Genomic DNA, 60948 nt, shown 5'->3' with positions numbered 1-60948 from the left:
TTACCCCAAGTCTATTCCACTGATCCTCCTTTCTGTCTCTTAGCCAGTACCAAATTGTTTTGATGACCACTGCTTTATAATATAGTCTGAGATCTGGGACTGCAAGACCCCCTTCCTTTGTATTTTTTTTCATTATTTCCCTGGATATCCTTGATCCTTTGTTCTTCCAAATGAACTTTGTTATGGTTTTTTCTAGATCAGTAAAAAAATTTTTTGGAAGTTCCATGGGTATGGCACTAAATAGATAGATGAGTTTGGGTAGGATGGTCATTTTTATTATATTGGCTCATCCTATCCATGAGCAGTTAATGTTTTTCCAATTGTTCAAGTCTAGTTTTAGTTGTGTGGAGAGTGTTTTGTAGTTGTGTTCATAAAGTTCCTGTGTTTGTCTCGAGAGATAGATTCCTAAGCATTTGATTTTGTCTAAGGTAATTTTGAATGGGATTTCTCTTTCTAGTTCTTGCTGCTGAGCTGTGTTGGAAGTATATAGAAATGCTGATGACTTATGTGGGTTTATTTTGTATCCTGCAACTTTGCTAAAGTTGTTGATTATTTTGATTAGCTTTTTGATTGAATCTCTAGGATTCTTTAAGTAGACCATCATGTCATCCGCAAAGAGTGATAACTTGGTCTCCTCATTGCCAATTTTAATGCCTTCAATTTCTTTTTCTTCTCTAATTGCTACTGCTAGTGTTTCTAGTACAATGTCGAATAGTAGAGTTGATAATGGGCATCCTTGTTTCACTCCTGATCTTAATGGGAATGCCTCTAGTTTATCCTCATCGCAGATGATATTAGTTGATGGTTTTAGATATATACTGTTTATTATTTTTAGGAATGACCCTTCTATTCCTACGCTTTCTAGTGTTTTTAATAGGAATGGGTGTTGTATTTTATCAAAGGCTTTTTCTGCATCTATTGAAATAATCATGTAATTTTTGTTGGTTTTCTTGTTGATGTGGTCAATTATGTGGATGGTTTTCCTAATATTGAACCAGCCCTGCATCCCTGGTATAAATCCTACTTGATCATGGTGAATGACTATTCTGATCACTTGCTGGAGTCTTTTTGCTAGTATCCTATTTAAGATTTTTGCATCTATATTCATTAGGGAGATTGATCTATAATTTTCTTTCTCTGTTTTTGGCCTGCCTAGCTTTGGAATTAGTATCATGTTTGTGTCATAAAAGGAATTTGGTTGAACTCCCTTTTTGCTTATTATGTCAAATAGTTTGTATAGTATTGGGGTTAGTTGTTCTTTGAATGTTTGATAGAATTTACTGGTGAATCCATCAGGCCCTGGGGATTTTTTCTTAGAAAGTACTTTGATGGCCTGTTGGATTTCTGTTTCTGATATGGGATTATTTAAGAAATCTATTTCTTCTTCTGTTAGTCTAGGCAATTTATATTTTTGTCGATATTCATCCATATCACCTAGGTTGGTATATTTATTGCCATATAGTTGGGCAAAGTAGTTTTTAATGATTGCCTTAATTTCCTCTTCATTGGAGGTGAGATCCTTTTCATCCTTGATGCTGTTAATTTGCCTTTCTTCTTTCTTTTTCTTAATTATATTGACCAGTACTTTGTCTATTTTGCCTGTTTTTTCAAAGTACCAGCTTCTAGTCTTGTTTATTAGCTCAATTGTTCTATCACTTTCGATTTTATTAATTTCTCCCTTAATTTTTAGGATCTCTAGTTTGGTTTTCTTCTGGGGTTTTTTAATTTGTTTGTTTTCAAGTTTTTTTGATTTGCATTTCGAAATCATTGATCTCTGTCCTCCCTAATTTGTTAATATATGCACTCAGGGATATGAATTTTCCTCTAAGTACTGCCTTGGCTGCATCCCATAAGGTTTGAAAGGATGTCTCACCATTGTCATTTTCCTCAATGAAATTATTAAATGTTTCTATGATTTCTTCTCTAACTAACCAATTTTGGAGTATCATATTATTTAATTTCCAATTAATTTTTAATTTGCTCTCCATGTACCCTTCCCGATCAATATTTTTATTGCTTTATGATCTGAAAAGGTTGCATTTATTATTTCTGCTTTTCTGCATTTGAGTGCCATGTTTCTGTGACCTAGTGTATGATCTATTTTTGTGAATGTGCCATGTGGTGCTGAGAAGAAGGTGTATTCCTTTTTGTCCCTATTTATTTTTCTCCATATGTCTATTAACTCTAATTTTCCTAAGGTTTCATTCACCTCTTTTACCTCTTTCTTGTTTATTTCTTGGTTTGATTTATCTAAATTTGATAGTGGTTGGTTCAAGTCTCCCACTAATATGGTTTTACTATCTATTTCCTCCTTCAATTCTCCTAGTTTCTCCATTAAAAATTTGGATGCTATACCATTTGGTGCATACATGTTGATTAGTGATATTTCCTCATTGTCTATACTCCCTTTTAACAGAATATATTTACCTTCCCTATCCCTTTTGATCAGGTCTATTTTTGCTCTGGCTTTGTCAGATATCATCATTGCAACTCCTGTCTACTTTATATCAGTTGAGGCCCAAAAGGTCTTACTCCATCCTTTAATTCTAACCTTGTGAGTATCAAACTGCCTCATATGTGTTTCTTGAAGACAACAAATGGTAGGGTTTTGGGTTCTAATCCAATCTGCTATTTGTCTACATTTTATGGGTGAGTTCATCCCATTCACAATCAAAGTGACAAAGTGACAATCAAAGTTATGATTGTCACTTGTGGATTCCCTGGCATTTTGATATCTTCTCCTAGTTCTGACCTTTCTTCTTTAGCTATAACCTTTTGAACCAGTGATTTACTTTAGGTCCATCCCCCTAGTCCCCTCCCTTGATATGCTTCCCTTTCTAGCCCCTCCCTTTTTATGCTCCCTTCCCTTCCCCCCTCTCCTTCCCTCCCTTTTTATACTCCCTCACCCCTCCCCCTCCTTGATTTTCCTTTCTTTATTACCCTGTTGGATAAGATAGAATTCAGGATCCCACTGGATCTAGATGTTCTTCCCTCTCAGAATTGATTTCACTGAGAGTAAGGTTTAAGTAATTCTACTTCACGCTCTCTTCCTCTCCTTCTCATATGAGAGTTCTTCCCCTCCCCTTCCCATGTGTATCTTTGTGTGGGAACGATTATTCTATTTCGTTCCCCCATTTCTTGAAGTAAATATTAGTATTATCGACGATTCCCCCCTCCCTTTTTCTTTCTTTGCCCCCCCCTTTCACCAAATCTTCAAGCTTTCCCTATGCATGATTCTTCTAACTACTCTTATGATGCATACAATTTTTGAGAGTTACACAATACATTTTCCCCACATATTAATATATATAATTTGATATAAATGTAGTCCTTATAGAAGAGAGTTTGACTTAAAGAAAAAGATAAGATTTATCTCCTTTTCCCTTTCTTTCATATTTACCTTTTCATGCTTCTCTTGCTTTCTGTAATTGGATGTCAAATTTTCCACTAAGTTCTGGTCTTTTCTTAGCAAATGCTTGGAAATCTTCTATTTTGTTGAATGCCCATACTTTCACCTGAAAGTATATAGTCAGTTTTGCTGGGTAGTTGATTCTTGGATGGAGACCCAGCTCTCTTGCCTTTCTAAATATCGTGTTCCATGCTTTGTGGTCTCTTAGTGTGTTAGCTGCTAAATCCTGTGTGATCCTTATGGGAGCCCCCATATATCTGAAGCTCCTCTTCTTGGCTTCTTGTAGGATTTTCTCCTTTTCTTGGAAGCTCTTGAATTTGGCGATTACATTCCTGGGGGTTGTCTTTTGGGGATTTAGTATAGAGGGTGTTCTATGAACCCTTTCTATTTCTATTTTGCCCCCTTGCTCCAGAACATGTGGGCAATTTTCTTCAATAATCTGCTGTAGAATAGCATCGAGATTTTTGTTTATCTCTGGCTTTTCGAGGAGACCAATAATTCTGAGGTTGTCTCTTCTTCCTCTGTTTTCCAGGTCTGTGACCTTTTCAGTGAGATATTTCATGTTTTCTTCTAATTCATTAATTTTTTGGCTTTGCTTTATTGATTCTTGCTGTTTTGTAATCTCACTGTTTTCCATTTTCTTAATTCTGGTCGTTAGGGACTGGTTTTGCTTTTCAGCTTTGTCTGCCCGTCTATTAGATGCTTCCAGCTCTTTCTCCAATTGTGAAGTCCTGTCTATCAGACTGCTGATCTCTTTCTCCCATTTTTCTTTCCAAAAGGTTTCCATCTTTTGGGTAAGCTCCAGTTTGAGATCTTTCAGAGCTTGTGGATAGTTTCCATTTTGGGAGGCATGTTCTGATTTTGTTTGGATTTCATCCTCATTCTTCTTTTCCTTGGTTACTCCCTCCATAAAAGTTTTCAATAGTCACTTCCCCCCCCCTTTCTTCTTGGAGGCTTGATTTGGGGCCATGTGAGCCATCCCTTTGGTGGTTTTATTCCACTTTCTTTTTTGGTCTGTGGTCTGGGTGATATGGGCTGGTTTTCTGTGAATTTAGGTTGCCTCAGACTAGTTCTTCCCAGCCTCCAAGGTTTCTTAGAGCATGGGCCCCTGTGTTCAGCCCAACTGTCCAGGCAATCAGCCCAGCCCGCCCAGGTGCTTAGCTCTGCCCAGGTGCTCAGCACAACCTCCCTGGAGTTCAGTTCCACAGCCCCCTGTGCTCAGCACAGGATTCTCCCATGAATTCACCCTGAGAAATCGTTTCCTTGCAGTCTTTAGATCCCAAGGACCCTGGTGTGCCCCCCCACACAGAACGCTCCTCACTCACTCGCTGTCCCAGTGAGTGCTTTGATAGCTTACTCTGGTTTGGTGGGTGGTTGGGGGGATGGGTGGCTTAGTTCACATTTTTGTGGGAGCTTTTCCTCCTCCTTACAGTGTGGAAATGTTCAAACCCCACGTACCTTTGTTTCTGTGGGGTACTGGAAAGTCCCTCTGTTCTTCCAAAGGTGATTTTTCTGCTCTTTTGAGGTAGTCTATTTCATTCGTTGCCGGGGAGGGAGCCATGTTTACCCAGAAGTCGATTACTATTTATTTATAGAACCCAGTGTAAGAAGTCAGTCTATCTTTATTAGAAAACTAAAGTAGATGAAAACTTACAGTGTCCATACTATAGCATAGAGTCCTATGATCAGTCCATTAATTCCATTCTCCAGTACATACTGTACTAATTGGCTAGCTACTGAGGACTGAAAAAGAACTAGGTTCAGAACTTGAGTATATTTAGATGACAATATGTTTATTTCTATTACTTTTAATCTTGACCACTAAAATGGCTTGTGTTTATGAAAATAGTCTAGAGTGGCAATGAACTAATACTGAAGAACTATCAGAAGCCCCATCTGTTTCTATAAATAAATCAATTTGATGTGATTATTTGTTCAATACATATTTGTTAATGTACTGTTGTTTGTGTAGTCATGAGAATGTCACCAATGGAGTAACTAATAGATTCTGCTTTTGAATCTTGACCATTTCATAGTCTCCTTCTATAGATAACTCAACTGTGTTAAACAAATCTAGTGATATATATACCTATTGTTGATCTTTATTATTGCTTGTGAAGTTAATTGTTTATCCCATGAGAATATCTTTAAATTTTTAATTTCAAGAATATCTATATATATTTTTTTCTTATGGGCAGGAAATTGCACATCTATAGCTGTCTTGTAGTTATGTCTTGTATACCATATACTGGTTTACACATTTTTGTTTAAACCTCTAGATCCATTGCCATCCACTTTACATTGCCAAAGAAATACATGAAGACTGGAAATGCATAGGTAATAATTGTTTTAAAAGTATTCTTGTCATTAAGCTTTAAGTTGTGGATGCCAATAAGTCTCTTGATAAATATGTTCTCAGCTTTTCCATTGATATCCTAAGGCTCAATGTGTCTTTCTTGAAGAACAAGGTATTTGTAACTTTGAATTTCAAATATTGGTTCAATTCAACCATAAGATTCTAGTTCAAATTCTTTTGTCTACATTCTTCTTTCTAATACACTAAGAATTTCATTACTTATAAAATCCTAATAATATTGCAAAATGAATGGAGAAGTTCCCTGAGAAAAAGTAACTGTTCGTGTTTTTCATGGTGGCATCTTGAAGTTGTTTTTCTACATTAAATGACTAATAAGATGGTTTGGGTATGTTTCTAAAGCTTTATTAGAAATCCATGCTCAATTCTATTTGGAAGTGATGATAATGGGTTTCAGAGTAGGCAGAATGATAGAAGGTTTCAACTGACTTCTTGGAAAATATCACGCTTGATGTCAATTGTACCTTCCATTATGATGTTAGTGTTTTATTTTAAAAGAGGATAGTTTACTACATCATCATAGTATCAAATCCTCCCATTTATATCTTCATTATGTTGAGATCTATTTTCTTTATTTTTAGTACTTGAATACAATATGTCCAGACTTTGTGATGAGAAAGGCAGTGTTATGAAGACTGAATTTAGCTCTCCTCTGATGTAACAATGAAGGTACTTAGCTCTTCCTTGACTATGAAGATTGAATTGCAATGCTCTGTCTATTTGTAGATTTCATCCCCAGAAATGTAAGCACAGTACTTGAAGTTGAGTGGGAAGATCTGCCCATGTTAGATCTGATCAGCAAGAGTGTAAATCTCCCACTTAATCATGAGGTGGGAGGTCTGTGACCCATTTGTGCGATAGTGAGTAACAAATTAGAATCGATTAATTCCTTCTAGGCAGTCCTAGACCAGAGTGTCTGATGTGATTAGTAGACATGAAATTTAGGGGAGGTAACACTGTGAAACATTTGAACCCAATAATTATGCATCTTATCCATTTGTAGTGTTCTCCACTTGTGCAGAATAACTCATTTCATTTACTCCCCTTGACAGAACTATTCAGTCATCCACTATATTATGGGTATGCATGCAAACTCTGTTTTTCATTTAGTCCATTTATACTTTTATTGTGTTATAATTCTTTTGACCATATATTGTCAAAACAGAAACTTTCCATACTTCCCTTCTTTTGAGGTTTGTTCTTTCTTCTAATCTCTTTGTTTTTCATTTTTTTCTAGCTAATTTTTGGTAGTTGGAAAATTGTTTGAGATAGTGTGACTTAGTATTGAGAGCATCACCCTTAGAATCAGGAAGTTCTGGGTTCAAGTTCTCTGATATATATACCAAATATATAACTCTGGGCCATTCATTTAACTTCTTAATACTCTAGTCAACTCTGTAGGACTATCAGTTGCAGAGAAAGTGCTGGACTATATATGAAGGGATTCCCCTTATCCAGACAGTTCTCAAACATCCTTTCTCTAGCATGCTACTTTATATTATTTGTTTTGGTCTTTGTGCTGCTTTTAATCATTGTGTCTTCTTCAATTTTTTTTTTACTTTCACTTTCAGTTGTTGCTTAAGGATGTCAAGAATAACTGGTATGTTTTTATTTGCTCTATTATATCCCTCATGGTTCTTTTTGTATCTTTTTATTTGGGAGATATGGTGTTCATTTTTTTACATATATTGGCTAGATTTGTATATAGTAACAGACTTTATTTACAATGAACTTTGATAGTTTTCTCAAGCTGCTTCTGCCATGGTGGTATTTGATGCAAAGGGTCACTGAGAAGAAACATTCTTTTTTTTTCCTTTTTAGTTTTTATTTTTTCCATATTGTCTTTATTTTATTTTTTAAACCAATTATATGGAACAACAAATTAACAGATAAGTTTTTTGAAGTTATATGATTGAATTTGTCTCTATCCCTCCCTTTCCTTACCCATCCTGGAGCTGGAAAGCAATTTTATCTTGGCCATACATTTTTATCATGCAAAAAATATTTCCATATTGTGAATAATCACACAAAACCAAAACCCAAAAACGTATACCCGAATAAAAAAGTGGAAAATCTTATGCTTTTGTTTGCATTAAAATTCTAACTGTTCCTTCTATGGTAGCGGATAGCATTCTTTGTCATAAATCCCTCAGGGTTGTCCTGGATAACTGTACTACTGATAATAGCTAAGTTTATCATTCTATTATATTTCAGGTAATGTGTATAATATTCTCCTCTTTCTGCTTATTACATTCTTCATCAGTTTATGTAGGTCTTTCTAGCACTATTTGAAATTAGCATTCCTTACAGCACAATAGTATTCCATCACCATCATGTATCACAATTCCTTCAGTCATTTACCAATCAATAGATATCCCTTCAATTTCCAATTCTTCTTCACCACAAAAGGAGCAGATATAAATATTTTTATACAAGTTGGTTCTTTCCCCCTTTTTTTCTCTTTTGAATTCACACTTAGTGGAATATTGCTGGATCAAAGGTTATGCATTGTTTTATAATACTTTGGGCATAATTCCAAATTGCCTTTCAGAATGGTTGGACCAATTCACAACTCCACCAGCAATACATTAGGGTTCCCAATTTTGCCACATCCCCTCCAATATTTATTGCCTTCCTTTACTGTCATATTGACCAATCTGAGAGGTGTGAGGTGAGTTGTTTTATTTTACATTTCTCTAATCAAGAGGGATTTAGAACATCTTTCCATATGACTATTATAAGCCATTGATTGCTTTGATTTTGTCATATGAAAACTGTTTATTCATATCCTTTTGCCATTTGTCAACTGGGGAAAGACTTGTGTTCTTTTAAATTTCACATAGTTCTTTATATAATTGAGAAATGAGACCTGAGAAGGTGGAAGGGATGGGAACAAGGATCCATGTAGAGATTTGGCTCCTCATCTGGATTTAAAGAGACTATAATAAGAAATGGTATCAAAGAGCTGAGAGATTGGGAGAAAGAGTAGGAGATGGAGTTCAGAGCAAATACCTTGATAAAAGGAAAATAGGAAACCTTTTAGAGCTTTGTGGAGATCTATTATGAAAGTTTGATGGAAATATGATAAATACACACCTGAATTTTGGTGAAATGTCTAGCAATCTTGAACTGTCCTTAAGAACAAGATGAAGAGTTAGGTGATAGTATAATTAAGGTAATCAGAACTGATTATATGGCTGAACCCAAGAAGCAGTTATTATGTCTTTACTATTTATAATTTATGTTGATTGCTTATCAACTCCTTAAACTGAGTAGTAAACAGCATACTTTTAGTAATAGTCATTAACAGTTATATAACACTTTAGATTTTGAAAAAACTTTACATATTACATATTATGTGATCTTGTCATTCCTCATGACCACTTACTTAGGAGGCAGGTACTATTATGACCCTCATTTTTTTCTTTTAGTAATATTTTTTATCCCAATTACATGTCAAAGAAATTTTTAATATTCATTTTCTCATATTTTTGTTACAAATTCTTTCCCTCTCTCCCCTCCTCTCCTCACTGAAATGATGAACAATTGGATATAGGTAACACATGTTTTATTATATAATCCTCATTTCCATAAACATCATGTTGTAAAAGAAGACATATATCATTGAAAACAACAACTCTTGAAGAAAATAGAGTGAAAAGTGTCATGCTTCAATGTAAGCCCAATCTAAAAAATAATGAGCCTGGTGGAGATAAAATACCTTGCCAAGGCTCTCATAGCTAATATCTGAGGTTGTATTTAATTTCATCTATCCACTGTGTTATCCAGCTGTTAAACTTGTAAAATTTGCAGAAGATGAGAAACTGGAAGTATAACTAATTGCTAGATGACAGATATAGGGTAGAAAAAGATCCTACCACATATTTTGACATGCCTACTGAAAATTTTGAATTTATTTTCCTGTAGGTATCTCAAACTCAACATGCCTGTATAAGAATGGAGACTTGAACCCGGGACTCCAGTCCCCAGAAGTCCTTGGACACTTCCCAGGATGCTTTGTAATCTCACTTAGATCCTCACCTGGGCGGGATCAAAAGTTCTATTTAACTGCTTGTAAAAGCCTACTGAGCTCCTTCCTGTTTCCGTTTGCAAGCAGAGGGCTCTTTCATGATGTAGGTGAGGTTGAATGGGCCTCTCAGCCCTCCTTCGCACATGCTTTAATTACTTGTATATTCTTAATTTCTCAACCTTTAATAAACCTCTAAAAATATAATACTTCTAGCAGAGAAACTAATTTTAACTGTTACACCTGAAACAGAATCTTTCCCTGCAGACTTTGCTGCTACCATTCCCTTATGTGTGTAATCTTGCTCTACTGGAATGTAAGTTTCTTGAGAGCAAAATCTATCTTTCCTATGGTATCTGTGTTATGAGAATGTAACACAGTGAGTAATAGGATGCATTTTCATTCTTTCATCCATTCATCCAATCATTAATCCACACTATTGTGCTTTTCCTTCCTCCCCAAGACTACATGGGATGCCCATGGTCAGTGGTAATATTGAGACATTCCAGTCATTTAACCAGTGACTTCGACCTACCCCAGTATTTGTATTCCTTCTGTTCCTCTGTTGGATTTAGCTCCACATGCTTGAATGCTCAGTTACATTTCTGATATCTCATGCTTCATGATCAGTAAAGTGCCTTATAAACGTGGTGATCTCTGAAGGCATTTTAATGGACTTCATGGATAAATGTGGGGATACTAATATTGAGAGTGAATGAGCTAGGCTTGTGCATTTCTCTAGGGGAAAGTAATAGGTAGTAAAAATATTAATAGCTTTAGAGTTAGTAAGAAGTTAGTAAGAAGACTAGAATTGATCTGCTACACATTGGATAAACAGAAATAACTGTGCTTAGCTTCAGTTTCCTCATCTGTCAAATGAAGGTGTGAAATAAGATTACCTCCAGAGTTTCTAGCAGCTGTAAATTCTTTATTCTCATCATTAATAGAACAAAATGTATATCCCCAACAGGTAGGGAATATAATGAGACTACATGTGTTTCTAATGTAAGTCACTAGAAAGGAGACTGTCATAAATCTATAATACTAAACAACTCTTGGGCCTTTTATATCTCTGAGACTTTGATGCTATGGTCCAAAGAGTGAGGCGAGAAGTAGGAAAGGGGTTTTGTGAGCATTGTCCATCTTCTAATATGTTTTCTGAATAGATTACATTGAATCCTTAATATGAAACCTGAATGACATTGCACCAGTCACAAGGAAGTGGGAGGACATCAAGGCCGTCAGTCTTATAGACCATCAAGAAAATTAGTATCACTGATGGTTGTTCTTTTAATCTTGTCACCTAAAAGGGAATTTTTCATACGTCTTCACCATCACAGGCCATTTGCTGAACCTAGGAAACAGAAATTACTTTCCTAGGATGGCACTTGAGTAACTTAGTAACAAGGGGGAAAGAGTCTAAAACATCATTTTGAACTTATGTTTTTCCCTTGGATATAGAGACTCAGCTGGAGATGCCCCGGGCAGTCTGGTCCCCAGAGTTCTTCATGCAACAACACTTCTCTTTGGAGGATGGAGTAGCATGTATGTAAACATGAGGGTGCTGTAAGCCAGAGTCAAGTCAAAAACCTGGAGAACTATAAAATGCCCAATTCTCTTGAACCATTGTCCTTGTCTTGGGCAAGGACCTGACTAATGTCTTATTACATTCCCTCAGGTGTGATAAACAGTTAAGAGCCTGCACATCTATAGAAGGGATAGATCATTTCTATTGTTGGACAGTTCAGCATCAGTCCATGACTAGGTACCTGACTTTACCTTGGTCTAACTGGCTCCTTAAAGTTTCCAGATTAAGAATCTTGGAGAAGTTTCGTGAAGATGTTGCCTAACATCTATTCTATTCAGAGAAGCACTTTTCATCTGCTTTCTTCCATTCTCCTATTTCTGCTGATGCAGTATCATGGTTCTGGGCATAGAAAAGAGAAGCTTCCCTGCTTCCACCGGATTAACCCCATTGTTTCCCAAGATGCTGACATGGTATTTGGAATATTTTTATCCTTGTTCTCAGTTGAAGTAAACCAGGTTACAGGAGCAAAACTCTTTGAAAGTCCTCCTAACAAAGCTTGTAAACCTTATCAGTAAGTGCCACCATATCTATCTGGGATTATTTTCAGTATGATCATTAGAAAAATATTCTTAAAGACAGGATAGAAGGGCAAGTCCATGCAGCAGGACACTGTGGGTACTCTCCCCCTATTTTTTTCTTTGAATATTTCTATATTCTTGTCATTTTCCCATATGTCTGAATAGCTTTCAAAGTTGAATGGAAAAAATGTCTCAACTCTACTTCCCTTTCCCCAATCCTGTCCAAAGTCTCATAGCTAGGAAGTTCAGTCCAGAGCAGGCTCAGTCCTTCATCACCCTCCCTCCCCTATGCTGAGCTTATATTGGTACTCAAACAGTGGAAATGGACTCCAACTGCTGGAATTAAATTAATTCCCAGAAGTGGCAGAAGTTCTTGAATCCTGTGCCCTGAACACAGGTATTCCTATTGAGTCTATTGATATTGGGCAAAACGTCTTCCCCATCCACACGAATTAAAGCTCCCTTATTCTACACATTTACTTGTCTGATGACAAGTCAGCACAACCTGTTAGGGAGTCTTGGGAACTCCTTCATAGAAGATGGTATATTCCTCTCACTCCATCAATCACTGTGAAATACCATCAGGACTTGTGAATATATGAATATAATGAAATGTCACTAGTTACATATTCATGATAGAGCAATCTAGGTTATAAAACCCCAAAAAAGTTGACTAGATGAGCCTGGAGCAGAGTCTGTAACTGAGGGCTTAGGAGATTTGAGTTTATTGGGAAGAGAGAGCTATGCCCAGAATACTATTGTAACAAGTACAGAGGGAGATTTATAAATGATTTTAATGAAATGCTTGCTATTACTTAGTGACGTCCAAAGTACTTTGATTTTCTCCAGATAATATGGGAGGAATTTGCTTTTGTTTCTCTATGTTAGTTTTGCTGCACTGGAAACATCCAAAAGAAGTGGAACTGGATTTCTTTTCTGGGACTTGGACAAGCTCTATTGGCATTTATGTTCATGTTCATGCCTTGGTTTTATGCTTTATCCTGTATTAATTCTCTTTAGAGAAACCTGAGTTTCCATAGTAAGAACTCTGTGTGTTGCAATGCAAAGTCACATATAAGCCTCTGAAACTGCACTCTATGAATTGGATTCATACCAAAATACACCAATTCCTAGACAATTTCACTTTGTTAGAGCAGAGAAAAATAGGTCAGCAGTTGATTCTATCTTCTCATCTATCTGGTTGTAGGAAAAGAACTATAAGATACATTGGACAGTTCTTAGGCAGATGAATACACTGACATCTTATTCTGTAACTCCTTGTAGCCAAATGTTTCTCTACATCTATCTTATCTTTTGTCACTTTTTAAATTTCCCTGGATTTCTTTCTTTCCTCTTATAAAAAATTTCTTGTCTCTATTTTTATCTAAAAGACAAAAACACTAAAGCATTTTAATCATTGTTTATACCATTTAATGTTTTAATATACCTATTTTGTTTCATTTCTTTGTTATTCACCGAGACAGATTTGATGGTTTGACTTAAAGGGGTGAGAAGGTTCTATCATGCCTTGGTGAAACTTTTAATACAAATCCATTCAAAGTTAAATGCCCTTTTAAAAGCTATGCAGTGTTAGAATTTTTCTTGAGAATAGCACACTTTGGTCAGGGTAAGGGCTCTTCTGTCCTCTAATTGTATTCTACTTCTAATTCAATGGAAAATGAATAAAGAAGGAAAGAATGGATATAGGGACTTAAATGCTCAGAAAACTGGTTTAAAACCTGGTATTTAGTCACAGTCTGAAATGATTTTGGTTTTATATTTTTCTCACATTCTGTACAGGAAGAGAAGGAAGTGAAGAGGGAGGGAAGACTTAGGACTTCACCTTTTCTTAGAGATATCAGACAGGACTTGAGAAAAATACCAAGGTTCCAAATATGCTATACCTTTTATTCCTACACTTATATGAGCTTATTTCTATTATTCCCTCCACTTGGAATGGCATCTTTTATATATAACTATATATCCAAAACTTCCTTCACCTCTCAAAGCTCATAATGCCCTCCAGGAATACTTCCCTTATTTCCTCAGGGGCATGAGGACTCTACTTAGGTTTTTTAGATCTCACTACCGTTCGTCTTTTACATATCCCCTTTGTATTAAAAAATGATACTGTGGAGATATATTTCTTTTATTCCTAGTTGCTGTAAAGGATGTACTCTGGCAGTGACTAGAAAGATGCTAGGGGACACTTGAGGGTACCTAGTTATAATGGAGATAGATATATTTCTGAGAGATAATGAGAGATAGAGAGGTGCTGCTAAAGGGAATTACTTTGGGGTTGCCTATTGATCACTATTGATGGCTAATAGATCAAGATATTTCCTATCCTTCTCCCTTCACTTCCCAGTTTCCACCCATGCCCTTCTGCCTCCCTTTCCCCTCCCCCAGTCTTAGTCAGCCACCTTCTAAGTAACTCAGGGGAACTATGAGATTTCAGAGAAATATTCTTTACTCTTCTTTTCTCAAGTAAGGGGGTTTATTGGGAACAACAGGATGGAGAACTGAGGTAAGATGAGGTGAGAGGGATGAGAGTTTCCCTAATCTATAATGAGGGATAGGAGGATTTTGGGAAATGTCAGTCCTGTCACAGTTGTGACAGGGAAAGTCAGAAAGTTTGGAGGACAAGTATTTTTCTTCTTTTCTTTTTTAAACCAGTCAGGTAATCTTTGCTAGAGTAATTCAAGTCCAGTCTCTGTCTGAAACCACAAAGGTCTCTCTCTGCCTAGATCTGAAAAAAAAAAGTCTCTCCCTTGGTCAGAAATCCCAGAGAAGAAGACTCTCAGTTCATCTCCTCTGGCCAGGCTCCAACTGCCTTTCCTGGGAACCTTCTGTTTGGAATCTTCACCTTAATTGGCAGATCAAGTCCCCAGCTTTCTATCTTGCATGCATGAAAATTCTCTCTTCCTTCATGCCTCTTCCACACCTGCTACCTTGTATTTCAGTTATTGCTGTATTTATTCTCTCTCCCAATATATCTTAAACCTTCTAGAGTCAAGGACCATCCAGATACTCTACAGGATCTAGTATATCTCATATGCTCAGTAACTATTTCTGGAATGAATGCAGAGTCACATAAGAACTTCAAGGCAATTTGTCTCACCATCTCAGGAATCACAAAAAGTGAGGAGTTTTATAAATTGAGATTTTGAAACTTTGAACTTCATCCCCTAGAAGTCCCTTAGTATTTCCCAAAATTCCCTTTAATCTCTCCTGTGCCTCCACATTTTTGTGATCACATTATTTTTTTATAAGTGGCTGTAACTCCTCCCTCTTCCTCTCTTTGACCTATAACTGGCCTGAGCTCAGTACTTCCTTTTACTTTAGTTCTTATTAATAAAACTTTTTAAACATAATAGTTATTGAATATTAATTTTAAAACCCACATTTATGGATGACCACAAAGAGTTAGAATTCTCAAATATTTTTAAGAGAAATTTTCAGTTAAGTTAGTAAATTTTTCATGGCCACTGCTGCTCCACCCTCTGCACTGGTACTCTGCCCACTGCCATGGCTGCCAATTCAACCTGAACTGTAACTGTCCAGTCTCCAGCTCTCCGACAGCCTGGGACCAGACCCGCCTGCCATCCTGAGCCACGTGTTTTTTTTTCCCTTGTAAAAATGGAGGTTTCTGAGGTTAAAATAAAAGTTGTCTCCACTGATTTTGATGGTATATCAATGGAAGTTCTCAAGGAGTATCTGGAGAAGAATCTGACTGAGAGAGAGTTGAAGCCTGAATGGGCTAGCACCTGCTGTCCTCTCTCTCTCACACACACACACAGCAGAGGTTGCTGTCAATTGCTACACTGGTGTATTGTGGTTCCCTGAGGAAAAGGGATAATGGAGAGGGGGTTGATGACAACATTCCCCTATTAAATAAACTTAAGAATAACCTCAGTTTCTCTGGTACAGAGAGGATTTGGTGACAAGTCTCAATGGAGGCTTGCCTCAGTGAGGGATAGTCTGGGTGCTTCTCTGTCAAACTTGATCAGATACCTCCTCAAGTAAAAACCAAAGGCTGGACAAATATGACTATGGTTTATAAAGGTTAATAATGATATTGTAGGCAAATTGGAAGAGGAAAAGTAAGGGTTGGTTTCCCTAATGTTTTCCTAATATGGTCTCTCACCTGGGTAGTATAATTTCATGGACCCAGGTTTCTCCATCCTATTCCCCAACTAAATAACCCCACAATTCAATATGTATGTATCTCTCTATCTATCTGGTTTAGAGAATCTGTAAACAGATAGATGCAAGAGGATTGGAAGGGCAAGAGAGCTGGACTCTCTCCTCCATGAGACCACAGCCCCCCTTTTGGGGACTGAGGGATCTTCTCTGTTGAGAGGTTCTTGGAGATATATGACAAATGATGGATTTATAGAAGGACTTGAATACAGGAACAGGATATTCTCATATGGCTCTTGGTGAGATCCTTCAGTTAGGAAACACATCCTGCCAGGTCAAGAACTCGGCTGAAAGGCCCAGATTTCCTATAGCTCTTTCTCTAGTCAGTTTTCCTTTCCCAGCATGCCTTGCTCTCCAACCAATGTTTCTGCCCATCACCCCTGATACTAAGATTCCAAAGTCCTCTCATGCTCCCATCATTATACCCTGGAAGGGTGACGTATAAAAAAATTATTTCTACCCCAATCCCTTTCCTCACCCCATGTGGCTTTTGAGTCTGTGTTAGTCATTTTTCCATTCAGTATCTCTCAGGAAAAATGCTACTGCAAAGCATGCTTGAAACTCTGAAAGAACAGTTTGAGTTATTAGAGCTAAAAAGTGCAGTTTGGGTCTGCTTAATTCTTTTCCTGGGAGTTTTTATTTTCATTGGAAATTTCCTACTTTATTTCTTTCTCCTCAAGAATATGTCACAAAATAAACTGCTTACATTACAAACCAACCTGAACTCTTTTGATAAATCTCTAAGGCTTAACTGATCTCAACATGCAGAGTGGAAATTCTGACCTGTGCCTCTATGAGAAAATTCAGAGCTCTGACAAAAGAAATGTGAATGGATGATAACTGGGGAAAGGGAAGAAAACTTTAAAAGAGATCTGGAAGTTTATTGGTTGCTAACTATTTTGAGTTTATTCTCCTATAATATAAAACAAGTCTATTGAATTGGTGAAAAGGATTTTGACTGCACTGCCTGCCTGTACCTTATCATTTCCTTATATTATTGTATTTGCTGACTGCCTTAAGGATTTTTTAAGTTTATCTGTATTAATCTAATCAATAGCTTTTTGTTATACTGAATCATTTTAGCTACTATGTTCTGCCAATATTGATCTTTAATTTGTACTTTTACCTTTGCTGAAGAACAAAATATCATTGTATTTATTCATGTTGCCCATGAATATCTTACCCAAAACATTTGTTACTAGATCCATTGAATGTTGCCTTTGTTAATTGTCACATAGATGATCAGGGATGTATTTAAACAAAATTGATTGCAATTGTGTATAACCTTTGGAGAATTTAATGAGCTAAGAATTTAAATGGTAATTCTAAGGGGTCTTTAGAAATAATTTTAGATAACTAGTGGTTTCTGAATAGATGATATTTTTATATTCAGATATATTATAAAGAATGTTGTATTAAAGATAGAGAACCAAATAGATGTTCCTACAAAACATTTATATAAAGCAGGATTTCAAAAATAGCTTCTGTGCATGCATAATAATTTAACTTTTCAGTTTAATTAACTTCCAACAGAGCAATCTCAATATCTTGGTAATGTTCTGGACCCAAGTAAGTTTTACTTTGTTTAAAAATATATTTGCCAAGGTTGAAAGATTTGCCAAAATTGTGATAAATATCCATCAGTTCATAGGTTTAAAAAAATGTCACAAAGCAACTCATATGAAATATGATAGTGGGTTTGTTTGCTATTGTAATTGACTGGGCTATTGTGAATTTTGAGGACTTTGATACTTCTTTGAATGTGCATTATTTACTGTATTACTGTTTTATTCTGAAAATAATTTGCACTCACTCAGTGGTTCATGGACAAGTTAAAGAAGAAATGGATCTCATTTTTTTGGTGAGAAACCTTTGTATTCTACCTTTCCTTGGTTGACACAATGTGTCACTGATTGTAAACTATATATTTTTTATTTTTTAAACTTTTTATTGTTTTTCCTTGCATGTGCAATATAGTATTTCAGTCTTATTTTTTCTCTCCTTTTTGTATTTGAAGTACACATCAACAGTATTGAGAAAATTTTTCTTTAACTTTTTTTATTTTGCAGTAATATAAGTTTAAAATATGTTTGTTCTAATATTAATGCATACCCCAAAAGCTTTATACTATAAAAATGATGCCATTGTTTAAAAAATTATTGGACTTTGCTTAATGATTCTGTCTGATTCCAGAAGAAGGGAATACAAAAAGAGCCACTGTACAGTGCTAAAGAAGCACAGAGCATCTGCATAGTGCCTATGGAGCACAAAGTCAAAGAGATCAGATCCCATTGAGACTGATGTAATTTTGAGCCAAGGCAAGAGGACTTGAACTTCTTTGGGGTTCAAGGTTGTGGCTTTTTTGACATATGCCAGATGCTGAACTTCCTCTGAGCTACATTAATTTTTGCTGCCATCTTGGCTTCCATTTGCTAATGAAATCTAGTCCCTTTTCTGTCTTTCATAGTGTGACAAAACTGTCTGTAGTCCTGGCTACTGATGTGGGTAAATGCATAATTGCTTAAATCATTTTAATTGGGCCCTGATTCGAGGATGTGTTTTCCCTTTACTTAGATTTTCTGGACATAAGACTTTTGGTATTTCATCCACAAGTTATTTTTCTCTTTTATTTGGATTTTTTTATGTTTTTTGTTTACTTTTGCACATTGATTCATATACTTCATAACTCAGCCATGCATCCTTGAGTGATCCTTGTGTTTATTATTATTCACCTCTGGGGAGCCAAATTACTATTTGTGAACTTTGATTTGAATTTGAGCAATTTTAGGATAAGAAACTTGCTAACTCTCAGAATCCAGAAGACATCATGAAAATAATTGCAGAGACCATATACTGCACCAGAAGATGCAGAGTAAACTTTGTGATGTGAATTGAACTATGGGTGGTTGAAATGCCTTTGTTTTGAATGTATACTCTTATGCCAAAGGGGACTGCCTCCAAATTGGCTTTTTGTCAACCTAGTAATCATTGGTTTTCTTCGTTTTTGCCTTTTATCCACAAATTATTGCAATTCATAAATTAGTTATGGATCACTTTTGGGGAGACTGGTCTCCCATCAGGATCACAGGATGGTATGTATAAATGGAGATTTTGAACCTTTGGACTTCATCCCCCAGAAGTCCCTTAGTATTTCCAGATATTCTACAGGATCTAGTATATATTACATGTTCAATATCTATTTCTGGAATGAATGCAGAGTCACATAAGAATTTCAAGGCGATTCACATCACCATCTCAGGAATCACAAAAAGTGAGGAGTTTTATAAATGGAGATTTTGAACTTTTTTACTTCATTCTCCCAGAAGTCTCTTAGTATTTCCCAAAATTCCCTTTAATCTCTCCTGTGCCTCCATATTTTTGTGATCATGTTATTGTTTTATAAGTGGCTGTAACTCCTCCCTCTTCCTCTCTTTGACCTGTAATTGGGATGAGTTCAGGTACTTCCTCTTAATTTAGTTATTATTAATAAAACTTTTTAAATATAATACTTAGTTATTGAATATTAATCTTAAAACCCACATAGTAAAGAAAATCATATGGGTGAGACTATTTTCAACATAAATGAAATGAGGAGAACAACTTTGGAGGTTCTTAGTTTTTAACCACATGATGGGAGAATTCTTTCTTCTGAAAACCATTCTTTTTGATGACTTATTATTCTATTGGCACTGTCCTCTACAGGTGGTTGTACAAAAATTATCAGCAGGCCCTGGCAGTAGTGTTTGCTATAGAGGAGATTAATAGGGATCCCAATCTGTTGCCCAACATTTCCCTGGGATTCCACCTCTACAACACCTACCACAGTGATGAAAAAACATTGGAGAGTTCCCTACAATGGCTTTCTGGGGGGCCACAGCTCATCCCTAACTATAGCTGCAGAAACCCGGACAAGTTCATGGCTGTTATTGGAGGAGTCACATCAGCTCTCTCTGTCCAGATGGGGACTCTGCTTGACCTCTACAAGTTTCCACAGGTGATACTGAATTGACATTTTCTATGCTTTTATAAACCAAAAACAATAATAAAAGCAATAATATATCAGAAAAATAATAACCAATATTTATTAAATGTTTTAAGATTTGAAGATTTTTTACATGTATTTCTTTTCATTTTCACAACAAAGCTTTTAGGTAGGTATAATTATTATATCTATTTTAGAGAGTGAGATATTGAGATGGAGAAAAGTTAAGTTACTTATCCAACTTAATACAGTTAATTAGTTCCTATGGCAAGTTCGTCTTGATGTGTAGCTGCCAGCAGCCACAAAATAAGGTTTTTCATGGGTGGACACCTCAGAAGGGAAGTTGAAGACTGCGGGAAAATGGGTGATGGGGTTCAGAGATGAAAGAAAGAAAGAAAGAAAGAAAGAAAGAAAGAAAGAAAGAAAGAAAGAAAGAAAGAAAGAAAGAAAGAAAGAAAGAAAGAAAGAAAGAAAGAAAGAAAGAAAGAAAGAAAGAAAGAAAGAAAGAAAGAAAGAAAGAAAGAAAGAAAGAAAGAAAGAAAGAAAGAAAGAAAGAAAGAAAGAAAGAAAGAAAGAAAGAAAGAAAGGAGGGATGGAGGGAGGGAGGGAGGGAGGGAGGGAGGGAGGGAGGGAGGAAGGAAGGAAGGAAGGAAGGAAGGAAGGAAGGAAGGAAGGAAGGAAGGAAGGAAGGAAGGAAGGAAGGAAGGAAGGAAGGAAGGAAGGAAGGAAGGAAGGAAGGAAGGAAGGAAGGAAGGAAGGAAGGAAGGAAATGTATTAGGATCAGGCTACTGTATCTTGTGATATCACAAGATACAGTAGCCTGATCCTAATACAATTGATATAGCTAATACCCAGAATAGGCGTTCATATTACCTAAGGCATCTGAGTTTGTCTGATAGATATGTTAAATGATTGTTGTTGATAAAACAAAGATACTGAGATATCTGGTCAGTCTTCCAGAATGTAGCCTTAGGTCTGGCTTGTAATATTACAGGGGTACCTTCTTGGTTAAACTCAAGGATATAGAAACTGGTCTATTGAATGAGCACATGGCTTTAAAGAGTGGCTTACAAATTCTTCTATAATATTTTCAAGATTAGTATAGGCCTGGACACCTACATATCCCCCTTTTAATATATAAAAAAAGAAAAAATAGTGATGACGATTAGAATGAAAAATTCAACATAAAATTAAAAACCAAAAAGAAATGTCTCAATAAGGGTAAAATTGGTTCCTGCAGGAAAACAATGTGTATAGAAATAATAAAAGAAAATTAAAAATGTAAAATGAAATCTCATGAGTAAAAGATTCTAAATTAAAAATAAAATCAAATAAATTTTAAGTCTAAAAGTGTGATAGAATCATCAGAAGGCCTGAATTAATTTGAAATATATGCTCCACAAGCCTGTGTGTAACATTATATTATTTTTCCCATTAGTAGCCAGGACTTTTAAAAATTGCCAGATCTTAAAAGAGAATGAAGAGACAATGTTTATGGGTAAAAGAGAAGCATGATTCCTTAGTCTGATTATGCATTGTGTCTTAGGGATATTGGAGCCAAGATTATATCTATATCAAGATTTCTGTTTGAACTTTGGTATGAGGCAGTCTTGTGTTTGAAAGTGTCAAAACACCATGCCCTAGGATAGGCAGTTATCCTATACCCCTGGTCAGTATGCTGAGCAAGTTTGTTTCCTTTAAAAGAGAGAAGTCAGACACATTTCTGGAAGATCTGGATAGACTCAACTGCCAGAGAAGAAAAGGAGGTTTCAGGTATTTGTAGTGCTTCAAGAAAGAAGAGACAGTCTTTAGGATTGGACAACAAATGAGAAATAAGAGATGTTCCTTAATTGCTTGAAATGTAAATCAAAAAGTGACTTTGACAATATGGAAGAAGACAGTTTACTATTATCTGCCTTGCTATTATCTGTAGAAACTGAGTGACCTTTCAGGGCTACACTCACTCTTCTTGTGCCTGAACATTTGCAGGGTTACTTCTAGGCCATGTAAGACTGGTTTTTATCAGATTCACCCTTATGGTCCAAGGCAATTCTAAACAGCCCAAAGTCTTTAGAAAATAGTTAAATCTTGACATTCTAAATGCAATTAATTCCTCAAAATACAATAATTTTAGAAATTAATACTTTTATAATTATAAAGTTAAACTTTCTTCATTTGAAACAGATTTTAGCCAGTCATTATATTTTGCTTAACATCACTTTTGTGCTAAAATTATGAAAGCAGTGTTCAGTGAAGTATAGAAAGTCTGTGATATGGATGGAAGGGGAAAATATAGAACTCAAGGAAATCAAAGATTTGTTTTGTTTTTCAAAATTTTATTTAATTAATTTAGAATATTTTCCCATGGTTACAAGATTCATATTCTTTTGCTGCCCTCCCACAACCCCACTCTCATAGCTGATGTGCAAATCCTCTGGGTTTTACATGTGTCATTGATCAAGACCCATTTCTATACCTAATGGTATATTTGCACTAGGGTAATCATTTAGATTCTATATTCCCCAGTCATATCTCCATCGACCCATGTGATCAAGCAGTTGTTTTTCTTCTGTTTCTACCCCCACAGTTCTTCCTCTAATTGTCCTAGATCATTGCATTGCTGCTAGTAGAGAAGTCCATTACATTCGATTGTACCACAGTATATCAGCCTCTGGGTACAATGTTCTCCTGGTTCTGCTCCTTTCACTCTGTATCAGTTTCTGGAGGTCATTCCAGTTCACATGGAATTCCTCCAATTCATTATTCCTTTGAGCACAATAGTATTCCATCACCAACATATACCTCATTTTCCAAATTTTTGCCATCAAAAAGGGTGCAGCTATGAATATTTTTGTACATGTCTTTTTCCTTATTATCTCTTTGGAATACAAACCCAGTAGTGCTATGACTGGATCAAAGGGCAGACAGTCTTTTAGCACCCTTTGGGTGTAGTTCCAAATTGCCTTTCAGAATGGCTGGATCAATTCACAACTCCACCAGCATTGTATTAATGTCGCAATTTTGCCACATCCCCTCCACCATTAATTACTTTCCACTGTCATGTTAGCTAATCTGCTAGGAGTGACATGGTACCTCAGAGTTGTTTTGATTTGCATTTCTCTAATTATAAGAGATTTAGAACACTTTTTCATTTGTTTATTGATAGTTTTGATTTCTTTGTCTGAAAATTGCCTATTCATGTCCCTTGCCCATTTATCAATTGGGAAATGGCTTGATTATTTGTACAACTGATTTAGCTCTTTATAAATCTAAGTAATTAGACCTTTGTTAGAGTTTTTATTATGAAGATTTTTTCCCAATATGTTACTTCCCTTCTAATTTTGGTTGCATTGGTTTTGTTTGTACAAAAACTTTTTTAATTGAATTTAATCAAAATTATTTATTTTATATTTTGTAATTTTTCTAACTCTTGCTTGGTCTTAAAAGCTTTCCTTTCCCAAAGATCTGACCAGTATACTATTCTGTGTTCACCAATTTACTTATAGTTTTCTTCATTATATTCAAGTTATTCAACCATGCTGAGTTTATCTTGGTGTAGAGTGTGAGATGTTGATCTAAACCTAATCTCTCCAATACTGTTTTCCAATTTCCCCAGGAGTTTTTGTCAAATAGTAGATTTTTGTCCCAAAAGCTGGGATCATTAGGTTTATCATAGACTGTCTTGCTGAGGTCACTTACTCCAAGTCTATTCCACTGATCCTCCTTTCTGTCTCTTAGCCAGTACCAAATTGCTTTGATGACTACTGCTTTATAGTATAGTTTGAGATCTGGTACTACTAGGCCATCTCCCTTCACATTTTTTTTCATTATTTCCCTTGATATTCTTAATCTTTTCTTCTTCCAAATGAACTTTGTTATATTTTTTTTTCTAATTCAGTAAAAATTTTCTTGTAATTTGATGGGTATGGCACGAAATAAGTAAATTAATTTGGGTAAGATTGTCATTTTTATTATGTTAGCTCATTCTACCCTTGAGCAATTAATGTTTTTCCAATTATTTAGATCTAGTTTTAATTGTGTGGAAAGTGTTTTGTAGTTGTATTCAAACAGTTCCTCTGTTTGTTGTTAGATTTAAAATGGTTGAGGTCTTAAACTATAGTGATTAAAATAGTGGAAGATATAAATTGTGATAGATATAAGAGAGGATGAGTAAATTTGACCGCAGAAAATATGTTTCACTACAGTGTCTTGGTTTTTAAATCAAATATAAGGTGGTCGCCAGGGAAATATTCCCAATTATTCAAATACCCAAGTCAACTGGGTTTTATAGAGATTTTTTAATTAATAATATAATGAAGAATTAGAGAAAGAGAAAGAGTAGGAAAGGAATAATTATGAAGGGCCTCAAGCCAATATGGCCTAGACCTGAGTCTTAAGAGAGAGAATCAGTCATTCAGTCTTTTAACACTCACCACAAAGTCTGCCTAAACAAGGATTCTAGTGACACCAGGCCAGCTCCATCTCAGCTGACTTCACCAGAGAGCCTTCCAGCCAGAGACTGTTCCAAAAGGCCTCTCTCCAGAGCCTCCAGAGGGACAGAGTCCCCTTAGAGGAGCTCCAGCGAGACCTCCTTAGAGATTGTCCTCCAAGAGCTTCCCTTCTCCAGAGCCTCTCTCAAGAGATTCTTCCCAAGCAATCCTCATCAGAGATCCTCCAAAAGGATTTCTCCAAAAGGATATCTCCTCAAGAGATTCTGCTTTTTCTTATATAGGGTTTTTCTCCCATGTCACCTCCCCTAAGTCCCTACATCTACCAATCACTGTAGACACTTTCCAAAGGACTGCCCATCTAAATTCCTGCTAAGTCGACCAATCTCCTCAGTAAGTCTGAATCAGAAAAAAATGCTACTGTGTCGACCAATCTCCTCAGTAAGTCTGAACGAGAGAAAACACAGCTGAGTCAACTAATCTCATCAAGAGAAAACTTGCCCGACCCTTTTAGGTACCTAGCATCCCATTGTATCAATTCTAAAAACAGGCCTGGCTCAAAGAACTCCTTGCCTTATTAAGTATGGTTTTCAAGTACTTTCATTGTTTAGCAAAGATTTTTCTGCCCTAAAGCAGTTTTAAGTACGGGTCGAATCGAGGTCCTCCCATAGCAAGGAGTTTTCACATTCAAGTAGAGTTCTCACTATCTGGTAGGGAATTATTTCAAGTAGGGAATTGGAGGATTCCTCAATGTGGAGTACAATTTTTTAACATTCATAAGTCTGTGAAATTTTAAGGTTTACATTGTCTTGGCAGATAAATTCCCAAGTATTTTATATTGTCTAGGGTGATTTTAAATGGAATTTCTCTTTCTAGTTCTTGCTGCTAAGATGTGTTGGAAATATATAGAAATTCTAATGACTTATGTAGGTTTATTTTGTATCCTGAAACTTTGCTAAAGTTGTTGATTATTTCCACTAGCTTTTTAGTTGATCTTCTAAGACTCTTTAAGTAGACCGTCATACAAAGAATGATAACTTGGTCTCCTCATTACCAATTGTAATACCTTCAATTTCTTTTTCTCTAATTGCTACTGCTAGTGTTTCTAGTACAATATTAAATAATAGAAGTGATAATGGGCATCCTTGCTTCACTCTTGATCTTATTGGGAAAGCTTCTAATTTATCCCCATTGCAGATGATGTTTGCTGATGGTTTTAGATATATTCTGTTTATTATTTTTAGGAAAGGCCCTTCTATTCCTATACTTTCTAGTGTTTCCTATAGGAATGGGTGTTGTATTTTGTCAAAGTCTTTTTCTGCATCTATTGAGATAATCATGTTGATTTGCTTGTTGATATGCATAGTTTTCCTAATATTGAACCATCCTTGCATTCCTGGCATAAATCCCATCTGATCATAAAGAATCAAAGAAGATTTAAGGAGGAAATAATGGAGGAAATAAGAGGCATGGAACATCAGGGACACCTGAGGAATGGTGTCTGTATTTAGGGATAGAGAGAGTAATTAAAAGATGAAATTCTAGCATGAAGAAAGGTTTGAGGACATTTTCTGAAACAAGTGAAAGTGGGAAATTTCATGTGACAGGCTCATTTGAGTAGTTGTAAGGTAAATAGAATAAAGGCATAAGATACTAATAGTGATCCAACCCAGAAATGATTTGGTTTAAATATGTCATGAATTAAAGATATTCCTTTATTAGGAGAATTATGCTCTTCTGGAAACTTAAAAAAACAAGAAGTCTTAAGTGACTAACCTTAATTTAGCTGAAAATTGTGAGCCTTATGTAGTACTTGAAGTAATTGGGCCTTGTATAGAATAGGGCTAAATACCTATTTCAGAGAAGTTCATGACCTAAGGGGATTGTAGTAGGGATAAATGTTATTATCTGGAAGAGGAGTCCCTATCATAACATATAAAGGCAACTGCCCTTCTGAAGTTCATCCTTTTTTTCCTGTCCTTTATCACCACTGAATCCTTCTTGAGATTCAGCTGGTAGAAGCTCACAAGAAATTATTCAATGATGTATGTTTTTGTCCGTATTTCAAAATTCCTCTAAAGTGGGAAATGATCTGGTCATTTAACAAATTTATAATTCTGCTTGTTAAAGCTTTATCATGGTGATATTTTGCAACAAAATGTTGCACTTCCATCCATTTTGAATTCATTTCCTTGATTAATGAAATGAGGACATCCTCTTCTGCCTCCTTTCTACCTGAAGAAAACTCCCCTGCCACTAACTGTTGCTCCTCCCTTTGGCGTTCCTTCTTTATCCTCCTGAACTAATACCTCCTTATAATCACACTGACCTCTAGACCATAGACTGGCCCAGTTACAATATCCTCCATGACTAATATAGTCTCTATCTCAAACTCCTCAAAGTCCCTTTGAGTTACAGCTTCTTGGCCTTACTTTTTCCAAGCAGAGTTCACTTCCCTCCAGGCTTTATCAGTAAGATAAAGAAAGTGGAAGATATTGAAGTGATTCTTCCAGAATTTACACAAAGTCAACTCTCAGATAAAGAAAACTGCAAAATATCATGAAAGCCACAGAAAGTGAACAAAAAATCAAGTGAAGTTCTGCTCTGTGAAAGAACTACACCAAGGCTGAAAGGTGATCTTTTGATTTGACTGGAGTGGCAACACTTCACGAACTCATGATGCCACCAAATTTTAACAAGCTTGTTAAGTGCCAAGAAAACATCTAATATCGTGACAATTTTTTCTCATTGAAATGTCTTAAATACCAAATTTGATGAGTCCTGAAATTATCAAGCACACAAGTTTTGACTTTATATATAGAGAGACATATATATGTATATCGGAATTTATCTGACTATCCTTTGTGAAGATTGTGAAACAAGTTGTCAAGTTATTGCATGATATTTATTGTAAAAAAATTGCATAATAATTATAATGTTAAAACTCACACAAGTATGTAATTGGAAATGTTTTAGAGGAGAAAACAGAGAAATTTTAAATCTCATTTTCTTGAAAGCCAAAGTAGTAGGTGAAATTCTTATCCTCTTCCCTGTTATAAGAGGGAAAGTAATTATCAGAAAGGGGAGAAATTGTGAATTTGTTTATCTTATAGAATTGTTTTTATTAAGTTATATATGTAGTCAATTATAATTATAATTAGAGATACATGCATATGTATTATAATGTGATTATAATGTGGAGATTTATAAAAAATTTTTGAGTAAACTTTCATATATTCACTATATATGTAGAATTGAGAATGTAATTAATTACTTGACTTCTAGTGATAGATTTTATACCAGGATGAGTTTAAACTCTAGAAGAGGATATAAGATTTAAGGTATGTTAAACTTCACTATTATAGCATTTTGGGAGAAATCTTCACTTAGCTCTAAGCTGTGGATAGTAAAACTTGCTCTTAGAAGGGAAATGATATAAGACTGTATTTGATATTGTTCTGAGTCTGATTCTAGATATAATCATCAAGAAGTATTACTAAACCAAGCATCCTTAGTGCCAATAGACTTTTAGGGATGACATCTGTGAACTGTAGATAGAGTGCTGTCTTAAAGGATAAGCTGAAAGAGCAACTTTGATATAGGTTAAAGTAGGACTCTTCTCTCTTCATTTTTCCAAGATGATATTTCCTCTTGAATAGAAAATATTCCCACCTAGATGATTATGAGTATCGCTTATGAAATTTTCATCAATGCAATTGGTTATCTATAACTTTTGCCTAGAATTGAAATCAGACTAGGAAACAATTTTCTCCTTACTGTGACAAGCAAATCATTTAAAAGATTGATATATATTAATTTAAGGTCGCCAAGGAATTCAGCTATGTAATTCCTAAATGAAAACTCAAGTCAGCAGTCAATCTTTTATGGAGTTTAATTACAAACAGGAGGAAGAAAGGTATTAGAGATAGAGAGAGAGAGGGAGAGAGAAAGGGGAGAGAAAGGAATAGGGCTTAAATACCCCTTCTGTTTAGGCTGGGCCAAAAGGCCCAAGCCCTTAGATAGCTGAGGCAAAGAAAAGAGATCAGTCCCTATCACTCACGTGACCAAAATGGAGAAACAATCTCAGGGGCCTCCACCTCCAGCTTCCTTCAGAGCAAGCTTCTCAGAGCACAACCTCTCCAACCAACAACTTCTAGTCCTCAGACCCCACTATCTTTAAGGAAACTATCCAAGTTCGCTCCCCTCAGTCCTCACATCTACCAATCACTGTCCATGTCTTCCCTGTGCCAATGGTGGCTCTAGCTTAACCCAGGACTGCCCAGAGGTCTGTGGCTTTGCGCATGTCTGTTGAAGGTCATATTCTCAAATAATTAAATTTTGATCTATGCTGCAGCCCTTCCTAAATCCTGTTAGGACTGAGTAGGGTGGAGATTGTATCAATTCTAAAATCAACCATGACTCAAAGAACTTCCTGTTCTATGCTTAAGCATAGGTCAAAGCCCTTTCCATTGTTCAGCAAAAGGTTTCTGTCCTAAAGTAATCTTAAGAAGGGAGGAGGAGGAACCTCCCATGCCAATGGGGTTCACATTCCAATAGACTATCAGTAAGAAATTTTCCAAGTATGAAATTTCCCAATGGTGAAATTTCCAACATTTATAAGTCTAAGAAATTTTAAGGTTTACATTATTATATCTATGTCTCACTTTTTAAAACTCCTTACCTTCCACCTTAAAATCAATACTATGTATTGGTTCCAAGGCAGAAGAGTGGTAAGGGCTAGGTAATAGGGGTTAAGTGACTTACCCAGGGTCACACAGCTAGGATGTATCTGCAGTAAGATTTGAACCTAGGACCTCTTGTCTCTAGGCCTGCCTCTAAATCCACTGAGACACACAGCTGCCCTCTCACTTTTTCTTTTTATGGAAATGTTCTATAATCAGGACAAGTGTCAGCGAAATATATGGACACAATACTAAATATTTACTTGTTAGACTACAGCTGGAAATAAACTACCAGTTTGGAAGATCTAAGCTATTCTACTAAACCAGAAATTATGCCCTTTTCCTTAACCAAGAAACAACCAAGTATATGAGTGTTTGGGCGTAACATTTGCTATTTATTCATTATTTATTTGTATTTGAGATAAGGTCTTCCAAATATCTGAGAATGTTATGGGAATGACTAAACAATGAGTAGGAATCTATGAAACCAGGATATGATTCCACTACTTTGTGAGGATAAAATAGAAGCATTTTGTGTTCTGGGTTAAAAAATATTTGTGCAACGTATCTTAGAAAACAATGATTTATTGTCTATCTTGTGTTGCCTCAAAAACTCATCTGATTCTATTTAGAGTTGTTACTAACACTTGTATATAGGTTATATAATGTAAAGCGAGTAAATCCTTGAGTCCTCCATTCAGAAATTTGAGAGAAGGTTGATCTTAACCAAGCTTGAGCTAATTTTTTTTTCTAAATTAGCAGGGAGATTAGAATCCTATGATCAGGAATGTAATTTCCCATTATTTTAATCAGGGAGAGACTGAAAATTATTATCCCACCTCCTCATTAATTATCTACCAATTAAAGATGTCTTAGTGAGAACTGAAAAATAAGCATCCAAGTTTTTATTTAAAGACTCAAGATCCTGAAGGAATTTGTTTATGGTCCTCAAGATAGATCATTGGACAATTAATTTACTGATTCTTTCCAGCCTTAAGAATTGATTTTTTCATGGGAGGTCCTAAGTTTAAATCTGGCCTCAGACACTTCCTAGCTGTGTGACCCTGGGCAAGTCACTTGACCCCCATTGCCTAGCCCTTACCACTCTTCTGCCTTGGAGCCAATACACAGTATTGACTCTAAGATGGAAGGTAAGGGTTTAAAAAAAAAAGAATTGATTTTTTTCTTACCCAGAACCAGAATCAATAATAGTTGTTGAAAGTTATCCCTCCCAAAAGGAAATTTAGTTTAGATGAAAAGATCTTTTATTTCCTAACAATTATGAATATCAATTATACATGAAGGAGAATGGGCTGTCTTTCAAAAAAGCAAGGTCATTTTCAGTGGAGATCTTTCATTATAAGTTGTATTCCTACAATTCAGTTATATTGTAGTGGTAATTATTTTTCTCATTGATTGGTTTAGATTCCACTAAACTCCTTTCTCTCCAATTTCTCTTTTCAAACAATCATAAATTCTTATTCCAGTTTCAAGAAGAAAATAATTAGATGTCCTTATTGAAATGTATTTAAACCAAGTAAAAACATGTATAGATTAGTTGTATTATGTCAAAAATAAGAAATGCACATATTATCCTTCATGTATTTTTCTTGTATCTAAAAAAGAAAACCATTTCCCTATCCTGAGTTATATGTAAAAGATTTAATCTGGAAATCTACTGTGGATGATGAGAAAGCAAAGAAGTAAGAATTGATTCTGGTCCTTTTGGAAAGCAGAGGTAAGACAAGATGCCTTTAGTAGAGGTAACAACAGTATCTCCTCTGTTTTTCTGAAATCATTGCCTTTCTGAGTACTCAGTAGAGGGATAAATAGAGATTTTCAGAGATTAAAATACCACTGATAAAAAATTGTGCACAGAAACCTACATAGTTTTTCTTATAAATTAAAATGCCCATTTATGAATTTGCATTCTGCTTCAATTCTCTTAGCATTACCAAGTTCAAAACGATTTTTTTTTTCTTATCTAGATCAGCTATGGTCCATTTGATTCCATTCTCAGTGACAAAGTCCAGTTTCCTTCTCTCTATCAGATGGCTCCCAAAGATTCTTCCCTTCACCTAGGTGTCATCCACCTAATATTATATTTTAAATGGAACTGGATAGGACTAATCGTTACAGATGACATGAGAGGTGAGAAATTCCTCTGGGAAATGAGAGAGGAAATGGCAAAAAATGGAGTTTGCATGTCATTCACAGAGAAAATCCCTGTCAGTGAGAGAAGACATATGGCATCAGAGGAAGACTTCATGCCCAGAATTACAATGTCAGCAACCAAGGTGTTTGTCATCCATGGTGACACAGATTCATTAATGATTCTGAGACATTCACAAATTCCTGCTTTGGCAACACAGAAGGTATGGATTGCCACATCTCACTGGGACATTACCATGAGACCTGTCTTTCACCATAGTTATAATTTCAATGGAACTCTCATATTTTCATATTTAAACAGTGAAGTTCCTGGGTTCAAGACTTTTCTTAAGACAGTTAAACCTTCTAAATACTCAGATGATATTTTACTTAAGGGATTCTGGCTCTCAGCTTTTGCATGCCCAGATGAACAAGGAAACCAAGAGCAAGAGATATGTTCACCAAATGCCTCTTTGGAGATGTTGCCTCTGATGTATTTTGATATGACAATGTCTGGCTTGAGTTACACCATCTACAATACCATCTATGCTGTGGCTTGGGCTCTCCATGAAATGTTTATGAGAAAGTCAGCTGAAAGACCAATGGGAGGTGAAGAATATTTAGGACTTCATTCATGGCAGGTAGTATTGAATAGGTGCCCACTTTTTAGGTATTATGTAGTGAGGATGTATTTTGGATATTGGTGGGACAAGTTTGGTAATAAAATCCCTTCCAACTCTCAAATTCTGTGATTATATGTTCTTTATTCTTAATTGCCCATTGTTTTTAATATTCATGTGAAGCTTATAATTATTATTTTCACAGTCTTGGAGTTGGCAAGGACCTCAGGTACAATCTAAAAGTCATGCATGTATATGGATAGTAACCCCCTTTTCAATAACTTTGCTAGTGTACTAATTAATTTTTCTAAAACATCTAGTTCTGGGGGTCCCTTCACCTTCAAAGACATCTTATTGCATTTTGTGTCAACTGAATTGTTAAGAAACTATTGGTCATTGGATTAGGTGGTGTTGGTTAGATCAAAAAATGTTCTACACTATTTGGTAACTAAACCAATGACCAGTCCTCATAGCCTCTCTATCTGCTACTAAGTAATTTTATCATTCCTTATCATTATGAGATTTAAAGCAATCTAGGGTTTGTTATGACATTTTCTTATAAATTATGAGGGATTCTAAGCTTCTTATTAATCAATCAATTCAGTCTGGAACTTCATCCCATTTTATAAATGAACTAGAGGCATTTCCTTTCATATAAATATCTTCTGACATTTTTTATAATCAGCCTTTTGCAAACACAAATTCTAGTGATCATATATTTAATTGAGTATAACAAACTATATAAAAATACATATTTGAGTAACATGCCTGTGATATGATAAAGATTCTAGATGAAATTTTATATGGTCATTATTGGAAACTTTGATTTTTGAAAAATATGAAAAAAATACTCCCTCCAGTAATTCTCTCTGTCACTTACTCTCTTGCTCTCCCTCCCTCCCTCCCCCTCTTCCTCCCTCTCTCTCTCTCTCTATATGTGTGTGTGTGTGTGTGTGTCCATGTCCACATTCCAGAATTTTCCTCAAGATATCTTTAGAGCCTGATGTAAACTCAGTTCTCCCAAAATGTTCTTTACATTTTTTGATGACAATTAAGTTACTCAGTCTCACAAGAAAGCAGTTATCATATTCCTTCTGTGCCTCACACAGTCTCTCTCATCTTGACAGTTTTCTTTTTCCATATGGAAGTTAAACTTTCTATGATTTTATTCCCTTTTAAAATACAGTAACACCGTCCTTGGTCTCTGTGGGAGGGACTATAGGAGTTAGTGTTTAATCTTTATAAAAACCAAACTCAATTTTTATTTATTCATCTTATTCTTGAAACTATATAGCCAGGAGTAGAGATATAATGGTGACTCAAAAATACTGATTCCTTTCCAAGCATTAACTTATTCTGTTTTGCTGACCTAGGCTATTCAACATTAGGTAGCCTGATAACCCTGTGCTCTTAAGGGGTCACCATATTGTTGAGAGAATTAGATCAAATAACCAATCAGCTTTATCCCTGCCATAGCTAAGAAGTCCTGAAATTAATGATCCACCGGTCTCAGCCTGTCTAAGAGCAGGGACTATAAGCATGTATTATGGTGCCCAAGAGGAGTTTCTCTCTACCTTTAAGTCACTGTTTCTCATTGTCTTCTGGACCAGGGAGTCATAATGCAATAATTCTTCTATATGACATTTACTCAGTCCTTTGATGATCATCACTGTGCCATTTCTAATTCTTTCCTTTATAGGATATCTGTCTCTCATTCAGTAAAATATCCTTGAATTTCTGAGTATCTCTCCTGTTTAATATACACAGTCAGTTTTCTCCAACATCTATCCCTTTCATTTCCTAGTCCCCTTCATCAAATCTCCAGATACTAAGGCAAGTATATTTTTACTAATTAAATTCATGTGCATTCCATTTTAATGAAAAGTACCCTCATTCTTATGTGATCAAAGGTAGCTAGATGACTCAGTGGAATGATAGCCACACATGTAGAGACAAGAGGTCCTGGGTTCAAATATGACCTCAGATACTTTCTAGCTTTGTGATGCTGGGCAAGTCATTTAGCCCCCATTGCCTAATCCTCACTGCTCTTCTGCCTTGGAACCAATAAACAGAATAGATTCTAAAATGGAAAGTAAGAGTTTTTTAAGATGTGATCTAGAGAATCAGTGTTTGGTAATAATGTTAGAGTGCATCACTCAGTCAAGAAGACTTGTTTTCAAATCCAACTGTTGGACACATTCTATGTAATCTTGGGCTGCTCACTTAACCTTTTTATGCACAATGTTATCCTCAAAGAGTATAATTTGTCAACACATGGCAACTGGGGGATTTTTTGCATTAATAAAAGGAGTTAACTCATCAGGAAGCTCCCAAATCTGATGAAATTTCAGGAATCTAAACTGTTGTCACCCAGAAATTTCTGTATTCTTAAATGCAATCTTGTAAACCAGTTGACTACATTAAACTCACAATTCCCTACTAATTTCTGGTTGTTCTTTTTAATGTGGTCAATTGGTTCCATGATTCTTTTTTAATGTGGTCAACTGGTTCCATGATTCATTTCTCTCCCTCTCCCCCACCCCGAAGCTGACAAACAATTCCACCGGGTTATACATGTATCATTGTTCAAAACCCATTTCAATATTATTCATATTTGTAATAGAGTGATCTTTTAAAGCTAAAACTCCATTCGTATCCCCATCAAACCATTTGATCAATCATATATTTTTCTTCCTCATTTCTACTCCCACAGTTCTTTCTCTGGATATGGATAACATTCTTTCTCAAGCGTCCCTCTTAATTGTCCTGGATCATTGCATTGCTACTAGTAGAAAAGTCATTATATTTGATTGTGCCACAATGTATCCATCTCTGTGTACAATGTTCTCCTGGTTTGGCTCCTTTCACTCTGCATCAATTCCTGGAGGTCTTTCCAGTTCATATAGAAATCTTCCATTTCATCATTGCTTAGAACACAATAGTATTCCATCACCATAAGATATGGCTTTTCTTTTACCATGTATGTGGAATACTGTCCTTGTTTCTATGGATTTGGAGTTCTTCAGCTTAAAAAAAAGTCCTAAAAATGAGGTCATATGAATGATTTAGAAAGATTTTGACAGGTTAGAGCATTTCAATAAATAATTGAAGGAGATGAAATTTAATAGCAATATTTTTAAAGTCTTATAACTGAGCTACCATCACAAATGAAAGAAGAAAATGACATGGTGAAATATTAAGTACCTACTATTAAGTGCCAAGCTTATTAAATTATTAAATTAAATTATTATTTAATTAAATTCTGGGAACACTAAGAGAGAGAAATAGAGGAGATAAGACAGAGACAGACAGAGACAGACAGAAACAGACAGAGAGAGAAAAAATAGAGAGAGTTGGGGAAATGGGGAGGAGAGGGAGAGGGAGAGACAGAAACAGAGACAGAGAAACTCTTCCTACCCTAAAGAAATTCAAATTCTGATAGGTGGGAGACCAAAGGAAAACAAATATGAACAAATAAGGTATAAAAAGGATAAGTTGGAAAAATAGGAAGGAAGGAATAGAGGGAAGGTACTTTAATTAAGAAGGATTGAAAAAAGCTTCCTGTCAAAGATAGGATTGTAGTTGAGACTTAAATCAGTGAATCTAATAAAGGGAGATGATTAAGGAGATCATTTCAAGTATGGGGCACAGACAAAATTATTAAAGTCAAGAGATGAAATGTCTAACTTAGAAGAACAACAAGGAAGCCAGTTTAAATACATCAAAAATTGTGGTGAAAAGTAAAAGTGTGAAAAGTTTGGACAGATAGGAAGGAGGACCTCATTAATTAAAGGCATTGAATTGATCCTGGAGACAATATGGAGTCAATGAAGTTTGTTGAGTAGTGGGTTTGACATGCTCATATTTATGCTTTGGGAAAATCACTTTAGTTGTTTAATAGAGAGTGAATGAAAGTGGAGAGAGATTTCAGACAAGCAAACCTACCACCAGGCTATTGCATTAAACTAGATGTGTGGTCTAGGTGATGATGGCCTATACTATGCTGGTAGCTGTATTAGAGAAGAAGGGGAGACATGATGAAGAGATGTTTCAAATATGAACTGAACAGGCCTTGACTGCAGATTGGATTGGGAGGGGGAGGAGTGATAAATAGTGAAGATTAAGGATAATTAATTACCAGGTTTTGAATCTGGAGGAATAGGAGTATTCTTTTTGCCCTCTACAATAATAAAGAAGATGGTAGGGGAGAGCTTAGGGTGAAAGTTAATGAGATCTACTTTGGACATGTCTAAAGGTCAAGCAGACTAGAATGCCTTAAAGGATATTGGAAATATGAGACTGTAGGACAGCAACTCTGAAAACACTATGGGACTTTGTAAGTGGGCAATGAGGTCAATAAGATATAAAAATGTCATGTGATTGTCATAAAAGCTAAGGGGACTCAGAATATTATTAATGGAAGCATGCAATATGACTAAAAATATTCCCATATCAGAAGTCTTGTGTTCAATCTACCAGCCTCAGTTGAAGAAGGGTATTGAGAGCTTATATTTGGAATTTAATCTGGAGAATATCTTTTGGAAGTCTGCCAGGTGAGGAACTTCTTTCCTCATTTCATATGATGATCATATGAAAAGTCTGGGAAAGTTTAACCTGACAAGGAGAGCATCCAAAGGAATTGGAAATGGTAGGTTTGTTTAAGAATTTGAAAGACTTGTATGTCGAAGAGGGATTCAACTTGTTCTATTTTTTCTCTAGGGGTATAAATAGGAGAAGGGAAGGAAAGGTGCAAAGAAGGAGCATCATCCAAATAGAGCTGTTGAAAAGAGGAATAACCTGAAGGTAGTAAAATCCATATTACTGCAGGGCTTTCAGCACCCACAATATAGTTTATTGCCTGTGGTAGGTGCTTTAGAAAGGTTGGTTAAATGATTGATTCAAGTAGAGGTTAGATGATGAATTTTTAGGTATTAGGAAATTATTTAAGGTATGAGTCCAAAAAGGAGGTCTCTGAGGTCAAACTTTCCATAGAAACAAAAAAAATATACTCTTTGGTCAAACATGTGGTTGACGTTAGTTCCCTGACATCCAGTTCCACTGAGAAAACCATTCATCTGGCTCAACACACTCTTTCCTACCCTGTATATGAAACACAGGAATATATGGAGACAGCCATGCCTCAGGCCTCTCTGAGATCTGGAAATGATCTTGACTGTGTAAGTCCAGCACCAAAACTCTTTTCCTATTTAGAAAGATAACAGGGGGAACACAAAACTGAGCAATAAAATGATCCTATTCTTTGGTTTCTGAGTACCATAATTAATGCCCTGGTTTGGGGAATCATAGTATGTAATAAGTCAGACAATAAATATTTAGTAAGAGCTTATTATGTGCTAGGCATTGTACTAAGCACTGGAGATAAAAACAGTCTTTGCTCTTGAGGAGCTAACAATCTAATGGAGGAGTCAACAAGAAAATCAACCTATTCAAATAAACTAAGTATTTGGATAAGTAGTGGTATAAATAGGAATTAATCTGGAGGCTTATTACTAGATTTATAAGCATTTATTAGTAATGAAGAGAAAGAGAGAAATGGGTTTTGACCTTCCTAACTTTAGGTAAAAATCTCATCCAACATTGCAGCCAACAGTCTGAGCCACAGCTGTGAAATCAGTAGGTGAGATAAGGGAATAAGACCAAAGACAGAGTTAGTTCTGAGACTGGCCTTGAGTGAGAGAAAAAGAGAAAGACAGACAGACAGACAGACAGAGACACAAAGACAGACATAGAGATACAGAGACAGAGACACAGAGACAGAGACAAACAGAAAGATAGAGACAGACACACACACACACACACACACACACACACACACACAGAGAGAGAGAGAGAGAGAGAGAGAGAGAGAGAGAGAGAGAGAGAGAGAGAGTGTCTCAGCTTCTTGCCCTATCTTTTCTGTGGCAACCCAGGTGCTCGTGCTGGCTGTGCTAGGGATACTGAGGATGCTGGGGAGCTAGCTGCACTGCAACATAGCATCAGGGTACCAGGGTACCAGTGATTCCTACAAAAATTACTTTACTGACTTAATGGAGGATGAATTAGAATGAGGAGACTGTTGTGGTCGATACAACCACAAAAAAGCTATAAATATTGCAATAACCCAACTGTAAAGTAATGAGGTTGTGGGAGTATCAGAAGGCAGAAGGGAAAACATCTGAGCCATGTTGCAAAGATAAAATCAACAAATCTTGACATTAGATTAGATGAAGTAGATAAGAGATAATGAGAAGTTAGTGATGAAATGGAAACAAACCTGAGAGATGTAAGTAACTCAGTGGGTTCCAGAAGTTCATTTCTATGGCTTCCAATTAAAAATCAGGTTTGATCAGACCTCCAAATAAGGCTACACAACTCAGTAAAACTACAAAAGAGGTCTAGTATCTCTTGTATAACTTAGAGGTTGTACTTGAAGGGAAGCCCTTCCCTCAGACACCACCCAGTGATGAGAACTTCTGTTCCCTTTCAGTTCCACACCTTCCTGAAGAACACCCAATTTAACAATACTGCTGGTGATCAAGTGTCTGTGGATGAGAACAGAAACTCTGAGGCTCAATATGCCATTATGAACTATGTGATCTTTCCTAATGATACTGAGAGTCTGGTGGAAGTGGGGCAGTTTACCCCCAAGGCTCCATTTGGTCAAGATTTCACAATATGTGAAGATGCCATAGTGTGGGGCTGGTGGGCTTCAAAGGTTAGAGACATTTTAAATGTAAAATTTATACTTTTAATTAAGGGGAAAATTCTTGCACTATTTGGTTTACTCTACATTACATATATTAATGACCATTAACAATCTGACTACTTTAAAAATAAAACTATACATCTAGAGAATAAAAAAATTCCACAGGCCATCAAATCAATTATCCTCCACTTTAGACAGGAGGAATCTGATGCTCAGGAAGAAGGTTTAGTGATTTATTAAAGGTCACACAGGCAATCAGCATCCTAGGTAGTATTTGTTGTTGTTCAGTTCTTCAGTTATTCAGGGTAGAATTTTTAATAATAATCAAAAGGAGGGAAAAGGAAAAAGGTTCTTTCAGTCAAGTGAGAAGAACAAAGAGAGACAGAGACTCACACCTGCAGCACTTTACCAAAAGCACAAGCTCCAAAAAAAGAGCCCTGCAGTGTGGGTCTCAGCCAAAATTATCTTCCAAGCATCCTTACGTAAAATGAGGACGTAACTTAAAAGGATGCTGGGAATATAGCTCAGGTGTTGCAAATTTTCCATCTGTACACCAGTTATTCAATTTTCTTTGCAAAAGTACTAGAGTGGCTGGCCATTTCTTCAGTCAATGTGTCCACAATTAACAAATAAGGAATTGAGGAAAATAGGAGTTAAGTGACAAGTTAATAAGTGTTCAAACTTGAGTTTGAGTCAGATCTTCCTAATTTCAGATCCAGTGAGCTATCAATTACACTATTAAGTTGTCACAAAGGTGAGAGTGAATGAGAAAAAGAGAAAGTATATATAAATGCAAGTATATAAATATCTATAATGTTTTGAATGAGCAAAAACTAGCCTCTCCCAGTCTCACTTTAACTCTATCCTCTTCTCAAATGATAATGAACAAAAAAAAGGAAAAAGTTCCACACTAACCATGATCATAAAATATGTCTTACTTTATATCCTGAGTCCTTTACCTATCTAACAGAAAGTGGGTAATATGCTTCAACCTTAACTCTATGTATTTGTGGTTGGTTATTATGCTACTATTCAGAGTTTCCCATTCTTTAAAAGATGTTTTATATATATGTATATATATATACATATATATGTGTGTGTGTGTATATATATACATATATATGTGTGTGTATATATATACATATACATATGTGTGTGTATATATATATATGAGTTTTTATCATAATTTGTTCAGCCATTATTTATCCTATGGGCATTATTTTGGATTCTCCCTCTTTGTCACTTCAAAAAGAACCTTGTAGATGGTGGAGAAAAGGCAGAGACCTGTCTGATTTCTTTCAAATTCCCCTTTACTTTAAGCTTTTAAATTACACCTAAAAATGAATTCTGAAGAAGCAGAACTCACAAAAGGACAGGTTGAAACAATTTTCCCACCCAAGACAACTTAGAAAGTTATCAGAAAAATATTGTTACACCAAGGTGAGTGTGGGGCTCAGACCAGCAACATGAGGCAGGCATCCCACCCCAAAAAGCCAATGGAGGCTTTGAGGTTGCTGAATCAACAGCAATGGTTTTCAGAGTTCTCAGTCCACAGATAGTAAGGGGATTTAACTGGTCAGAAGGAGATTATAGGAGAACCTTTCTGGTATAGGTGCAAGATTCTGTTCCATTGCCCATAAGATCATCTTGATTACAGTAAAGAATCACAGTCCCAGGGAGCAGTTCTAGGGTAGGGAAGAGCACTAGCACATCTGCCCTTGGGATTAAAGGGGATTAGAGACCCTGGTCACATGTCCAGGATAGAAAAAAGTGTTTCTGGTTGCTCATGCATCAAAACACAAGGCCAGGAGTGTAGGAAGCACACTTCTCCTTAGACCATACCACCTTAGAAGAACTGGAAAATTATAGATCAGCTCTGAAAGTCAGTGCAAAAAAAAAAACCCTGACCTTTTGGACACTGCCTCTTCCAAATCAGGAACAAAGCCCAATATTATGAGTTTTTTAAGTTAAAAGTTAAGAAAAAGACTGAAAAAATAAGCAAACAAAAAAAAAACAAAGAAACAGACTGTAGAAAGTTATTATAGTGGCAGGAAAGATCAAAACTCAAACTCTGAATCAGAAAAACAAAATAAAAACTTGTACATCCAAAGCCTCAAAGAGAAATGTGAATTGGTCTTTGGCTCAAAATGAATTCAGGGAAGAGCTCAAAAAATACAAAAATTAAATAGAAGAGGCAGAGGGGAAACTGAGATGAGAAATGACAGTGATACAAGAAAATCAGAAAAAAAGAGTTGACAGCTCAATAAAGGACACACACACACAATACTGAAAAAGCTACTACCTAAAAAAATAGGCCTAATGGCAAAAGAGACACAAAAATCCAAAGAAGATAACAACTTTCTAAAAAAGCACAATTGCCAAAAAGGAAAAACAGGTACAATAATGAAAACAACTTCTTTTTAAAAAGTAGATTTGGCCAAATAGAAAAAAGACATATGAAAGCTCACTGAACAAAATAATTCTTTATAAAATCAATTTAAGAAAATAGAAATTAGTGATATCAGTAGATATTTTAAAACAGTAAAACAAAATCCAAAGAATGAAAATATAAAAGAAAATCTCAAATATCCCATTGGAAAAACAACTGATCTGGAAATTGGATCTAGGAGAGATCATCTAGGAATTACTGGACTACCTGAAAACCAGGATAAAAAACAAAGAACAGATCCTCGCCATCATCTTTCAAGTAATTATCAAGGAAAATTGCCAGGATATTATAGAACCAGAAGGTAAAATGGAAATTAAAAGAATTTACCAATTATCTACTAAAATAGACTTGAAAGAGATTCTCTATTTCCTTACTTTGGAATTGCCTGATATTTATATCAGTCTCTAAACACTTCTGGATAGAAGTTCTTATATAGTTATTTGTTGTTTTTTTTTAGAGGATCAAATTTTGTTATTTTGGTATGTCAGAAACAGTTTGATGTAAGGAGAACAAGATTTCAGTGTTTTTAAAATGTATTGGTTTCAGGCAAAACCTGATCTCTCTCCCCTTACCCTTTCACTATCTGACTGAACTTTTTATGTTTTTAACCTCTAAGATTTAAATTGATATTTAATAGCTCCAAGTATTGTGTTTTATATGATTTTTTAATTATCACTTGAAGTAGAAATAAACTAAAAGAAATAAAGGTTCTAACCTAATTTTCTAACAAAAAGAAAACCCACATCTGTAGATTTCCCTGCCTGGCATAAAGCACACATTCCCAATCATGGGAAAAGAGAGAGAGAGGCAGGGCTACACAAAACTTATGTCCTCCCACATTAGCATGTACCATGAAAAGAAACATGGGAAGCTGGGGAAAAGAATTTTGGGGTTCAAATCTTAATTATACAAACCTAAGTTTACATTTGAACAACAGTGGAATGACTCAGCCACTATCAATCATTAGGGAAGATCTGCTGGTTGAGAATGGCAGAACTGCAGGCTTCTTTTGTATGGATCCCTGCCCTGCTTATTCCTTTGCAGACATCACACTGAAATAGAAACTGCAACCAAGGCCCTACTCTGAATTCAGAATCTGAGCCACCATGTTGCTGTTTGTTACAGAAATTGCTCTTCTCTTAGTCCATAATATAGGGCCTGAGAGCAGTACATATCCCATAATGTCACCTGAGAGCACATATTCCCTTTCCATTCCACCATGGATCAGGGACAAAAATAAGTACCTGTTCCCATCAAGATGTCTTGGTATGAATCTAGGGTCTCCTTGTTCCCTGTTACAGAATTTCAAACTTTTCCTAATATCTATAGACCTGCCTGTCCATTATTTCATATAAATCTGGACTGGAAAATGGCTATGACTTTTTCTTGGATTTATCCATGAGAATGTGTTCTGATTCATTTCTAGATCTGTTTGTGGAGTTTGGTTTTACTCTGTTGTACAATACTATTTTTTGCTCTAATGTCATTTTGATTCTGGCTAATAATATATCTTAATATATTCAGTGCTTGCTCAGCCCCTCTTACCTATTTACTTGTTTTGTTCCTTTTGAAAAAATATATTAATCATCTGGAACTTCTTATACATAATTTATCATTTCACACCCCCTCTTCAAGGTCCCATTGTGCTCATTTTCCCTTGAGGCATGAGAGCTGAGAGCTTCCCATACTCTAAACAGGAATCACTTTCCTCTTAGAGATATATAAAAGGAATGGGCAAGAGAACAGGCATTTATTAAATATCATTGTATGCCTAATGGCTTGTAAATATTATCTCATTTTATCCTCCCAATAGTCCTTTGAGATAAGTACTTTATTAATCCTTTTTGACAATGTACTTAACTGAATCACTTTAATACTCACCCAGGACCACACAGCTAATATGTTATGCTAGATTTGAATTAGGGTCTTCCTTACTCCAAGCTTAGATTTTTATCCATACAACTACTTAACTGTCTGTGGGAGTGGCTGTCAAAGCAGGAATTAAATAGAAAATAAGCTTCCTTTATCTTCCTAAAGCCTCAGTAGTTCTTAGTGAAAGACTGGTATTCCACTCTATTGCTGTCTTAGGTTCCCAGTGGAGTATGCAGTGACAGCTGCTGTCCTGGATTCAGGAAGAACCCTCTGGAGGGTAAGGCTGCCTGCTGCTATGACTGTTTCCCATGCCCAGAAGGGGAGATTTCCAGTCAAATGGGTGAGTTTCTGCATGATCTTTCACCCTTCTTATAATCATTGATATAGAAAATAACTGACAGATAATTCTTATACAATTACCTACAAGCACCATCACTATCTGAATCAGAGATACTCTGAGACCTATGAAAACCAGAGTAATATCCTGAAATAAGTACTTAGAGTATCCTACTACATGATGGAAAGTGTAATCCATAGGGAAAAAATATATTTGCTTTCTAGTTTCTTTGAAAAACTTGGTCTTTTTTGGATACTGTTTTTGGTGTCTAGAGGATATGTTATGTATATGTATGTACAAGTATACATACATATAATACAGATTTATATATGGATTTTACATATGTGTATATGCATATAAAGTGAGAGGGATAGATAGATAGATACATAGATAGATACATAGATAGATACATAGATAGATACATAGATAGATACATAGATAGATACATAGATAGATAGATATTATGCATTAAGGAACCAAACATAAGAATAGAGGAAGTTAATTGAGGGGAAATGTTAAAATCAGCCAGGAAATCAAATGTAAAGATGGAAAATGGGTTCAAGAGTATAGAAGGATCTTGAGGTTGAATGATTTACTGAGTGATTTCTGGTCTGGGATCAATCTGAAAAAGTCATTAGAACAAATTTATTTCATATTGAAATATAGAGGAGCTACCACTTACACACACCTTTGCTCTGACAGGGCTGTAATGTTCTTTTAGTTCTATTGGTGATGAAAATGAAGGAGAGTTTAAACAAAATGTCAATGGCTGACTGAATGTTCTGTATAGCTCTGGTATATGATGGGGGTGAGGAAGAGAGGTTTTTAATACACATGAATGTAATGAAAAATAATTTTCATCTTTTACTCTTTTCTTAGCGTATGGGTCTGTTTTCAGAGGAACATCTATTCATAACTAGACCAATGACAAAGCCTATAAGGGTATTCCACTATATTTCACCCATGAAACAGCAAGTACATGATTCTGCAAGATTCCCAGTTGGCCATCCAAAGACTGACACTCAGAGAAGAGTGTTACCTATATACAATAATTTATAGTCTAACATTTTCCCCCGCCTAATTTTTTAGCTCCCATATCAATGCTGATCCACAGAAGAACATAGAAGATTCAGACTTACTAGAGAATGCTAAAAGCAATAGGAATCTACTTTTTTAGAATTTTAACCAACATAAAAGAAGGTTATTATAGAGCACAGGGCTAGGAATGGACCTGTGATTGATTCACTTGTAAAGGAAACTCTTCGATCAGGCACTACCGCTACCAATTCAGGTCAGCAACGTATCTGAAATTTATTGTCTTAGGGTTTCTAAGAGCATTGAGAGGTTGAGTTGCTTCCAGAGTATTACCAAACTAAATGCATCAGAGGCAGAACCTGAACCCAGGCCTTTGCAATCAACTCTCCATCAGCTACACCAGACTGCCCATGGAGTGACATCAGAAATTAAATCAACTCAGAAGAATAAAAAATGGGGCAATAAGGGCAGAGTCAAGATGATGGGGCAAGTAGCATAGAGAACTGGAACTGCTCTGAGAATCCTCTCCAAACAAGCTTAAAATATAACCTCAAAACAAATACTGGAGTGACAGAACCAAAAAGGGAATGTTGTTCAACAACTCTCCTGCATAAAACAATTTGAAAGGAAGGCAGAGAGGGTGTGTTTCACTGGGGTGAGAGAGGAGCACAGCCAGAAGTAAAACCATGCATAGAGAAGTCCATTTCACCCACTCCCACCAGGTTCTGAACCTAGGCCCAAGCCAACATCTAAATCCAGACATCCAGCCAAAGCCAATAACAGAACATCCCAAAACCACCCCTTGAAATTCCAAACACTAACACAGGCCTACAGTGAGAAGCCAAGCCCTAGCTCAAGGTAATCCTTGGTGCCTGGCACATTCAAGCCTAACAAGAGGCCCAGATCCCCTGCCCAAGTCTGCCATGGGGACCCAAGCTCCATCATAGAGCAGTCCACAGTACACTGGGCTGGTGTAAGTCCTTGCCTAAGCCTGTTCCCTATTCAGGTTACCACCCACTTATTTATATCAATATTTTAAAAAATATATTGGATGGATAGAGTGCTAGGCCTGGAGTCACAAAAATGTCTCTTCCTGATTTCAAATTCACTCTCTCTAAAATCCTGGGAAAGTCATGTAATTCCATTCCTCTTAGTTTCCTCATCTGTGAAATGAACTTGAAAAAGAAATGGCAAAAAACTCCATTAACTTTACCAAAAAAAAACCTCAAATGCAGTCATGAAAAGTTAGACAAGACAATATTAAAATTTTACTGTTTGATAGAGACATTACCAGCAGACAAATGCTCTTGGATTTTCATGTCCACTGTCATAAAGGCAATTCAAAGTTTTATTTGGGACATAAAAGATTCAATGAGGGAAAAGGAAAATGGAAGAAAGGGGTTGTCTAGGGAAAAGAAAGCCTACAAAAGCAAGTATGGTTCTAGGGTGACAGAGAGAGTTTTTGACATGCTATTCTGGCATGAACTTTAAAAATATCTTGTGGATCTAAAAGAGCTGGTTAAAATATGACCAGTTCAATATTCCAAAAACAAATGAAAAAATATTCAGTGATTCAATGAGAATCTGGTTTTAAGCTGTCTGAATATACAGAGATATTATTTAATTTTATCTTTTTTAATATCTCTTTTTTAGCATTTTTCCATGGTTATAAGACTCATGTTCTCTCCATCCCTTATACCCTCCCCTTTCAGTAGCTGACAAGAATTTTCACTGGGTAATACTGGATTATCTCAGTACTTACTTCCATATTATTTATTTTTGTAATAGAGTAATCTTTTAAAACCAAAATCTAAAATCCTCTACCCATATAAACAAGTGATAAATTATATGTTTTTCTTCTGTGTTTCTACTCCCACAGTTCTTTCTCTCAAAGTGGACAGCATCCTTTCTCATAAGTCCCTCGGGATTGTCCTGGATAATTGCATTGCTTGTAGTAGCAAAGTCAATCACATTTGATTGTCCCACAATGTTACAGTCTCTGTGTACAATGTTCTCCTGCTTCTGCTCATTTCACTCTGCATTAGTTCCTGGAGGTCTTCCCAATTGTTATAGAAATACCGCAGTTCATGATTCCTTCTAGCAAAATAGTATTCCATCACCATCATAAACCACAATTATAAAACCAGATATTACAGGCTTATTGAATTCATTGTTGAAATTTTTAGGAAATAGGATTATTTAGGAAATTTAGGAAATAGGACTGTTTAGAAAGAGGACCACATACAAAATAAAAGATTTCTTTAAAACAAATCTTCCAGAAATTTAATAAGTTATCAATTGTTAGCTACTAATTATGTGGCAATCCTGGTAGCAAATGGCACAGATTCAAAGCCAAAAAAATATAATTCCTGCAATCAGAGATTTTCCATTACAGTAGAACCGACAGCATGAATATGTATACAGTATAAACATCTACAAAATATGTGAAAATGATTAGAAATTCATTGTTGGAAAGAATGGACTTGGAAGAACAGGAAGACTAAAGCAGGCAATCCTCAGAGTTGTTGTTAACAATGCAACAGACATAGAAGAAATGTTTACATTTGCTGTTAAAGGACTCCAATTTCTAAGTTTATCATACTAAGAAAATAAATTAACAGAAACAACTAACAGGAGTGACGTAAAACACATACAGAGATTCATTATGTTCTAGGGCCAGCCAATAATAGTGGGCATCAAGAGAATGGGTCAAGACTTAGGTGCCATGTTATTTAACAATGATATTTTCTCTTAAGGATTTTGAGTCCAAATGAGAAAAAAGAAATTGCTACAGTTATCTTGACTATATACTATATCTAAGAATTTAGATAATTCTTTCAATACAATGTTAAACCCTTATTTGTCTCTTGCAGATGCAGAGCATTGTAAGAAGTGCCCAGAGGACAAATATCCAAATAAGCAGAGAGATCTCTGCCTCCCCAAGATGGTGACCTTCCTGAATATAAAAGAACCTTTGGGGATGACTCTGGCCTTTGTGGCTGTTTCCTTATCTTTCCTGACAGCTCTGGTTCTATGGGTCTTTGTTAAGTTCCAAGACACTCCCATTGTCAAAGCCAATAACCGAACTCTCAGTTATACCCTCCTCATCTCCCTGATCTTCTGTTTCCTCTGCTCCTTGCTCTTCATAGGCCAGCCCACCACTACTTCCTGTCTTCTACAACAAACTGTATTTGGAGTTGTATTCACAGTGGCTGTTTCTTCCATTTTAGCTAAAACCATCGTAGTCATTCTGGCTTTCAGAGGAATAAGGCCAGGGAGCAGGATCCAGATGTTCCTACATCCTAGAGTGTCCACTTATGTTGTTCTCATCTGCTCAGGGATTCAAATGATTTTCTGTGGTATCTGGTTGGGAACCTATCCCCCCTTTCCAGAGGCAGACACACACTCTGAATATGGCCACATAATCATTCGATGTAATGAAGGCTCTGCCTTTGCATTTTACTGTGTCCTGGGCTACATGGGCTTTCTGGCATTGGGAAGCTTTACAGTAGCTTTTCTGGCCAGGAACCTGCCAGATACCTTCAATGAAGCCAAGTTCATCACTTTCAGCATGTTAGTGTTTTGCAGTGTCTGGGCCTCTTTTCTCCCCACATATCAAAGTACCAAAGGGAAAGCCATGGTGACTGTGGAGATCTTTGCTATCTTGGCCTCCAGTGCTGGATTACTGGGGTGCATTTTTATTCCCAAATGTTATGTGATCCTCCTGAAGCCAGACAGAAATAATCAGAACAGATCAAAAATAAAAAGGATTCTGTAGGTAAAATTTTCTTCTAGACATTGACCTTATACTTCCAGTTCTTAGAATAAGTTTGAAAAATAATCCATATTAAACTGGCAAAGCCACAGTTGTCTCTTTTGGTGATGTTTGAACCCTAACTAGTTTTGTTTGTGTGGCATTCTTTCTGATTACTTTATCAAATTCCACTCATTTAAATGTCCTGGATTCCCAGAGTGTAAGGACTGCTTCTATTTTAAGAATGTTGATACAAAATTTGTTGAACACTGCTACAAATACAGTGATTATAACCTAGGAACTCAGATTTTCAGAATATTTGAAGTTCTCAGCATCATCCCTTGCACAATGGGATAGTGGGAGACAAAGAGTTATGAGAAACCTATCCCATCTTCCAAACCCAGTATCAATTCCTATTAAGGTTTCCTTTACCACAGTATTAAACTACAATTAAACAAGTTAACTAAAAGTATGATGTGTTATCCATAGTTCCACTGAATATGACATTCTTTACAACCATTTTCATGGTTATCTTCTTTATGGGTCATCTGCTTTCATTCAATGATCCAAATACCCAATAATTATTTAAAACTGATTAAGAAATTTTTCATAAGTTTACATTTGGTTGAATAATTTATTCATCCAATATGTATTAGCTTTTCATAATGAATTGAAGGATTTGGAGCAAACTCCTAATTCTGTTATCTTCACATCAGTCTCAATTTCTTCCTACTAATTTCTGAAATATTATCACATAGACACCCCCTTCCTTAATGGTCCTCACTTAATCCATTAAATTGATATTTCCACTATCATTTTTTTCTTGTTCTGCCACATAATCAAACCACAATTTTATTCTTCATATTCTGTTGATGTTCTATATGGAAATATCTATTTACTACATGAATGAATGAATGAAAAAGCATTAAGTATATACTGTGTGCTAAGCACTGGGCTAAGTATTGGTGTTAAACATACAAAAAAACAGCATAATCCCTGTCCTTAAGGAACTTACATTTTAATCAAGGGAAACAACAAATAATGATATTCAATTCACACATAGCAGTAATCACTATAATTGCAGAGAATGAGCCCATCAAAAGCCCAATGTTATCACCCTTTATCCTTGGATCTTCTCAAATCAAAATAGTCCCACTAAGCTTCTATCCTCCCATATTTGTTGTTGCCCTTAATTAAAATGTAAGAGAGTTAGCTTTAGGGGCAGTAAAAATATGGCTAGATTTTCAATATAGGTGTCTCTAAACTAAAAAAGAATTCTCAATAATCTCCATTTCAGGATGGAATTTTTTGGGCTGGATTTGGACAGAGGATAAAACAAGAAAGGCATATTCTGTGTCTGAACTAAATACACTTCTTTAACCAATACCTTCACCAAAAGTTATCAAATATGACTTAGATTTTAAAAATATCCTTCTTTTCCTCTCATTGGTGCACCTGCAAGACAATTAAAAGATTCATTTCCTTTAATAAACATTCTCATCAAGGCAGCTAGTGGCTCAGTGGATTGAGAGTCAGGCCTAGAGATGGGAGGTCCTAGGTTCAAATCTGGCCTCAGACACTTCCCAGCTGGGTGACCCTGGGCAAGTCACTTAACCTCCATTGCCAAGCCCTTATCACTCTTCTGCCTTGGAACCAATACACAGTATAGATTCCAAGATGGAAGGTAAGGGGTTTTAATTTTTAAAAAATTAAAAATTTAAAAATAAACATTCTCTCCACCTTCTTCTCCCATTAAGGAATTCAATTTTATACTTTTCCTTTCACCATTATCCAGAATTTTTATCTAACTTTCTACCTGATAGCATCCAGTTGAGAATACTTTCAGAGGCTAAATGGATTAAACCTGATAATAGATATAATAGAATTGTGGAAACTAAATGCTGAAAAAATATGTTTTCTAGTACAGAAAAGAAAGACACTATGTTGGGAAATGAAAAAGAAGCTTCATGTTTGTGCATCATTGATAGTATTTTCAGGACAAGAATCAGAAGTCAATGGAGTGGTTGAATAAGTGAAATGGATGATTATTATTTAATACAGAAGATGTAACTGGTTACTAATGTGCATTAGTTTAATGATTTTGACCAAATGTAAAAATTGAAATTGTATGAAAATTCAAAATTAAAACAATTTAACTCTCATTTTTGGTTCTGTTTTGTATTTTTTAATTTTTTCCCAGTTGAATAAGTTTATTTAGTCAATATAGAACACTATTCCTTGGTTACAATAATCACATTATTCCCCTCCTTCCCCTCCACCCACTCTTCCCACAGCCAACACGCAATTTCATTGGGTATTACATCAGAACCCATGTCCATGTTGTTGTTTACACTAGGATGTTCATTTGGAGTCTACATCCCCAACAATATGCCTTCAACCCATGTATTCAAGCAGTTGTTTTTCTTTGGTGTTTTTACTCCCATAGTGTTTCCTCTGGATGTGGATAGTGGTTTTTCTCATAGGTTCCTACGAGTTGTTCAGGGTCATTGCATTGCCACTAATGGAGAAGTGCATTACCTTCGATTGTACCACAGTGTAGCAGTCTCTGTGTACAATGTTCTCCTGATTCTGCTCCTCTCGCTCTGCATCACTTCCTGGAGGTTGTTTCAGTTCACATGGAATCCCTCCACTTCATTATTCCTTTGAGCACAATAGTATTTCATCACCAACATATACCACAATTTGTTCAGCCATTCCCCAATCTATGGACTCCCCCTCATTTTCCAATTTTTTACCACCACAAAGAGCGCTGCTATGAATATTTTTGTACGTGTCTTTTTTCCTTATTATCTCTGGGGTACAAACCCAGCAGTGCTATGGCTGGATCAAAGGACAGACATTCTTTTATCATCCTTTGGGTATAGTTCCAGATTGCCCTCCAAATTGGTTGGATCAATTCACAACTCCACCAGCAATGCATTAATGTCCCGACTTTGCCACATCCCCTGCAGCATTCATTACTTTCATTTGCTGTCAAGTTAGCCAATCTGCTAGGTGTGAGGTGATACCTCAGAGTTTTTTTTTATTTGCATTTCTCTGATTATAAGAGATTTAGAGCACTTTTTCATGTGCTTATCAATAGTTTTGATTTCTTTAACTGAAAATTGCCTATTCATGTCCCTTGGCCATTTTTCAATTAGAGAATGGCTTGCTTTTTTGTTCAACTGGTTGAGCTCTTTATAAATTTGAGGGATTAGGACTTTGTCAGACGTTTTTGTAATGAAGATTGTTTCCCAATTTGTTGCTTCCCTTCTAATTTAGGATGCATTAGTTTTGTTTGTACAAAAACTTTTTGATTTGATGTAATCAAAATTATTGATTTTACATTTTGTGATATTTTCTAGCTCTTGCTTGTTTTTAAAGACTTTCCTTTACCAAAGATCTGACGAGTATACTATTCTATGTTCACCTAAATTGCTTATAGTTTCTTTCATTGTATTCAGGTCATTTACCCATTCTGAGTTTATCTTGGGGAAGGGTGTGAGATATTGATCCAAACCTAATCTCTCCCATACTGTCTTCCAATTTTCCCAGCAGTTTTTATCAAAAAATGGGTTTTGGTGGGATCTTTGGGTTTATCATAGACTATCCTGCTAAAGTCACTTACCCCAAGTCTATTCCACTGATCCTCCTTTCCGTCTCTTAGCCAGTACCAAATTATTTTGATAACCACTGCTTTATAGTATAGTTTGAGATCCAGGACTGCAAGGCCTCCTTCATTTGCATTTTTTTCATGATTTCCCTGGATATCCTTGATCTTTTGTTCTTCCAAAAGAACTTTGTTATGTTTTTTTCTATTTCAGTAAAAAAGTTTTTTGGTACTTCAATGGGTATGGCACTAAATAAGTAAATTAATTTGGGTAGGATTGTCATTTTTATTATGTTAGTTCGTCCCACCCATGAGCAATCAATGTTTTTCCAACTGTTTAGATCTAGTTTCAATTGTGTGGAAAGTGTTTTGTAGTTGTGTTCATATGTTCATATACTTCCTGTGTTTGTCTTGGCAGATAGATTCCTAAGTATTTTATATTGTCTAGGGTGATTTTAAATGGAATTTCTCTTTCTAATTCTTGCTGCCAAGATGGATTGGAGATATATAGAAATTCTGATGACTTATGTGGGTTTATTTTGTATCCAGCAACTTTGCTAAAGTTGTTGATTATTACAACTAGCTTTTTGGTTGATTCTCTAGGATTCTTTAAGTAGACCATCATGTCATCCACAAAGAGTGATAACTTAGTCTCCTCATTGCCAATTTTAATACCTTCAATTTCTTTGCCTTCACTAATTGCTACTGCTAGTGTTTCTAGTATAATGTTAAATAATAGGGGTAATAATGGGCATCCTTGTTTCAGTCCTGATCTTATTGGGAAGGTTTCTAGTTTATCCCCATTGCAGGTAATGTTTTCTGATGGTTTCAGATATATATACTGTTTATTATTTTTAGGAAAGACCCTTCTATTCCTATACTTTCTAGTGTTTTCAATAGGAATGGGTGTTGTATTTTATCAAAGGCTTTTTCTGCATCTATTGAGATAATCATGTGATTTTTGTCAGTTTGCTTGTTAATATGGTCAATTATGCAGCTAGTTTTACTAATGTTGAACCATCCTTGAATTCCTGGTATGAATCCTACCTGGTCATAGTGAATAACCCTTGTGATGACTTGCTGGAGTCTTTTTGCTAGTATTCTATTTAAGATTTTTGCATCCATATTCATTAGGGAGATTGGCCTATAGTTTTCTTTCTCTGTTTTTGACCTGTCTGGCTTTGGGATCAGTACCATGTTTGTGTTGTAAAATGAATTTGGTAGAATTCATTCTTGGCTTATTCTGTCAAATAGTTTGTATAATATTGGGATTAGTTATTTTTTGAATATTTGATAGAATTCATTTGTGAACCCATCTGGACCAGGGACCTTTCTTAGGCAGTTCTTTGATGACTTGTTCAATTTCTTTTTCTGAAATGGGGTTGTTTAGGTAATTTATTTCTTCCTCTGTTAGTCTAGGCAATTTATATTTTTGTAAGTATTCATCCATATCACCTAGACTGCCATGTTTTTGCCATATAATTGGGCAAAGTAGTTTTTAATGATTGCTTTAATTTCTTCTTCATTTGAGGTGAGGTCTTCCTTTTCATCTTGGATATTGTCAATTTGGTTTTTTTCTCTATTTTATTTGTTTTTTCAAAGTACCAGCTTCTAGTATTATTTATTAAATCAATACTTCTTTGACTTTCAATTTTATTGATTTCTCCTTTGATTTTTTTGAATCTCTAATTTAGTCTTCATCTGAGGATTTTTAATTTGTTCGCTTTCTAGTTTTTTAATTTGCATGCCCAGTTCATTGAACTCTGCCCTTCTTAATTTGCTAACATATGAACGCAAGGATATAAATTTGCCCCTGAGTACTACTTTGGCTGCATCCCATAGGTTTTGAAAGGATGTCTCATCATTGTCATTTTCTTCAATGAAGTTATTAATTGTTTCTACGATTTGTTCTTTAACTAGCCGGTTTTGGAGAATCATATTGTTTAATTTCCAATTAATTTTTATTTACCTCTCCATGTACCCTTACTAATTATTATTTTCATTGCATTATGATCTGAGAAGTTTGCATTTATTATTTCTGCTCTTTTACACTTGTTTGCAATGTTTTATGCCCTAATACATGGTCAAATTTTGTGAATGTACCATGTGCTGCTGAAAAGAAGGTATATTCCTTTTTCTCCCTATTTATTTTTCTCCACATGTCTACTAACTCTAAGTTTTCTAAGCTTTAATTCACTTCTCTTACCTCTAAGCTTTAATTCACTTCTCTTACCTCTGTCTTATTTATTTTTTGGTATGATTTATCTAGTTTGGATAGAGGAAGGTTCAGGTCTCTCACTAGTACAGTTTTTCTGACTATTTCATCCTTGAGCTCCTCTAGTTTCTCCTTTAGAAATTTGGATGCTATGCCATTTGGTGCATACATGTTGAGTACAGATATTTCCTCATTGTCTATACTACCTTTTATCAGAATGTAATTTCCTTCCCTATCTCTTTTAACTAGATTTATTTTTACTTTGGCTTTGTCAGATATCATGATTGCGACTCCTGCCTTCTTTTATCAGTTGATGCCCAATATATTTGGCTCCATCCTCTTACTTTCACCCTATGTGTATCTATCTTCCTCATGTGTGTTTCTTATTAACAGCATATGGTAGGGTTTTGGATTCTAATCCACTCTGCTATTCGCTTGTGTTTTATGGGTGAGTTCATTCCATTCACATTCAGAGTAACGATTATTAGCTATATATTTCCCCGCATTTTGATTTCTACTCCTGGTCCTCCATTTTCTTCTTTCACTATTTCCTTCTACACCAATGTTTGTTTATAATCAATCCCTCTAGTTTCTACCCTTATTTTACTTCCCTTTCTACCTCCCTCCCTTCTTATTCCCCCCCTTATTCTCCCTGTAGTCTTTCTAAAATTCCCCCCACCCTCTCCCTCCCTTATACTGCTTCCCTCCCCACCAGTCCTTTTGTTACCCTTCTACACCTTCTACTTCTTCTACTCCCTTCCACTACTTCTTCTACTTCTTCTACTCCTTCTACTTCTTCTTCTTCTTCTCCCTTCTACTTCTTCTACTCCTTCTTCTCCTTCTACTTCTTCTCCTTCTCCTTCTACTCCCTTCTACTCCTTCTACTTCTACTTCTACTCCCTTCTACTCCTACTTCTTCTACTCCCCTATAGAGCACAAATCTATTCTCTACCCCAATGTATTAGATTGTTCTTCCCTCTTTGGGTCAGTTTCAATGCAAGAGTTGCGTATTTCCTATCTCCAACCTCTTTACCCTTCCATTGTATTGAAGTTCTCCCCCCTCCCATGATGAGCTTCTTTGTGACATATAAATTTACCCCTATTTGTTTCTTTTCCCATTTCTTTTAGTTTTAACCTCTTTTTTAGCTTTAGTTGTATACTGTATTTATGCATGCATATATCTATATACCTATTTATGTCTTGTCCTTTCATCCTTTACAGTTTGTCACTGTTCCCTCTAAGTGTAATTCTTCTAGCTGGCCAGATGATAGCAACAGTTTTTAAGAGTTATCAATGGCCTCTTTTCTTATAGGGATACATATCATTTTAACTTATTGAGAGTCTCTTTTAAAAGTTTTCTTTGTTGTTGTTTTGTTTTGTTTTTCTTTTTCCCCTCTTTTTAAATTACCTTTTCATGATTCTCTTGAGTTCTGTGCTTGGACATCAAATTTTCTGTTCAGGTCTGGTCTTTTCTTTACAAATGCTTGGAATTCTTCCATTGTGTTGAATAACCATACGTTCCCCTGTAAGAATATAGTCAGTTTTGCTGGGTAGTTGATTCTTGGTTGTAGACCTAGTTCCCTTGCTTTCCAGAATATCATATTAGATGCATTTTAATTACCTTTTTTAAATTACCTTTTCATGATTCTCTTGAGTTCTGTACTTGGACATCAAATTTTCTGTTCAGGTCTGGTCTTTTCTTTACAAATGCTTGGAATTCTTCTATTGTGTTGAATAACTATACGTTCCCCTGTAAGAATATAGTCAGTTTTGCTGGGTAGTTGATTCTTGGTTGTAGACCTAGTTCCCTTGCTTTCCAGAATATCATATTAGATGCATTTTGGTCCTTCGGTGTAGATGCAGCCAGATCCTGTGTTATCCTCACTGTGGTTCCATGGTATTTGAATGACTTCTTCTTGGCAGCTTGTAATATCTTTTCTTTGGTCTGATAGTTTTTGAATTTGGCTATAACATTCCTGGGTGTTGTCAGTTGGGGATTAAATACAGGAGGTGATCTGTGGATCCTTTCAATCTCCTCTTCTCCCTCTTGTTCTAGGATATTAGGGCAGTTTTCCTGAATAATTTCCTGTAGTATTATGTCCAGTATTTTTCTTTTGTCATGGTCTTCTGGTAGACCAATGATTCTTAAATTGTCTCTTCTCGAACGATTTTCTAAATCGCCTGTTTTATGAATGAGATGCTTCATATTTTCCTCAATTTTTTCATTCTTTTGGTTTTATTTTATAGTGTCCTGCTGCCTTGTGAGGTCACTTAATTCCAGTTGTTGTATTCTGGTTTTTAAAGACTAGATTTCATCCCTGGCTTTTTGATTATCCTTTTCCTTCTGGTCTGATTTTCTTTGAAGGTCATCTTTCATCCTCTTTACCTCTTCTTTCATCTCCTTTGTCTCATCTTTCTTCTTCTTTGCCTCATCTTTCATCTCCTTTGCCTCATTTTTCAGCTGGTTGATTTTGGCTTTCAAGACACTATTTTCTTGTTTTAGTTCAAGTGCCTCTGTTTCAAGATGACTTATATTAATTTTTAAGTTCTTTTCACAATTGTCTTCAGCCTCTCTTAATTGTGTTTTGAGTTCTTCCACAGCCTGTACCCAATTCATTGGGATTTCTGACTTATCATTTGCTGATCTCTCCCCCTCTGTTCCATTTGCTGAATAGAAGCTGTCTATTGTAGTTTTTCTTCTTTTTCTGTTGTTTGCTCATATTCACCCCTTCTTTACTCCCTGTATTTGTCTGTGCTCTTTCCCCTCTCATTTTTTTTTTTGGTTTTGGGGGCTTCTGTCAGCCTCCCCTCTTGAAGCTTTGATGGAAGATCTCTCAGTGCAGTCTCTGGGGGAGGGTTGTTGGAGGTTTGAGCTTCCCTGTCCTCTGGAGGCTTTTGATTGGATTAAATTCCAGCAGTCAATGAAGATGGGTGTGGAGCCTGGGCTTCCCTGAGTTCTGGAGACTTTTGATGGGATTAAGTTCAGCTTAGTTGGGCTGGGTGTGCTCTGAGTCCAAAACCTCCTGGAAGACTGAAGCAAATATGGAGGATCTCCACAGCTCTGGCCAGGCTGCCAGGTCTATGCTCCCTCTCTAGCTCCTTCCCTGCCGTCTGTGTTTGACACTCTGAACTTGGCACAGCCCTGCCTGCAAGGTACACCCTCCAAACCATCACCTTTGCCTGCCCAGAAGTTCCTGCTGCCGCTGGAGTCTCAGCACTCTAGTTGGGAGGGGGTGGGTGGGTCCTGGGACCTTCCTTCTGTCTTCCCCTTAAATCTCAGTGTTCTCAGATTCTGGCTTTTGGGGGGGCATACCTTTTGAATTAAGTCTAGCAGGAGGGTTCCTTGGCTCTGTCTTGTTGTTAAGTTTGATTTTTAGTCCCCTGGGAGCACTCAGTTTGTGATCGGTAAGGAAGGGTATTCAGAGGTCTGAACTTCTGCTCCTTCTAGGCTGCCATCTTGACATCACCTGCTCTGTTTTGTATTACAAGGAGAATGATCCTTCAACTGAAAACATTTTATATAAGAAAGTAGTTCATTGGAATTTGATATTTCAAATAAATATGGAGGATTACCTAAATCTTGTTTTTAAAAATAGAGTATTAGCCATTTTTTCCAGTTTTCACAGTCTCTTGGGCCTCTCTAAAATAAGAATTATGTTCAAAAGATAAAGGAATTTCAGCTGCCTCCATGATCAAATACTCAAAAATGCTAAAATGGCTTTAAGCAAAAAACCATCAAGAAAAAGGGCTAATATCCTCTTTCTTACATGTTTACTAAGCAGCTACTTCCCTTATCCTCACAGTATCCAAAAGAGCTTGTCTAAAGAGAGGGAAAGGGAGCAGAACACATTTCTATATTTTTCATGTAAAACCCAAAGGAATTACTCATAGGCTATGGGAGGGAGGGAGGGATAGGGGAGGGAAAGAACATGAATTATGTAACCATGGAAAAATATTCTAAATTAATTAAATAAAATTTTCCAAATAAAAAAAAAACACATGTCTATATTTTCAACAGAACTTAACTCTATACTCTAACCCTCCCTTTCTCTCAATGTCTCTGGGATTCAAATTCTGTAGAGTAGAAATTTCCTCAGGCTTTGGTAGGAGTGTAGTAGCACTGTGCTACAAGTCCAGAAAACTGAGACAGAAGGGCAGAACATAAGGATGGTTGGGTGGTACTACATTAAGCCTCAAAGTAAGTGACCTGTTTTACTTGAGACCTGTTCAGTCCATCTAGAAATCATATGGGGCTTAATCTGAAAGATTAGGAATAACATAATGCAGGAAAATGTTATGTGTGGCAGAACGAGAAAAAAACAGATTTGGCTTGGAAAGCAAGGGACAGAATGTAGGAGGAGAATTTGGAATTCTGTGGGAGTGTTCTGGAACAGTTAACTGACAGCCAGGAGGAGTGGGGAGAGAGAATGGAGTGAGACTGTCACAGCAGTTGGACTTAGCTCTCTCTCTAATTCAGATCTCTAATCTCCTACTTTGATCCTGTTGTCCTGGTGAGCTCCAGCCAGCAATTCCTTCATTTGATGTCTGCAATTACCATCTTGACACCTTCAGTCTTTACTTTACCTCTGCTATCATCAACCTGAACTTTTGGTGACTTTATCAGTCTGGTCACTAGTTCCCTTATCCAACTACCAGATTCCTACTTCATCAAAGACTTTTTTGTTGGTCAGCACAGACTAGGTAGTTAGAAAGGTTGGGAAAGAGATAGAGAGGAAGTTAGTGTAGCTCCAGCTTGGCTGGAGACTGAAGAAACCTTTGCAGGTCAGAGGAATCTGGGACAGATAGATTTTAAAAGCTTAGGGAACTTCCTAGCCCACCATCCTTACCCAAACTCCTAATTTCAACTTTAATAAATCTATTTATTTAAAATAATTCAGATTGCATTTTCAAAGCTCCAGGTCTGAGGGTACCCATCTTGGCCCATGGGCCAGGAAGAATCAACTACAACAACTTGATACTTTACAAACCTTTTGTAAGGATTAAAATACCATTTTACAAAATCAAAGCAGATGAAATTCTAATTTCCCAGTATGAGAGGAGGGACGAGATCCATAAGACTTCCCCACAGTGAGACTATCATGAAAAATGTAAGTCAACTGAGGAAAATAAGGAAGAATGTTTGAAATTGCCAAAGATTTCAGGAGAAAAAAATCTAAATAAAGATACATTTAATTTAATTAAGCATATACATATAAATAATGATGACAGTAATAGCTGCAGGAAAATGGCCTTCATATCAGATAAAAAACGTATAGATGTCTATTAATAAATGATAGGCCAAAGGCAAATAAATCACCATATGATGTATCAGGGAATACTGTTAATTGATAAGAGAACACAGAAACAGCAAAATATTCCTGAATGGTTTGATCCAAAGAAAGTTTTTTTTCTACATTCCTCAAGGAACATAGTTGATGTCAGTCAAAATAGTCCAAGTTTTGGATTGCCCTTTTAAACATTAAATAATTTGGATATTGATTTAATTTCTGATGCATATTGTTGGAATTTTTTTCAAGTTATTAGCATGACACTGAGGATCCTGGCAAACACATTTTTTTAAAAGTTGTCAAAAAATTGGAAAATCCATTTACTTGTTCAGGTGAGGAAATATTTTTGTTCAATGAAAAAATAAATTAAAATATAATAAATTACTTCATTAAACTTGGAATTAAGTACATAAGTATATTGGTTCCAAAAGAAAATTGAGAGAAGCGTAAAATCCCTGGGGTCCTGAGCATTGAGTATCTCCATCTACAGATTCACTAAAATGAATTCAAGCACTTTCTATGAATTTCTAAGGCCTATCTTTCTCTGTCTTATGGTTTCCTAGCTTTGACAATGACTTTAACATAATTACATCTGAAGGGCCATATGTAAAATATATATTAAAACCACTTATGTCAGGGAAAGTGATAGAAGGGGAGAAAGAGAGGGTGGTAGAGGAGAGAATTTGGAACTCAAAGCATAAAAAATGAATATTAAAATTGCACTTACATGTAATTGGAGAAAAAAATAAAATCTTTTTAAATGAAGCAAGGGGATTCTTCTGGAGCTTAGAATGCCACAGGGATTCCAAAGAACAGGAGTGTTATACTGCAAAATGGGAAATGAAAGCAATCACTCTTCTGATGCTCAGCAGTCTGTCTTTAATTCCCCACACACACTAACCAACTAACCACCACCAATAACTACAGTAAACAAGTTATAGTTTTAACCCATGGGAAAGTCAAGCCCACCTAGCATAAGAAACTAAACAGTCACCAAAATATATTCCAGGAAATGTTATCTTCTTAGAATCCTGGAAACTCATTGTTTTTCTTCTAGGGACTCATTGTGGGTGATCCTCAGCAAGCTCGGTTGCCCAGCAAAATTCGTCAAACTGATCCAGCTCTTTCATGTTGACATGACAGGGGAAGTCCTATCTGGTGGAGAGACTTCTGATCGCTTCAACATCTCCAATGGCATGAAACAAGGCTGTGTCCTCGCTCCGGTACTATTCAACCTATTTTTCACCCAAGTATTACGACATGCTGTGATGGATCTAGACCTGGGCATCTACATCAAATACCGACTGGATGGCTCACTATTTGACCTTCGTCGCTTGATTGCAAAAACAAAAGCAACAGAGAGACTCATCCTGGAAGCTCTCTTTGCAGATGACTGTGCTCTCATGGCCCACCAAGAAAATCATCTCCAAACCATTGTGGACAGGTTCTCCACTGCAACAAAACTGTTTGGCCTGACTATCAGCCTCAGCAAAACAGAGGTGCTGTTCCAACCTGCACCAGGGAGACCAACTAACCAGCCGTGCATAACTATCGATGGCAAGCAGCTTTCTAACATCAACACTTTCAAGTACCTGGGCAGCACCATCGCCAACAACAGGTCCCTAGACCACGAGATTAATGCCAGGATCCAAAAGGCCAGCCAGGCACTTGGGCGGCTGC

General features: G+C 36.1%; 1 protein-coding gene across 1 annotated transcript; it reads left to right on the top strand.

The window, feature by feature from the left end:
* The first annotated feature begins 11721 nt into the window (after positions 1-11721).
* Positions 11722-48179, top strand: VN2R506 (vomeronasal 2 receptor 506). The gene is made up of 6 exons (NM_001099532.1): positions 11722-11909; positions 19822-20113; positions 31220-32023; positions 38490-38717; positions 43246-43369; positions 47275-48179. The coding sequence occupies exons 1-6, from the start codon at positions 11722-11724 to the stop codon at positions 48177-48179; spliced, it is 2541 nt and encodes an 846-aa protein (NP_001093002.1).
* The last annotated feature ends 12769 nt before the right edge of the window (positions 48180-60948 follow it).

This window comes from Monodelphis domestica, chromosome 3, assembly GCF_027887165.1.
Source record: "Monodelphis domestica isolate mMonDom1 chromosome 3, mMonDom1.pri, whole genome shotgun sequence".
NCBI classification, from domain to species: domain Eukaryota; kingdom Metazoa; phylum Chordata; class Mammalia; order Didelphimorphia; family Didelphidae; genus Monodelphis; species Monodelphis domestica.
Note: the sequence above shows the minus strand (reverse complement) of the source record. Positions and strands in the feature narration are given on the sequence as shown.

What these genes read in the sequence shown, in the direction of transcription:
- VN2R506 (NM_001099532.1), top strand. Translation starts at nt 11,722, where the DNA reads ATGCAGTATCATGGTTCTGGGCATAGAAAAGAGAAGCTTCCCTGCTTC. An exon ending in AAAGCTTGTAAACCTTATCA is followed by an intron (nt 11,910 to 19,821) that starts GTAAGTGCCACC and finishes TGTCCTCTACAG; the next exon opens with GTGGTTGTACAAAAATTATC. An exon ending in GGAGATTTCCAGTCAAATGG is followed by an intron (nt 43,370 to 47,274) that starts GTGAGTTTCTGC and finishes TGTCTCTTGCAG; the next exon opens with ATGCAGAGCATTGTAAGAAG.